Source organism: Megascapheus bottae, chromosome 6 (genome assembly GCF_031878675.1).
Source record: "Megascapheus bottae isolate mThoBot1 chromosome 6, mThoBot2.hap1, whole genome shotgun sequence".
Classification (NCBI taxonomy): domain Eukaryota; kingdom Metazoa; phylum Chordata; class Mammalia; order Rodentia; family Geomyidae; genus Megascapheus; species Megascapheus bottae.
Genome location: NC_143514.1, coordinates 11,879,651 through 11,951,739, shown reverse-complemented (window position 1 = coordinate 11,951,739; position 72,089 = coordinate 11,879,651). Strand labels below are relative to the sequence as shown.

General features: G+C 38.3%; 1 protein-coding gene and 1 pseudogene across 1 annotated transcript; one reads left to right on the top strand and one right to left on the bottom strand.

Annotated features, from left to right (window-relative positions):
* The first annotated feature begins 14,432 nt into the window (after positions 1–14,432).
* Positions 14,433–15,091, top strand: LOC150061374 (acyl-coenzyme A thioesterase THEM4 pseudogene; annotated as a pseudogene).
* An 8,045-nt stretch (positions 15,092–23,136) lies between these two features.
* Positions 23,137–64,777, bottom strand: Plppr4 (phospholipid phosphatase related 4). The gene is made up of 7 exons (XM_090334254.1): positions 64,503–64,777; positions 37,607–37,792; positions 31,451–31,580; positions 29,412–29,607; positions 27,325–27,382; positions 26,152–26,325; positions 23,137–24,641 (listed from the first exon to the last, which is right to left on the bottom strand). Exons 1-7 carry the CDS (start codon positions 64,578–64,580, stop codon positions 23,220–23,222), a joined length of 2,244 nt encoding a protein of 747 aa, XP_090190380.1. The 5' UTR covers positions 64,581–64,777; the 3' UTR covers positions 23,137–23,219.
* Positions 64,778–72,089: the final 7,312 nt, after the last annotated feature.

Below are 72,089 nucleotides of genomic sequence, written 5' to 3'. Positions count from 1 at the left end.
CCAAATCAGATATAATTTTAGAGGCTAAGTCTGTAGGCAAAGGTTCCATTTAAGTTCTGCTTCTTTCATAACTCTGAAAATTCATTTGGCTGGGTGAATAATTCATTGATTTATAATTTCTGCTTTCTATGCCAACATGGGTTGTGTGATAGTAATATCCACCCAATTCCCTTTCCAATTACACTGATTTCCTCAAACATACATAAAGTGGAGACCAGAATGCTCTGGTGGAAACAGAAGTTTTGAACCTTCCTGGAGCACTGACCAAGTAGGTTTTAGTCTTCCCTGTAGTAAAAGTACATATACTCACTCAATACATTTTTACTGATTTTAAGTAAATAGAAGATTGGAAAGAAGAGTTTGGTAGTTGGGAATGAAAGAAGAGAATAGGAATAAATGCAACTCACAGGTTTGAAAGTAGATCTTAAAAACCAGAGATGTTTGAGCAATATGCAGAGATCCAAAATAAAACTTGGGGGTGAGTCACAGCTCAGACTATTTAATCAATGCTGTGTTTTGAGGGGAATCAGGTTCATAAAGACTTTCTCAGCATAACTAGTTGAATCCACATTTTGACAATGCAGAATGCATGGTTTTCAGAGTCTGAGGACCTCTTTTCTAGGAGAGGGACTCAGTCAGGGGGCTGAAGTGATGAGATGATGTGTTAGTGAGAAGGCAGTATGAGTACGGTAGAAATAATTAACAGACCACAGGAGGAGGCTCAAAGACAGATGACATTAGTTGATTGAAGAATTTGGTTTTATAGACTCTCTATTTCCCATTTCCATGTTTTGAAGGTTAGAGTCTTCTGTCAGGGGCTGGATACTGATGACTAACACACAGGAAGCCTTCTTGTAGGAGTTTCATGCACACAGAGCATCTGGAGACCTGAGATGGGACTGGAATGCAGGTCTCAAAACAGAATGAAGGCTGGTTTTCAGAGAGATGCAGGTAGCTGAAGGAAAAGAAAGGAGTAGGGAAAATGTGACCTTTTAAGACTTTCTAGTCAAATAGCAGGTAAGATTTCATAAACATATATTTTTAAAACAAATACAAATAACTCACAGAATACTTTTGTTCCACTGAATGTGCTGTTATTTTCATGGAGAATTTAACATTTCATATTTTAACTCTCACGTAAAAGGTTGGGTCACATACAGAGGACAGAATTATTGCTTCAAGAGGAAGGACAGAAAATTTAAGCTCAGAAAGGCCATTTCTATATGCGAAGTCCAGTAACACAGCACAGCCAATCAGAGTGGATTAAAGGGAAAGCCAGTGGGAGACTCGATCAAGAATTTCACAGCAAATAGCTCTGTTCCACATAAGGCAACAGAGATAACATTTACATAACAAGGACCCTAGGACCGTCCAATTTATGGCAGTGAATTATGTTTACGATTTGTTGTTTCTAGAACTAGTCATTTCCTTACATGCATTAAGGGTGTCACCTATTCTTTGTTATTTTTTCCTCATCAAGAGTTTATTGCAATGAAAAAAATGGTGTAGGTAGAGGTGGAAGACTTCTTATTTCAGGTCTACACACTGTGTCTGAACAGATGGAGAAAGAAAGGATATCACTGGTGACTTGGTTTTTGGTGCTATCTTTTCTTTCCAACAATGTATAACATTTATGTATTTAAGAAAGCATAGCTTATTGAAAGTGTAGCAAAATTAACAACTGAAAGAAATGAATGAGTTTCTTTAGCATTACCTACAGGCATTCATCTTAAACTACAAGCATCAGAAGAATAGCTTCCTTGTGCCATGTAATTGAATCTTATTTTTGTTGTATTTAAAGATATTTTGACTAGTATAAGGCACAATTGCTTTCATGATGAGTCATCTGGTAAGGACAATTCATGATTTTCACACATAAAACAGCTTAAATGTCTAATATAATACATTGCAATACACCATCTTCTTTGAAATAAATGGAAAATTGCATCCGCTAGTGAAGCATTGTATGGACCAGAAGTGGAGTGAAATGAAGTTACTCTCTTCTACATTTTTAGGCTGTTGCAATTAATCTGAAGAAATCTCACAGAGTGATTAAAATACAGGTGAGCCATTAGGAATACTTTATTTGGGGGCTATTATGGAGTGAGGAATATACACATAATTTATTAATTAGTGTCATGTATCTGCCTGGAAAGTGAGATATGAATGATGGTTTTTATTAATTCCCAAAAGAAGAGGAAAACATGAGAGGTATGCAGGTGATAGTGATGCTTTGATTCAATTTTTTTCCTACAAAAAATAGATAGTTTTTAGCTGTGGCATTTTTGATTTTTCTGTTCTCATAAGTGTGAGACACTCACAGGTAACCCTGATTCTAACTGAAGTGAGAAAATTCTCTCTTGGTTAAATGTGCAATTACATTTGAAAAGCCAGAAGACAAAATGTGATAGAAAACAGAATTATTTCAAAGCAGAATAACACTAAGTAGGCTTCAATCTAATTTGGGCTTTCTTTATTATAAAAAGCGATTAAGGTAGTAGAGACAAAAGTGGTCAGTTTTACCCAACAATATGGAATGAGGTCATTTAGGGTCATCATAGGAGCCAAAGATGTGCAAGGACTCACAGGCATTAAGGGATGACTCACAAATATGTAATAACTGTCAAGTGAACATTGATCATACATATCTAAGTCTTCATATTTTATATTTTATCATTCCGAAGAATTCATGCAGTGTTTAACTAATAGATTGCTTTGTCTGTAGAATTATGAGCAGTAATCTTTCTGTCCATTCATGTGTTGACTGGGATAGATACATTCAGATTTATGTACTTGTATATATATATCTATTCTTGTTTTTCTCAAAGGTTTTGTGATATAGTTAGATTATTTTCAAGAATGTACCAAAGACTTGATGAACAAAGGTTTATATGATATATGGACAGAAAATTCAAAGCTCTGACTAGGCTGTCATTAATGCAATGTCATATGTGTTATACAATGCAACAAAATAAAAAAGGCTAGCATGAATGGTAATAAATAATTAGAAACTACAACTAGAAAGATTCCCAGGTACCATAGTACAAAACTATACAACCAACTATTTTTCTGAGTCAGAAATAATTTTTTTGAATGTATAACTGAGATTTGTACATATAATGTGTCTTGAAGGAAGACTAAATTCCAATGATGAGTTAAATAATAAACTAAATGATGACAGCAGTGGTAGAGTTTATGGAATTTCAGTAGACCAAACAAGCAAATTATAGCACATATTTGAAATATTTTTCTCTCTATTTATTCATCCAAATTATTAGTGTGAGAATAGGAAAATAAATGAGTAGACTACAATACAAAATCTAAAGATAAGTCCACACACATTTAAGACTTAATATATAACAAATATGGCCCTTAAAATTAGCAAAAGCCATGTATAGTACATGACACCCATAATGCTAGCTATTCCAGAGGCTGAGATCTGGAGGATCTCAACTTGAGGCCAGAGCAGGTAAAACATTTTCAAGAACCCATTTCAACTAACAAAACGCTAGTCTCAGTGTCATGTGTGTATCATTTCAGCTGTGAGAGGAGCCTAAATAGGAGGATTAAGGTCCAAGCTAGTTCCAGAATAAATCATAGATCCTACTATAGAAATAGCAAAAGGAAAAAGACTTGATGGTAGCTCTAGTGGTAAACAAAAATTAAAGGCTACAGAACCTCCCCTCAACCAATTGCAGATTCACTATCACAAGACTGTCATCCTTGTTTTGTGGGAAGAATGAATAGGTGAGTTGTGATCCAGGTACATGACTGGGCAGGAGGGAGAACCCATCTGAAAAATAATCAGTACAAGTAAGAGCTGGAGGTGCCTCAGCAGTAGAACACCCAGAAAAGCAAGCAAGAGTCCCTGAATTCAAGCCCTGATACCAACACTATTAAGAGCAAAAATATTAGCAGGGAACAGATAAAGACTGATAATACTGTTGCTTATTTATAAAGAACATTTACAAAACACAAGAGTAAATTTTAAATAAACTTAAAATACAACATATCCTAAAGATGATTTAAGAATAAAGAAGTAAGGTATGATATCATACACCTAAAATCCCAATACTTAGATTGCTGAGGCAAGGAGATTATGGACCCATGCCAGATGGACCCTATAGTGAGTCACTGTCCCCAAATCAACCAACCAATCAATGAAATCATATATATATATATATATGTGTGTGTGTGTGTATGTAGATGAATGAATGAATGACACATTAAAACATTTACAATATTGCTTAGTACCTTTAAGTAGTCATAGAAGGAGTTGCCATTTAAGAAAGCAGTTTATGAAGATAATGTATCTTGATCAATATCACCCATTTCAACATTCACTCATCCCTCCCCTACCCATCCCTTTCTTCCTTCTTAAATTTGTAGGCTATACACTGGATTCTTGTCTGCATTTTCTCCTTCTTCTCCTCTTTATTCCTGTATGCCTTTCTCTTTGGCCCCAACCCACCTGTTGATGAACTTTGATTCTGGCTTTAGAAGGATTACATTATTTGAGATCTACTGTATTTTAGTCAATGCACTTGCATACTTACCCGACATACTTACTTACGAGTTTAGAAGCTCGGTCTAGCTTCCACATATAAGGAAAAACATGAATCCCATGTATCTCTGGGCCTGGCTTACTTTACGTAATTTTTCTCAACTCTTTTCATTTCCTTACAATTCTAGTAAGAAATCCTTCCCAAGTGAGATGGACTCAGAAGTTACAAAGGAACAATGCACACAGTTGACTTTTACCAATTAATATAGTTGACTTTTTACCAATTAAAACACTGCTTTTAGTACAGTGTCACTCATTGCCCGACTCACGTAACTATAAACCCTCTGTTCATCACCTTTATAATAAAAACAAATAAAAAATATTGCTTAGCCAAAGAAATCACAACACAAAGAAAATGAAATGATTAGGGGAATATTGGGGCATGCTGTGAATTCTATAACACACACACACACACACACACACACAGGTTGAGGAGTGCTGTAAGAAGCTAATTAATGGAAATGGTGCTATGGCTCAAGTAATAGAGTGATAGCCTTGAGCTGAAGAGCTCAGGGACAGTGCCCAGTTCCGAGCTCAAGCCCCATGACAAATAAAGAAGCTAATTAAGGAATGCAGTCTTTGTAGTTTGTATGTAGAAAGAAGTGCTACTTAGAAAGCCCTCATGGATTTTTCAATGGAGGCTATACTTAAAGTTCATCCTTACTGTACATCTTGTATTTAAATGCTTTGCTATTCCTTACTTTTCACCATATGCTTGCAGCTCACACCTACCTGAGTTTTCAATTTTTCTCTTCTATTTTTACATCCTGACAGATATATAGAGGAATCTGCTCCCTTAAACTTCGATTCAGATGTTATTTTTCTAGCAATTCTCCTTCTTGCAGGAGGGCACTTAAAAAGTGAACTTTCATAAGCCTGCTATTATAACATATCTATTTATAGATAGGTAACAGGCAGTTTCCATGGGAACTAAGATAGCAATCAATTCAGAAACCACGAACATGTAAGTAAAGATATATTATAAATAGAATGCAGTAGAACACGAAATCTCTTATAATTGTAAAAATATGCAAAGTGGAATTTTTTATAAGGATATAACTATTAAAATAATTAACAATTATGACTTATTTGGGAAACTAATGAAGGCAGGCATGTTTTCTATTTTTAGGGTGCTGGGGTAAAGGATAGAGGGGATACCATTGATCAAGATGCATTGTACTCACACACCCGACATGTTGAATGGAAACTTCTTCGTGCCATCACTTAAAGATAATAAGAATCACATAAAAATTTAAAACCTGGGTAAGTATATATGTTGAGAAGTCCATGTGTTAAGGTAAGGAACCATTTCCTTTTCTCTCCAGATTTCTAGTGTTAGAACTACTTTAAATGCACTGACTAAAACATTTTGATTTGCTAGGTATCTTAAACCCACCTCCTCTGCAAGTACACCGCTGCATGAGCCTGATGTTGAATTCACTGAAGAAGAGAATGTCAAAGTGATAGAATTCCTTGGTGATTAATTATATGGTTGTTTTTACCTGTCATAGTGGGCACACTAATAGAGCCATTCTTGAATGCGTGATTCAAACTCACTTATGAGACCAAGACTTACAGATTCTTCTGATGGATATCAAATTTAGTTTTTTACCCTTTAAGAAATAAGCTTTAATTTATGAAGGGTGAAACATTTTCCTTATTGGTAGGTGTGTAATAATGGGAACTGAGCTCAGGGACTTGCACTCGAAAGGCAGGTATTTCACGACATGAGCTCAGGTCTTTCTGCATTACTTCTTTCTGGATAGTCTCCAATTTATATTCTGGCCAGCCTGAACTGTAATCCTCTCAGTAATATTTTCTTCTTTAGCACTGATGGCAGATGTGCACCACAATGCTCAGATTTCATTGCTTGAGATGGACTCTCAAATTTTTTTTTGTCCAAGCTGGGCAAAAACCTCTCTTATCTCTACCTCCCTTGGGCTAGTATAACAGGCAGGAGCTACTGTGCCCAGTCTTCATGAGTGGTTTTACAAGTAAACTTTTCTCAGTATTCAGTAATATAAAGTAGAATATGAAAAGAAGGTCAAATAGGGAAAAATCCTTTAATCCTTTAATAATTAGTACAGTTGAATGGAAATGATCATTTAAGCTGCCATAAGTCAATATGAGAAAACAACACAAGAAGTTTAGCATTTCCTGGGGAGTTCAAAGTAATTCCAATGTTCATGGTTATATTCTTATTTAATTAAAAGTTCTTCAAAAGTTCATGTGTCAAACCCAGAAATTGCTTTCCTATATGTCTGTCAAAGGGAACAGGAAATCACTAGAGCATGAGAAATACATATTCTATTGGACCAGTTATCTCCAGTGGTCAAAACAGCAGAGTTATGACTTCATGTGGACCTGTTTGGCTGTAGAAAGCAAAGCATACCATTTCCCAGAGGAATCATCTCAGGCAACTCTTGGCATCCTCAAGAAGCTGCACATCACACTCCATTATTCAAGAAAGGCTGACCTCACCTCAGGGCGATTGTATAGCAAGTGACTGACCAGCTCGCAAGCCTTGAAACGAAATACTGATCTTGTACTTGAGTTGGAGAAATTGAGCACCCTCCTGTACAGAATACAGTTCAGCATATGAAAAGATAGGGTGCAATGAGAAGAAAAAGTAGCTGCCATGTCAGTCAGGAGAAAATCTTGATGAGAAAAATTCTTCTGTGAGAAAAAATAGATATAATATCATGAGGAAAATTAGACTAATATTTCTTTGATTTTTTTCATTTGGAGTTTGGCTAGAAACATAACAGGCACATAAAATGTGAATGAATTCTATACAGAAAGCCCAGTGAGTCTTTACTAGGTGACCCCATTGAATAGCACATGAATCAAACAGTCCAGCATGATCACAAGTTACTGTGGAGTCTCTGGCATTTGCCACCCATCCTTCACAGGTCAAGCACGTCCTCAATTCTCCTACCGTGGATTGGTGTGGTTGTTGTTGAAATGTTGGCATGTGTATGAATGAAAGCATTCTGTATATACTATTTCATAATTGTGCCTCCTTTGATTCACATTCCTTGTGATATCCCTTTCTTTGCATTTGTAGTTTATCATATTTGCTATATGGCATATGATTGAGTGACTGTTAGAGTTTATTTTTATTTGTTCTGTTGCAGAACAACTAGGTCCTTTTCATTTTGGCTCTTATACATAGTACCCTGAAAGTTTTTATACTTTTGTGCATTTGTGGGTGGATGTGTTTTTATGTGTGTGTGTGCGTGTGCACATGCCAATACTGGGGCCTGAACTCAAAGCCTGGGAACTGTACTTGAGTTTTTGTGTTTCAGGGCTGGCATTCTACCACTTGAACCACACTTCTAATTTTGGCTTTTTGGTGGCTAATTGGAGATAAAATTCAGAGGGATTTTTCTGCCCAGGCTGACTTTGAAGCATGATTTCAGAGAACTCAGCCTTTTATGTAGCTAGGATTACAGGCTAGAGGCATCAGACTGGCAAGATGAAGAGTTTTGTGGCAAGGAGAAATCAAAGACAATTTTGAGGTTCCCAGAAGTTATCTGTTGTTACATTTTAACACTCAAATGTCTCTTCAAAAGCTAAATTAGGAGTCAGGAGCACGGCCTAGTGACAGAGTGCTTTCCAATCATGCATGAAGCTTTGGATTCATTTCCTCCATACCGCATGCACCGAAAAAGCCAGATGTGGTGTTGTTGCTCAAGTGGTAGAGTGCTGGCCTTGAGAAAGCACAAAGACAGTGTTTAGGCCCTGAGTTCAAGACCCATGACTGGCAAAGAACATTACTTTTTTGAATTGTTATCTAATAATAATTCATCTTATAAATTTACAAAAATTTTAGGTTACTCATTACATTGTGATTTCTTTTTAATCCTTTAGGCTGTCTGTGAAGTAACTAGCATATCTTACAGTTAGGTAGACCACAGAGTTAGTAATTATGAAAACACCAGTATTTTTATAGCAAGCCAACTTAAAAATGTGATTAATTTTCTGATTTAAAGTATTTTTTCCCAAAGGCCAGGTAGGCTTTTTTTTATCACACCATGCAAATATTATAAATACTACCTATGGAAAGCTATTGAAGAAGAGCATTGAAAATACAATTTAATTAAGTCAATGTGTTTTTCACGCGGGAGCTATTAGATCAGTATACCTGGAGTAGTTTGCTCTAGCCTCACAGTTTTTTTTTCCATTACTACATTTGTTCCTATGGAAACTGGCCTCTTTTGAATTTGGTCTCCTTTTATCACCAAAGGAACAGGTTACAGAAGCAATAGCCAGGAAGAAACATGAAATATTTATACAGCCAATGCTTAGCAACCTGTATCAACATGCAAGACCTACATCTTCTCTTGAAGGTATGCACACACATGCATAAATCTCCATGTCACCTACCTGCCAAGTTCCAAAAGCCTAAATGCATTCTCTCTGACATGCCAATGGTGATGCCCAGATCTGTCAAGGCATACATGAAGTGGACCAGTGAAACGATACCAGAACCACGAGATAATGGGGAGAATTGCGATCTATAAAAGGAAAGGACAGAGTGTATGTTCTAGTGTGCTTGCTGCTATTAACAAAATTAGAAATGAATTACAAAATCATTTAGAGCTGGCAGATCCACAAGAAAGTGGACAGTAATAGCTCAGGTCAGGGGGCAGGAAAGCAAGACTTCTTGGGTGCAGAACAAAGTCTACCCCATGTTTTTAGCTAAGTGTTTGCACCATGACTGTGATTATTTTAAAGAAACCATATTGCTTTAGGTTGAGTTTTATATTTCTTAAAAGCATGTTCTAAATGCTATTTTTCCTTATTTGTGTGTGTGTGTGTGTGTATGTGTGTGTGTGTGCGTGCACGTGTGTGCACATGCGTGCGTGTGTGCCAATATTGGAACTTGAACTCATGGCCTTGTGCTCTCTCTTGGCTACTTTCACTAAAGGCTAGTGCCTGCACCTTAATCTGTAGCTCCACTTCAGGCTTTGTGATCATTAAATGGACATAATAGTTGCACAGACTTTCTTTTTCTGGGCTGGCTTATACCACCATCTGCACATCTCAGCCTCCTAAACAGCTAAGATTACAGGCATGAGCCACCAGTGCCTGTCTCTCTATTTTTTTTTAGCATATACAAATGTGTTTATTGGGTTTTTAGGCCACAGATTTATTACTATTTTTATGACTATCTACTTGTTTATTCATTACATTTGACCTTTTAGTTGTCAGTACCAAACCTATCATTCTATTTATAAAACATATATAATAGCACCATGATCTGGCAAATTACAGATTGAAAAACTTGGACATTTAACATGTTTCACCTATCTATGAAAATAATTGAATCATTTATGGAGATCATTACTTGAATAAATCTCAGCTCATTGAGTTTAGATCTCTATTTATAATGAAATAGTTAAAGGATGAGTTTTCAGCAAACCCAAAGTTTATTTATTCATCTATATGTGTGCTCTTTGTTAATCATTTACAACTTTCAAAGAACTATACATACATCTAATTTTCAAAAACTTTCTGGGACTATCCTTACTTTTTATTTTTCATAGGTTTCTCTTACTGTGGCAAGTCAAAGGAAGGAAGGAAAGGCTTACTCTGGGTTATTTTCATGGTTACCCAGTGCTTCATTCATGATCACTTATCCCATGACCTGTGAGGAAAGAGAGGAGGGGGGGATTTGGAGAGGGTCTAGGTTCTTTGTCAAGAAAATGAGAGGAATTGAAGAGGCAATTGTACTAAGGACTTGAATTGAAACCTTCTGATTACATTCCTAGCCTCCTACTTCATGCTTCATAATAGAATCATGCACTGATTTTTTTTGTTCAGTTCTGGTTCTTGAACTCAGGGCCTGGATACTGTCTTTGAGCTTTTTTTCTGGTAAAGACTAGCACTCTACCACTTTGAAACACTGCTCCATTTCTGGTTTTCTGGTGATTAATTGGAGAGAAGAATCTCAAGGACTTTCCTTCCTGGGCTAGCTTTGAATCCTGATCCTCAGATCTCAGCTTCCTAAGTAGTTAAGATTACAGGCATGAGCCACTGGCACCCAGCTATACCCTGATTTTAAAAATCAGTTATAAACATATCTGTACCAACTTTCACAAAGTCACAAATTTGTGAAATTCAAATCAAGTTTGAGTATTTAATTAGAGCAATTGATTACTTGAGAGTTCAAATCTTCTTTTTTTTCTTCTCATATATTATAAGTGCTCACAAAATGGTTTAAAATCACAATAGAAGCCTGGAACTGGTGACTCATGCCTGTAATCCTATCTACTCAGGAGACTGAGATCTCCTCAGATTGAAGCCAGCCTGGGCAGGAAAGTCTGCGAGACTCATCTCCAATTCACCACGAGAAAACTGGAAGTGGTTTCTGTGGCTCAAAGTGGTAGAGTGCTAGCCTTGAGCAAAAGAGCTCAGGGAGAGTACCCAGCCCCCAAATTCAAGTGCCATGACTGATAAAAAAAATCACAGTAGGCCAGGAGTTTGGCCTAGTGGTAGAGTGCTTGCCTAATATGCATGAAGACCTGGGTTCGATTCCTCAGTACCACATACATAGAAAAAAGCCAGAAGTGGTGCTTAGTGGTTTCAAGTGGTAGAGCTCAAGTGGTAGAGCTCTAGCCTTGAGAAAGTCCAAAGGCAGTGCTCAGGCCCTGAGCTCAAGCCCAGGACTGGCAAACAAACAAACAAATAGACAAAAATCACAGTAGGATTTTTTTTTAAGGATGTCTAAGGTAGGATAGGATGAAGAAAAGTAGGAACACAAAGTTCCTGAAGATTCAATCCATATTTAACCAAGATTTTGTGACTCAGAAACTGGCCAGAGGAACACAACAAATCAAAGAAACTCTGGATAAGTGGGACTGCATTAAACTGCAGAGCTTCTGTATGGCAAAGGACATAGCTAGAAAACTAAGTAGAAAGCCTACAGATTGGGAGAAGATCTTCACTAACCATACAATGGACAAAGGCCTCATATCTAAAATATATCAACAGCTCAAAAAATTGAATCACTCCAAAACTAATCTCCAAAGAAACAACCATCCCATTAAAAGATGGGCCAAAGACTTAAAGAGAGTCTTCTCTGAAGAAGAAACAAAAATGGCCTATAGACACATGAAGAAATGCTCAACATCTCTGGTCATAAAAGAAATGCAAATGAAAACAACTCTAAGATTCCACCTCACTCCAGCTAGAATGGCCAGGATCAAGAAATCTAATAACAACAGATGCTGGTGGGGATGTAGCCAGGAGGGATCGTTACTACATTGTTGATGGGAGTGCAAGCTCATTCAACCACTATGGAAAGCAGTATGACGGTTCCTCAAAAGACTAAACATAGAGCTCCCCTATGACCCAGCAATTCCACTACTTGGCATTTACCCAACCGTCCAGAAAAAAGGCCATACTAAAGCCACTAGCACAACAATGTTCATTGCAGCACTATTTACCATAGCAAAGATATGGAAACAACCCAGATCCCCCTCAGTTGATGAGTGGATCAACAAGATGTGGTATTTAAACACAATGGAATTCTATGCTGCTGTCAGAAAGAACAACATCACCCCATTTGTTAGGAAATGGAAAGACTTAGAAAAAACCATATTAAGTGAAGTAAGCCAGACTCAAAGAACATAGGCTCAATGGTTTCCCTCATCTGTCATTATCAGTAGTAATCTTGGGCTCTCCTAGCAGAGATTTACAATAGAACAAAACCTAGATACATAAGGCCATATAGTATGATGCTAAATGAAAGAACCTCCAGGATATAGAAACAAAAGCCATGTAATGAGTGATTGTTGTCCTTAATGTACTATGTTATCTCTCTCTCTTCTGTTGTCTCTTGGATATCTCATATGGTTACAGTATTTTACCTTGTTATCTGATATATATGCTTATTTGGTTATTTGAAATAGGATAGGGAAGGGGGGAAAACAAGATGAAGGGCGGGGGCGGGGGGAGGGAAATGGGGACCAAGACATGAGAAAGGTATCAATGTTTGTGAAGTAATGCACCTTCTTTCTGGTGAATATAATGTAACCCTTCTATTAATTGCAATAAAATATATGAAAAAAAGAAACTGGACTGAAGGCAAGTGGCCTCTAGAAAGAGATGGAAGTTTTAGACAGAGAAGCTAATTTTTTAGGATAAAGACACTGACTTTATTTCAAGAATTGTAGAGTCCTGCTTTCATGTAATAGAATTTTGGGATAAGGCCCATAATCATGAATTCTGAAGCATAGTATAATATATCTACCTGCTTAAACTGAGGGTAACAGCAATATCCCACAGACCCTTGAAAAGGACTTTTCTGGGCCTTGTATGAAAGTGTTTCCTTCAGAGAAGAAGGAGGAAACATAGCTCAGAGAACATGAAAAGTTGTGAGAATTATGTCATTCAAACATCTTTCTTGGTTTCAGATCCCAGTATAATGACTTTTTTCCATTAATACATGGGGTAAGGACTTTATTTGTGTATGTTGCTGGTCCTGGAGCTTGAACTCAGGACCTGTCAGTGAGCTTCCTTTGTTTAAGGCCAGTGCTCTTCCACTTGAGCCATAGCAGCACTTCCAGCTTTTTCTTATTAGTGATAAGAATCTTATGAATTTTTCTACCCTGGGTGGTTTTGAACCAAGGTACTCAGATATTTACCTCCTGAGTAGCTAGGATTTCATGCATGAGCCACAAGCACCTCGTTGGGGTTAGGGCTTTCTATCCATTAGGCCCTGAGGCTTCTTTCTCATTAGTTCGGGGAGTTACAAGATGGCCTGCTTATTACTAGCTAGTCTTGTCACAGGGATTTCTTTTATGGATATTTAAAGAAAAATAAGTTTAAAAAAAGCACTGACATGGTAGTTAATTTGAATAATGGAAGATCCCCCAAGACTATACATGCTTATGTACACTCAGCATCCATTTGAAGTGAGAGCTTGCCTGACATGTGTGATACCTTGCCAGTTCAGTTTGCTCAGCAGGAAAGTAAATTGCAAGACACCACATTTGCTCTTGACAATATTATTTAGTATTTTAGACTCAACAAGTGGAGAAACTTGGTTAGTACGTTAGGCTTTTATAAGAACAATTAAGCTAGAAAGAAAAGTATAGGTTTATATTTTTCTTTCCACTTAGTATAGAGATTCTTCATCCTTTACTAAAACAAAGCAAAACAACCCCAATAACTCAGGCTAATACTCTCCACTTGGCTTATGCCTAACCCAGCTCTTTGCTGGTTATTTTGAAGATGAAATCTAGCAAACTTTTCTGTCCTGGTTGACCTCTAAGTGTCATCACCTAAATCTCAGCCTCTCAGTAGTTACGATTATACACACCCTGCAGCTCCTTGTATATCTTATACTTTAATTGTGAAAGTTGAGACATTCAAAAGTTTAGAGCTGGAGGAAGGGAAGAAAATGAATGTCTCAACTAGATCAACTTTTGAAGAACATGCAAACATACATTTACATAGCTTCTACCTATATACTTAATATCATAAATACTTAAGCATTAGTTCCAATTTGCATCAATAAAATCTCACCATTAGTGAAAATTGGGCCAAATATTTGCAAAAACTTCTTGAAATAATTGCTTACATGTGTCATCTCCAATTCCTGTCCTATTTGTTTATAAACCCACACCCATCAGGCTCTTGTTCCAACGGCTTCCCTAAGACTCGGTTCATCAAAGCCCTCAGTGGCCATACTATTGCATGGCTGTAAGTTCAACCTGTGGGTTGGGGCTGATGCGCTTTATATCATTACATAACTGCCATTCATGAGGCAAGTTAAGAATGTACATATCTGTGACTTCATTGTTTTGTTTGAAAGTTTTAGGACCGCTTTAGGAGGTCTGTGTTGGCGTCCCGAGCCATGCTGAGAAGCTGCGCCATGCTCCTGCGCAGCGCACTCTTGGCCGGGGAGAGCTGTGGAAGTCATTTTCTTCTGAGAAGGTCAGTCCTAAGGACTAATGGAGCAAGGACCTACAATTCCTTTTTGACCAGCTCATGAAGAAATGTGAAGATGGATCCTGGAAACGTTTGCCTTGATATAGGAAAAATCTTACTGAAAAGTTTAAAGACTTCCAAACCAGTTTTCTAGACCCAAGGCATATCAAAGAAGAACATATGTCAAAGGCCCAACTCTTCACCAGGAGCTTTGAGGATGGCATGAGCTATGAATATGTGATGTTCTGTAACGATGAAAAAAAGGTTGTTTGCCTTTTTCAAGGAGGTCCTTACCTGCAAGGAGCACCTGAATTCATTCGTGGAGGGGCCATTGCGTCCGTCTTTGATGCTACTATTGGTGTGTGTGCATCTAGAGCTGAGGGAGTTTCCATGACTGCCCATCTCAACATCAATTAGAAGAGACCTATCTCTCTTTGTTCTGTGGTGATAAACAGCCAACTTGATAAAATTGAAGGAAGGAAACTTTCTCTTTCCTGTAATGTTCAAAGTAGTGATGAGAAGACCTTACACACAGAAGCCACAGGCTCATTTGTAAAGTTGGATTCTAAAAAACATTTAACATAGAAGAGCTTTCAGAGGATTGCACGCCGTTCTGCATGAGGCTCTTCCTCCTCCAGCTGTCCTCCCTCCTGCTCTGCTCAAGCTCTGCAGAATCCCCCAAGGGAGCCTGCTAAATCTGATCCTTCAGAACATACTTGTGAATAGAATCCAGACTCTTCCACCATCTAAACTTTTTAACAGGAAGCACTTCCATGAGAGTATCAACAGTTCTTTGTATCTCTCTAGGATAAAAGTATAGAAATATAAGCCATATAATGAATGATTGTTGTTCTTAAGGTACTATGTTATCTCTCATCTCTTTTGCTGTCCCTTGGTTATCTCATATTGTTACAGTATCTCACTTTGTTACCTGACATATCGGATATATTTGTATTTGGTTATTTGAAATTGGATAGGGAAGGGGGGAAAACAAGGGTGGGGGTGGGAGGGAGGGAAATGGGGACCAAGACATGTGAAAGGGTATCAGTGTATGGGAATTAATGCACCATCTCTCTGGCAAATATCATGTAACCCTTCTATTAATTACAATAAAAATATATGAAAATAAAAATAAAATAAAATAAATATGAAAAAAGTATGGTTCTTCTGTAATTTGAACAGACTCTTTCAAGCGGTACAAAAATTAACACCTGCCCATGGAAAACCTGGGAAAAGTTTGATGAAAATACTAGGAAACCAATGTAGGAATAAATAAGTTGAATTGTAAGAAAGAAAAGAAAGTTTTAAATTGATGCTTCTTATTTTCGGCTTAATTTTTCTTTCAAGTTTCAGTTGATGATTTCTCCCCCATCCCCAAATGTTCTAGCATCTGTCAAATATCTAGCAATCATTCTTCCAGATGCTAAGATATTTCAGATGCACTAAGCTCAATTCTGTTTCTAAGGGACATTTCCCTTAACACTCTTCAGCCTCCTGCTCCTATCTGGACAAGCTGATTTCTGGGCTTGGTTACAATTGATAGGTAAGAGTACAGAATGCAAAACTCCCAACATAGAAAAATTTTTACTTGAGTTGCTTTACTTTCATAACCAACTACCCAAAGAGGCAATCTTCTCTCTCTCTTTTTTTCACATTGTCTTCATTATGTACAATATCTCTGTCCAAGTGTACATTGAATGAATACCCAGGTACATTGAATTTTGGATTCATTTGAACTCACAATGACTTTATTCTCTCTCTAAAGACTATCTCCAAATATCATCATAGTCTAAAGAACAAAGAGTTAAGGCTTCAAAAATTCAGAAGAGACTTGGAGCACAGAATTCAATTCTGAACAGGCAGCCTTGCAGGAGTAAATACCATCACACACAATCAGGGAGAGGGCAGAAAAGCAAAGTAGCCCTCAGTGATGGCAGGCTCTACAGAGTTGCTGAGTTCATGCCACCTTCATCTAGCAAGTCACAAATCCATCTTCTCTTTAGGGTAGGAATATTTGTGATCTGCTGTGGTTGGTAGTTTCTCTGTGCTTTGATAACTTTTGTTGATTCTCTTTACTCAGTTCAATAGTTTTGTATAGTCCTTTCATCCAAAATCTCTTCAAGTCATCCATGTTCTGCTGGTACCCTGACTGATGGATGCATCTGTTTGACCCTGTACCCTTGACATCTGTTCTTAATGTCATTTTATGTAAGAATGGAAGGATATTCACATGGGTGTTTCCCTAGAGTTTACTTACTTAAAGCCTAATGGATTTAGGAGTTCATCTTTGAAGATTAATTACCTGGAAAAGCCCAAGACTTGTTCTACTAAGTTGGTTTTGTACTGTAATCATTGTTTTTTCTCTCTTCTAGAAATAGGATTAGATATAGCTAATTCTTGCCTTCATCCTGTGTCTATCCATCTAGTATCAATAGCCATTTGCCCCTGATTAATTAGCTGCAGACATTGAAGTAAAGGGACATTTATGGAGTAGTTTTTTTTAAAGAGAAAATTCCCACCAACACTTGTGGAGGTATCAATCATATTCATGTATTTTAATGACACTGCCTTGATTCTGTATTTGCTAGCAACAACACAAAGGACCTCATGTCAGACTCAAATTCATAGTTACCAACCAATTCTATCTTAAACCCTATCACACCAAATATTTGTCCTTTTTCTATCCTATCCCTCTATGAGTTCTTAACGTGATACATTATTCATATTCTTAAAGCTTCCAGGGCAGGACTTGAAATGCTAATCCAAGCAGGTAAAGAGAGAGGACCAGGAAAGTTGTCCCACGAGTCTTGCCCCTGCTATGGCATGTAGTCAGCAGAAGCGATCAAATACATCCAGAGGAGAAGCAGAAGACAGTGGAGTTGGGGGCCAGTAAGGCTGCTTTGGGGATCCATGGAAAGAGCTGACAGAGGAAGTTCTGCAGCAGCACAGCCTCACCTGCACTGGAATAGAAGGTGAGGCTCTCAGAAGATGTGGAATTCCAGCAGTGTGTGCATGTGTTGGTAGGTGGTGGTGAGGGAGCTACATCTATAGAGGAAAAAGACAGGCCTCAACACACCAAGGGGACTTGCCTCATCCTTTTCTGGCTGCTTCATGCAGCAGCCCATGCCAGCCCCACAGATGATATTACCAGGAACATTGGTGAAGGCTTGGAAGAAGAAAGATGAGTTTCAGCATAAGATTCAACTAGCCCTTATTGCTACATGGAAGCATCAGGTTTGCTGGGTTCCCAGAAGCCAGGAGGCATGATTATTGTTCCCCATCTTGTGACTACGTCATAGGAAATCTTCTGTCTTCCAGTGAAGGGAACTGGCTATGTATAGCTGATACATTAATACTTAAAAAAATAAGAACTAGAAGTTCTCTAAGCCACATGGAGAACTTAATGAGGATATCTGGTTTGATTTGTGCCTTTCAGAAGTTCATGTAACTGCCATAGGAATTCTGTGGTGAAGAGAAATGGGAGCCCAGGCCTGGCTAATACGCAAGAGCTTACATAAAGACCATGGTAAGAGAGATGAGAGAGAAAAAGTATCCTAGTTGAGACATATTCTAAAGGTTGAAATGATAGGACTTTTGACTAGGAACAAATGGTGAGAGAAAGGAATGGATGAAGGATAATTTTGAACTTTTCTTCAGCTGCTGTGGTGGGAAAGTATATTGTTTTTGGAAACAGCAAAAACAAATGCTGGCATAGAAATCAGGAAATTCATATATCATTTTTAAACATTAAATTTGAAATAATGGTAGATATTTAAATAACACCATCAGTCAAAAAGACAATTTTTAAAAAATCATGTTAAGATGAGAATGAACTTAGGATACATTGCACCAGTAAGCACACAATGTTTAATTATGTGCCTGCTCTATAACTATTGATTTAGTTCTGAAAACTACTCTAAATTATTATCTCTGTGGTACAGACAAGTGAATTGGGTCAACTTACAGACTGTTTCCTTACTCTGTAATTCTAAATATATATAATGTTTTACAAGTAGAAGATTGGGAGAAATGAGTGGCCAACATGTACTAACTACAAAGAAGTCACTAAAAATCTTGAACTCTTACCTGTTTCTCAGCTTGAAGAATAATCTTGAATGTTTGAGTATGAAGAGGGTTTTTGAGCTTTGTGATTTTTTTTTGCAAACACAGATGAGGAAGTTACTCTTTATTGGTACTTGCCTCCTCTCCAGAGTGGACAGAGGAGGTAGAAAGATTGGAACAATTAACTGTTGCTACTGTTCAAAGACAGCTTGTTCCAGAAAATTTGGCTTGCACTATATAAACACTTTTAAGACATACAACAATCTGTTTTCAAAGTCATGGAGTAGATTTTTGAACACTGGAACTTGAGGGCACAAATAAACAATCATTTCTCCCTACTGCAAATTCTCTTATATTTTTCTTTATGCACTGAATTCTATGATTTACTTGCATTAAGATACTATTCTCATTCGTACTATATTAAGATACTGTACTGTACTTTTATATTTATTGAGTATTTTGCGTATAATGGCCTTATTATAATTTAGTGTGCAAAAATACTAAATGCCTCCTTCCTTGAATCAGTTAATTCGCTTAATAATGCAAATTGTGTAGGTAAGTTGCCACATTGATTTTGTAAAACAAAGATCTATGAATGTTTGGAAAAGGGAGAGTTTGAATTAGTTCTTTTTGCAAAGTAAGCTGACTCTGAAGTTGGAAGACTTAAACATTCATTCAGTGAGTAAATTCATTCATCAATACTCATGTTGGTTGGGTGCTTGACCTACATGATAGAGAGATAGGATAATTATAAGAGTTATGTGAACAGTAGGCTTATGTTTTCTGCCCCCAGTGACCTACTGACACCTTCTAGTTGTACTGATGTGTAAGTAACTCCTTTTGTGTTCTAACTTTCTCATGGGTGAGACCGGTCATTGTCATGGCTATTCCGGAAAGGAATAATGATTTCTCAGTTATTTTCAATTATAAAATAAGAAGATTGAGGTTTAACCCTGAAGGATCAAAGGAAATGGAAAAACCCACTTGGTTAGAGAAGACACAAAACTTAGTTGGTTCCAAGACCTTGCAGTTAGAAGCTTCCCTTCCTTGCTTCTCTGGCAGCAAAATAATGCAGTTCAGACAATTTCAGTGTGTTGTGAGTATTGGATACTACATCTAAGTTATTATGGAAGCAAAGCTGTTTATATTTAATTTGCCCTCTCTCATCCTCATTCCTTTATTTTTTTTTTGAAACTTTCAGTACTGGTTCTGGGTTTGAACTCAGAGCCTAGGTGATGTTCCTGGCTTTTATGCTCTCTCTCTCTGAGCTTTATATCCAAGGTTAGCGCTCCACTATTTGAGGAATAGCTCCTCTCCTGGATTTTTGGAGATGAGAGTAGCACAAACTTTTGTTGCTCAGGTTGGCTTCAAACAACAATCCTCAGCTCTCAGTCTCCTGAGCAGCTAAGATTACAGATGTGAGCCACTAGTGCCTGACTGATCCCTATTCTTGTAACAAAATTGTGACAGACCAACCTTGGAAGTCACGTGTTTGAAGCCTGAAAACTTTCCCTCCAAATATGGGCTGATGATTTCTGAACTATTTGTATATAAATGTTTGGAATTGGCTGTATTCGGCATAACTCTCTGGAGACTCTAAGTTCTGTGTGTCATAGGTTTCTTCTTTGACTTCTCTTCCCTTCCTTCCCCTTCCTCTTCCTTTCCTCCTCTCTTGTTCTTCCTCCTTCTCTCCCCTCCTCTAATTTCTATTTCAAGTGGCTCATCTTTTGATATTTTCTTGTGATTAGGTGGTATAGTCACTGAAGATTACATATAACCAGAGCTCACCTACGATAGTCCATATTCCGTTACTGAGCTCTATGTCAGCTTCAAGCTGTACTATTCTCTCAGTTGTTTTCCTATAGCTGTTATTATTCATGTATACTAGTTCTAATCTAAAGAGCACAATAACCCTCTTTTGATGAAGAAATCTAATCTTTATTTCTATGATGTTAGCACAATATGCTCACACAATAGCTTTGATCTGTACTTAAACAAAATACATTTATAGCACTTTACAAACTTTATAGGTTTGGAAAAAACATTGCATAACATTTTATTAAACACAATACTTTATATATATTATATTCATAATATTATTTACTTTAAAAAGATAATGAGCTCTCTTTATCCAATACTTGGGTTTGTCAATAAAGCACAGCCTAACAAAGGAAGAAGTGCTCTCATTAGCAAAGAAGATAAATAGAACACTAATTAGGATAACCACCTGTTAGTCTGACTTATTTTAAATTAAGGTACCAGTGGAATGTAAACAAATATTTTTGTAATTTTCTTTTTACAAAAAAGATGTGTTATCAAATACACATGCAGAGGTCTGAGTTCTAGTGTCTATGATTACATTACCCTAGCAATGTGGTAGAATTTGTGAAGTCATTAAAAACAGTAGCCTTTGGCACTTTGAGTAGAAAAAAGAACCTCTCGATATTATGTAAAGAAAAAGAAACCCACTTCAGTGACTAGAGAAGTACTTTAAAATCTTCTGTTAAGAAATAGGAAAGTGTAGGAAATATCAGACTGCACCTGAAATGCTGAAGCTTAGTTTTTCTTCAGAGAATGAAAACCAGCCCACCTTTCCCTCGAGTCACTGGCAAAAGCCAGTAGGAGAATCATGGTGGTGGTGATGGTAAAAAGTGGGGGAAGGCAACGATTTACTCCCACTGCCCTCTCCAAGAAGGAAATTGCCAGAAGGGATGGTGGTTGAGTCTGTATGTTATTGCCAGAGTTATCAGTTCTGCTGGTTTCAACAAGATTCCTAATGTCTTAGGACACTGGCTTCCCAAGAAAGCTCTGCCCTTTCTGTATAGAAACTGATCATGATGTGATATTATTTCTCTCTAAACTACTCTTGCTCTCACTGGAAACTGAACGAAGACCAAATCAACCAGCAGTTGTTTCTTTTGAGCCTCTTGCCAATCATCAGCGTACATTAGGATTCTTAAGAAATGGTGTAGAAAAGGTTGACTACTGAATTCCAAGAACCAAGTATTGCCTCATCCTTTAAATATGTGTCTTGGACAAAACACATTTCCAAATATTTTGCTTTGATCTCTTGATAGTATTGATTTCCTTTGATTTAGGCTCAAAGCTTAAGTTGAGATAGCAAAAAAAATGGTTGCTTGCACTAAAGATATGCTTGTTTAGATATTTTAATGGTATACATTCTTAATTTGTACTGTGAGATATTTTTGCTTATCAATTTGCTTTTTTTTTCTGTTGGTGTGCAGTTAGGAATAACTCTTTTAGAGAATATGGCAAAAATCTAACTACTGTATCTCTGGTTCTTTAGGATATTGAAAAAAGTCAATAGTCTGGGGGAAAATACAAGTTTTGAGTTATCTTTTAAGAAAGTTATATAAGCCAGTTGATTGGAGCTAAGAATAGACTTGACCAACATTTCTGGCAATATTACCCAGTATGTCAAATTTTGGCTCAGATTTCTTGTCACAGCAGTATATTTTGTTTATTTTGCTCAAGGAATGTTATTTTTGCTGTTTTTTTAAAAAATAAATAAAACATATCGATAAATGTCAAAAAATCAACGAATGAAAAGCTATCAAAGGCAAAAATATAGCATCACAACAATACCAAAGTTGCTCTGAAACAAGATATATAAATTATATGAATTAACTCCACTAAAACAAGATTCTGCACTAGCCGTACTGTACTTAAATAAAGAATTTGCAGCCAAAAGGGAAAAAAAATATGATGCAGCCAAACACTAAGTTATATTCCTTTTTCTAAGGGAAATATCCCTACACAATTTTTGATCAATGCTGAAATGTACGAAAACTGGTCATAGTTTTAACTGAGAACCCCTGCAAGAAGGGTGCAGGTGTCCTATTCAACTAACACAAACTAGCCAACATCTTTCGGAATAAAGTAGCATTTCTTTGACAAGGAAGTAGTACACCACTATTTCACAGCTAAGTAAGTTTTGAGAGTTTACATGGTATATGTACTATAATAATGAATCATCAGCACCACGATACTGAGTTTTGGGTGCAGATTCTGAAGAAGAAGTAGTAGAAGAAAAGAAAATAATAGATAATACTGCATGGCCTCTGCTGTAGAAAACGCCTCGCGTTCTGGATTCCCACAGCAAATTGTAAAGGAAAAATAAAGATTAGAGAGAAAAAAAAAATCAAAAACAACCCAAACAACCCCAAAGTTGGCACACTCAGGAAGTGAAATAGTATACCTAGAAGGATACCTTTTTCTTTGTTCTTTTTAATTTTTGTTGTTGTTGTTGTTAAGTAAGTGCCCTCTTTGGTAGAACCTCCTGAATCCTGAATCTGATGACCAATCTTCAAGAAACATCCCTGCACAGTCTCAACACGGTTAGGTTCTTGGCCTTGTGCTTTTCTCCTCTCCTGGATGTAAAAATGAAATAAAATAATAAAATGTACAAGGTGTGTGTGTGTGTGTGTGTGTGTGTGAAGTCAAGAGTGACAAGAGGCCCCCCGGGGGGCTGACATTGGCAAGAAGGCTTCCAGGAACCTCTCTGGATGGCAGAGGCCCAGATGAAGAATCTGCGCTGCGCGTGGTCATGGTTTTGGGGTGGTGGCGGCTGGGGCGGGGGGAGGGCTGCCCCCCTTTCCCCTACCCCCAGGGTCGAATGGCCGCCGCTCAGTCAGTCCTTGTAGGCCCGGGTCGGGGAGGTCCCTTTGTAGAAGATGTTCCGGGTGTTTTCGGGACTGGTGCTCCTCTCCGGGATGAGGATGATGTTGCCTTTCCGGCGCAGCGTGGAGTCGCGCGAGGAGGAGATGGAGAGCGTCTCGGAGCCCAGCTCGCTGCCCTCCACGGGCGTGACGCGGATGGTGGCGAGGGCGGCGTGGTGGTGGTGGTGGTGGTGGTGCTGGGGCGGCGGCGGCCCGGGCTGCGGCTCGCCATTGGCGTCGATGTTGCTGCGCTTGCGATCCCCGGAGCCGAAGCTGTCCTTGAGCGACTCGCAGCTCTCCGAGTCCCGGTTGAGATCGTTGAGCTCGTAGGCCTGGCGCAGGCTGGCCTTCTCCGGGGCTTTCCACTTCCAGGAGCCGCTGCCCTCGCCCTCGGTGGTGGAGGGGATCTGGATGACCGGCCGGTTGTTCTCGGGGTGCGCCTCCACCCTCACGATGCCGCCCCCGCCGCCTCCGCCGCCCCCGCCCGGCTCGTGGTCGGTGAGGGTCTTGTAGCGGATGGAGCCGGTGCAGGAGACAGTGCCGCCGCTGCCGTCGGAGTTCTTGGGGCTGCTCTGCAGCACGCCCTGCTGCTTCGACATGGCGATCACCTGCATGATGCGCGGCTGGCTGTTGCTCCGGTTGCAGGCCACGGTCTTCTCGGCTGCCTTCAGCCACTTGGCCCGGGCCGAGCTGCTGCTCTTGGGGGACGCGGCGGCGATGTTCTCGTGGGTCTCCTCGGGGATGTGCACCAGCTGGGACGAGCCCGGGCGGGACTGGATGGACACGCGCGGGCCTCCCCCGGCCAGGCTGTTGTTACACCCGGGCACGGTGCCCGGCTGGATCTTCAGGTACTGGTTCTGGCCGGGGGCGCCGTGGTGGTCTCCGTTGACGCCCACCCTGGCGGGCTCCGAGCTGGATCTCATCTCCATGGCCCGGGGCGGGGACTGGCCGCCGGGCTCCGAGTCCATCACCTGCAAGGACATCTTCCGGCTCTCGTTCTTGCTCTTCCACTGCGTGAGCAGCTGCTTGGAGCGCGCCGAGTCCATGGACGCGTGGATGCTGGCGTTGCGCCTCACCGGGTCCTCCACCGACGGGGTGTTGGCGCGGGGCAGGGTGTTGCTGAACGTCACCATGTTCTCCTTCCCCAAGGGGCTGCGCGGGGTGATGATCTGCACATCTGCGTTGGCGCGCTTCAGGTTGCTCAGGGAGCCGGCGGCATCGCGGTGGTGGTTGCGGTTGAGGATACCCTCCGTGTGCGCCAGGCCGTCGCCGCCGCCTTTGGCCGCCAACCCCCGGCTCGAGTCCTGGTGGAGGTCCGACAGGGATCGCAGGGCTTCCCGGTGCTGAAGCACGCTCTCTTCGCTGGGGAGGAAGTTCCCTACAGCATACAGGCCCTGCGTGGAAGGGAGCAGAGCCACCATCAGTCTCTGGAGGGCAGGTGACCAAATGGGGGTGGAGGGGTGGGGAAGGAGGTCATGGCAGAGGAGCCAAGCTGCTTTTCTTTCTGCACCCCAGGGGCTGCTTTCTACCCACCCCCTACCCAACCTTATGTTTATTTCCAGAAGGTAGGGCCGAAGAATGCGAATAGGCAGGACATTTATTCATCCCCCCCACCACCACCCCAACCCAACCCCCTTTGGAAGTAATCCACTTTTTTGGGTTAAAGAACTTCTTGTTGAGTGACACTTGAAGTAGCTGAAGTGATTTATTTTATCTCCCATTTGCAATCACCCCTTATGACAGAAAAGAAGATATACAGCAGTGGATCATTCATAAAACGTCACCTCTCTCTCTCTCTCTCTCTCTCTCTCTCTCTCTCTCTCTCTCTCTCTCTCTCTCACACACACACACACACACACACACACACACACACACACACACACACACACAGAGGAGGGAGAGATGGTTGTTGGTACTGGGATTTGAGCTCTGGACCTTGCACTCGTCTTTCACTTTTTTTGCTCAATATTGACATTCTACCACTTGGGCTACACCTCCACCTAAGTCTTTTTTTCTGCTTAGTTGGAGATAAGAGTGTCTCAAGTTTGTCTGTCTAGTCTGGCTTTGAATCTCAATCTTCATATCTCCACCTCCTGAGTAGAAAAGATTATAGGCAGGAGCCACCAGTGTCCAGAGATCATATCTAGACACCAGTCCTCAGACAGAAGCACCACACCCTTTCCTGATTAAAATGTGGAACTTCAGCTGGAAAATTTGGATTCATTAGTGCTATGCCACTAAAGAGTAGCCAGTTTTACTTCATTTTGGATTTTATATGCCATCTATCCGGTTTTGTTTGTTTTAGAATTGGAAAGGGCCTAATTTCCAATTCAGAAAGACTACTCTTTCTACATTTGCAGATTGTCTAGTGTTTGCAGGGGTTTCAGCTTTGTGGGATACTTGGGTTAGAGATCAGATCAAGCAGGGGGGCCTGTGTGTTCTCCATCTCAACAGGAGGACGTCACTGTCTGCTTTTCATGTTGAAGCTATGGCATAGCATAGATTTTTACTTTTTAGGCAATGCTTAACTTTGAGCAGCACAGGCTTAGAACCACATGTCCAATTTGAGTAGATTGAGCACAAACAAAAAATGAAATGGTTGGCTGGCCCCTCTGTGGCTACATTATTATTATTATTATTATTATTATTATTATTATTGTTTACGAGAGTGTGTTTCTATGTAGTGTAGGCTATTCTCAAACTTGGGATTTCCTGTCTTAGCTTCCTGAGAGCTAGGATTATAGGCAGGTGCCCCCAAGCACAGCTCCAGCTATTAACTTTTGGTTATCATTTTAGTGTAAAATATATTGTAAGCAAGTTGCACCAATTATCCTGCACGACTTATACATGCTTTTCCATTTGTTAAAGCTGTAGTTCATCAGACAATAGTGACAAATGGCTCACCAAATACAGGGCAATCCCGCCTCCTATTAAAAAGCCACAGTAGACATCCACTGGGTGGTTCTTGTATTGAGTGATTCGTGTCAGCCCACAGATGATGCCACAGATGATGAACGTGAACACCAGGAGAGGTTTCAGAAGCTTTGACGAATCAGTTAACGTGGAATTGAAGTACATCTTTCAAAGGAAAGAAGGGGGCTAAGTACGCTAGAAATCCATTTGCCTAGAAAAGTCTAATGAAGTAAAAATGCAAACTCAAGCCTCCCTGACACTCCAGCCTCAGCTTTGGTCACCTCATCTCCCTGCTGCAGCCCTGTTGTCCACCAGTGAACGTGAAGACGTATGACACCCTTCATCCAAGGATCAGTTTTCTTATTGCATTGCGTGGACATTTGAGAGAGATTGAAGCCAAAGATTCAACCAGATACCTTTAAGCTTCGTGTGTGTGTGTGTGTGTGTGTGTGTGCTCGCGCGCGTGCGTGTGTGTGTGTGTGTGTGTGTGTTTGTGTGTGTGTGTGACAAAATTTCAATCTATTTTGGTCACAGAAGACTCCAGGGGCTATTACCATCATCAGACACAGTGACTTTCCATGGTACAACATTTGCCAAATCTACACTGACCTAGAATTTACCAGTGTTAAGTAAATACTCTCTTTGTATACTCAGTCTCATTCTCTCAACATTTTTGTATTTGGTAGTACCCTTCCACAAAGTATAACATTACAAGGGAAGGATACAAGGGCAAGTGAATATGGATTATATAGTAAAATGGCTTCACTTTCCATTTTTTTTTTTTTTTGTCAGTCATGGGGCTTGAATTCTGGGCCTCGGCACTGTCCCTGAACTCCTCAGTTAAAGGCTACTACCCTCGCCCTTTGAGCCATAGCACCACTTCCAGTTTTCTAGTGGTTAAAGGAAATAAGAGTCTCATGGTCTTTAGTGCCCAGGCTGGCTTTGAACCTTGATCCTCAGATCTCAGCCTACTGAGTAGCTAGGATTACAGGCATGAAGTATCGTGCCCAGCTCCAATTTTTTTTTCTGATTTTTGCTTTCAATGTCCCCCCTTAAAAAATGCCACATGAAAGTTTGTAATCTAATTAGTCATCTGACAGGGTGTCATTTCTCTGATTTTTTTTTTGTAGGACATGATTTAATGTTGAAGAATCAGTTACTTACCGAAACGTACACAGCAGCAAAGGCCGCGAGCGTGGCATGTTGAGATGGGAACGACTTCCTGTTGAGGGAGGGGAGCCAAATTATGCCTTTGAACTTAGATGCACTACTAGCCATTATTTCAAAAATAAATGAGGGCTTAAAAATAATGGGTGCTCAACTCAAAGCCACAATGCAAGAAGCAGTAACTTTATCTTGTAACTGATTTTTTTTTAATGCAATGAAACAAATGTTAACAAAACAAAACAAGGTGCTGGTAAGTCACACATATATTCCTAACTTACTCAGGAAGAAATCCAAATGGTCATAATTCAAAGCCAGCCAAAGAAGAGAGGTCTGTGAAACTCCATATCCAAAGTAACCATGGCTCAAACGATAGATTACCAGCCAGCTAAGCACAAGGCCCTCTTCAAACACTGATCTGAGTAACAGCACTTTATTCAGACAGAAGTGTTAGAGGTAGCGGTTGAAAGACAGCATGATAAAAGACAGTGAAAGAGACTGACAAACAAGGCGGAAGAGGAGGAGGAAGAGAAGAAGATGACAAAAGAGATTTCTTGCAACAAATTTAAAATACTAGGAAAAAACTCAATTATTAAAAAGCTCTCCTAGTTATTTATGTATTATTCAACACAATATAACAGTGCTGAGGACACACATATGTATTTAGATGCAAAAGTACTGAATGATTTATGAAATTTGTGTATATATACATATAATTTATATAATCACATAATTGCAGATCTGATTTTGCAAGTATATTCCTCAGTCTATTTTCACTCTTTTGTAGATTTTTGAGAACTCATTGAATTTCATTTAATTCTTAAATAATCATTTAATGGCCCAGATCCCTTGGCAGTTTATATCTCTTGAAATTCCTCCTATACATTCTCTTGTCATCCAAGCTTACTTTTACTCTGAGTATGTGTGTGTGTTTGTGTGTGTCAGTCCTAGGGCTTGAACTCAAGGCCTGGGTGCTATCCTTGAACTCTGGCTCAAAGCTAGTGCTCTACTACTTGAGCCACAGTGACACTTCTGTCTTTGATTTTCTGACTTTGATTTTACTTTATTGATTGAAAAAAAAGAGTGCATTAGTAGTTTCCTTTTATTTTCTGTTCCTTATTGTTCAAAGGTGTTTTAGATCTTCTGGGTTCATTCAGAACAAACAGATTATTATTATTATTTCTCAATCTCCATTAAAGGAGTAATTCAGATGACTCTCTTGATGAAAGATGGTTGGGTACCAGGAGTTCATATCTGTAATCCTAGCTACTCAAGAGGCTAAGATCTGAGCACCGTGGTTCACACTCAATATGGAAAGAGAACTCCTTGGGGCTCATATCTCCAATCAACCAGCAGAAAGTAGGAATTGGATGTATGGCTCAAGTGATAGAACACCAGTCTTGAGAGAAAAAGCCATGAGATCCTGAGGACCTAAGTTCTAGGCCCAATATTGGTGAGAGATAGAGATAGAGATAGAGATAGAGATAGATAGATAGATAGACAGACAGATAGAGAATGTTGAAGTAAATACCTTAGATATTTAGTCTTCCACTTAAGCCAGTAACAAATAAACAAATATATATTGACAGTAATCCTCCAAAAATATCCTAAAATAAAACAACTGAGGAAATCTAAAACAATAAAGTCATTGATGAGCAGACTAGTAACAGAGTATGAAAGTCAAATTCAGAGACCAAGAGAAGGACTTGGATTAAGTCAGCAGTAGATTTCTGGTACAGTCACTGAGGAGACTGTAATTGAAAATAAAAAACAAGTCATTATTATGCCTGAAAGGGGCAAGGTGAATATGTCACCCTAGGCAATTAGTATCTCACTTTGTTATCTGATATATTGAACTTATTTGTATTTGGATATTTGAAATTTGATAGGGAAGGGGGGAAAACCAAGACGGGTGGGGGGTGTGGGGGGGGAGGGAAACGGGTACCAAGACATGTGAAAGGGTATCAATGTATGTGAATTAATGCACCTTCTATCTGGCAAATATCATGTAACCCTTTTACTAATTACAATAAAAAAAAAGGAAAAAAAATATCAACATGAGGTAGTTTTCCATCTCAGTTTCTCACCTGCCACTGTTGATTACCGTGAGGTCAGAGCCTGAGCATATGTCTTCCACAATGTAAGAATTTTCTTTGCAAGATACATTCAGAGAGGTGTAGTTTGGCTTGCACACAGTCAGAAAGTATGGTGCCTGATATCCCGTGGATAACTGTATAATGTCTGTAATGAGAGCTGTCGAGCATAGTCCAAAGACATGAACACCTATAAGCAAAATGACAAAACATCATTACTGAAGTGTCTCAGCATCAGCCATGTTCATGACATGCTAAAATGATGACCTAAAAATATCTTATTATCATTCTCTCCAAGTCAGGTTTGAGAAAATAGCATAGAACATCCTTAAATCGTGAATGTAAAAACAAAGTTAGGGCAATGAGTAATTTGGGGAAATTTTGTTCAATAGGGTTAATTCTTAACATGATTCACCACAGGTCACTTGTTAGACACTTGAAGCATGGTAAGCCAATTTTCTGTGGACTTTAAGGGGGATCAAAAGGCCAGGTGTTGGTGCCTGAGATATGAGGATCATGAATCAAAGCCATTCTGGTCAGAAATGTCCATGAGACTTTTCTTTCCAACTGACTAGCAAAAAGCTGGAAGAAGAAATGTAGCTCAGGTGGTAAAGCACCAGCCTTGAGCAAAACAGGCATGCGACACTCTGTGGCCCTGAGTTCAAGCTTCACTACTAATACAAACCGGATACTACTAATAATGTTAAATTGCTGAGTACTTTGGAGAAGGCAAAGCTCTTCCCTGAAAGTCTTTAACTCTAGCCACAGTCAATAAACACGAGAGAATCCATTCTTTTTCTCTACAAGCCACAGTCATTCTAGGAATGATAATAAACAGAAAAGAGGATAGGTAGGCTTTGTCACAAAAATAGATGCAACTATAATAGCCCAGGTACCAGGTCCTATGTGCCAGTTTCAAGTTTGGAATTTGGGGACCAGTCAACAAAAATCTCTGCTACTCAACTCCTAGGCCTGTCTCATCTTGCTTGCATGGCTTCCTTCATGTGTCTTGCTCTCTGCTCAGATTCCCACTCACTCCTTCCTGGTTGTGTTGAAGTCTTTGGTTCCATTCTGACTTGAACCTCTGGATTCTGACTTACAAAATTGTGCTAGCCAGCTTCAGACCAAGAGCACTAGCTTGTCTATACCCTATTTTGTGGTTTTATTTTTTTCTTCTTCTTCTCTGATTACTGTAATCTAATCATCATGACTCCAATACTTCTTTCACCCACACACCCAAAAATTAATGACCCACAAACTTTATGTTTACATTCTAATTCCTAGAAGTATACAATGCCATAGTGAAGAAAATAAAGATCCACAGGTCAAAAGGAGATGGGACTGTGGACTGTATTTCACAGTTTGTATAAGTATTTGTCCATAGCATTTTGTTATGTTGAGGATAATGGTCTCTGGGATCAGCTATTTGACCTGTATACCTGATTTATGTAATGGTACCTCCTCTGTACATCACCTTCATCATTACAATAAAAGTTAAAGGAATATCGATGACTCCAATTACATGAAGATGATCTCATCTAATTAGAACATATGAAGATTTAGAAATGGATTCGATTCAGATACTCCTCACCTAGGTTGAATAGGCTTCCATAGTCTCTCATAAAATAAGAGGTAAAGTTAGAGACCACAATCAAGGGACAATAGCGCACTCTAGGGTGACATCCCACCTGTGTTGCCCAAATGCTGGCCAGCTGACATTCAGATATGTTGGACATTTAGTGCACATTTAGTGAAGCCATTTAAGAGCAAATTCATGCTTCTATCCGAGTAACAATAAAAATGCTCTGAGATGGGTGGGTGGGAGGAGTGTTAGAAGCATACCTCTAAACAAAACATTTATAGTACAAAGCCCAAATTTTGGAGTTTTACCCGTCTCTTCCATATCATAAGCCACTTCATGTGCCCCAAATCATACATCTAAATTACAGCTTTAGAGACTTAATATCTGTGATTAAATATAACATTTCTGTTTGGAACAATAGTTTCTTTTCATTGTGGTTTCCCACACCCACCAACGAATCTGACGGCTCTTCTAAGAAAAGAGTTGAAGTTACAGCCTCCGGCATTAATATTAGGCTCCAGTCCAACTCCATTTCTTCTTTTTGACAGGCAACAGTAGAGAATACCTTCCCCTACCATGATCTGCAAAGATAAAAAGGGGGTTCAGGAGAAAGTGTCTTGCTGTACCTTTCATAGTAGCCAAGATTAAAACACCTATAGCATCTCTTCACATGCCATGAATTCAGGACAGCAGAGATGTATTTATCTTAAAAGTATAGTGAGGTACATGCATTTTCCTCCAAGTATTTGTGCAAGCACTGAGAAATAAGCAACTGGAGTATTGTAAGGGGAATTGGCTCAGTTTTCTGTACTAGGCAGGTTGTAAGATCATCCAGGCATATTAGTCTGGCTGTAGCAATCAAGCTTTAGACCTTAGCTCAACAATTATTGTCTGTCTTCAATAGTCACACATCACATGATGAGTGATTCTGCCCTAACATATCCTTCAGTTCATGAAAACAAGATGATCAGGGGAAGTGAAAAGATATCATCATTTGGATCAGTCACATATTTTTGGTGATTAAATTAGATAAATAAGTCCATTTTGATCTCAGCAGTAGGTTCAAGCCATGGAGAGCACAAGTGAGGGTCAAAAGATAGCATGTGAAGCCCAGCTTCCCTTTTCTTCTATGCTTTGTATCGTCTCCTCGGGTAGACAGGATCCTCATGTGTTTGCTGAGCACTTGAAATGAAGCTATTGCACCTGGGCTGAATATATTCATTGTGTTCAATTGTGTTCCATGAAGTCTTAAATTATATAAACTTGAAGATAAAGTATTTATTTCACAGATTCACAGTAAAGATTATAGCTATATATAAAGCTGAAAGTACAGTTTAAAGTTCCATTTTTCCAGGGAAGCCTCTCAGTCATCATTATTTGCTTTGCATTTATTTTTTAAAGTCCTTAAGATTCTTTGGTATATAGTGCCTTTTAAAAAACTAATGGTAGTAAGCTTAAGGCATTCAGCTTCAAGCGTTAATATTATTATATGTAATCCTTCATATAGGAGGCAATATAGTATATGTTCTATTAAAAAGAATCTACTAAAAAGAGTCAAGATTCAGCCAGATGCTGCTGGCTCATGCCTGTAATGCTAGCTATTCAGGAAGTTGAGATCTGAGGATCATGGCTTGAAGCCAGCTCAGGCAGAAAACTCCCTATGACTCCGATCTCCCATTAGCTACTCAAAAACCAGAAATGGATCTGTGGCTCATTCAAGCCTCATGACCACCACCAACAACAAAAACAAAAAGGGTCAAGATTCTTATGTTTGAGATATTCTTCTACATGATAGAGATGATTATATATATTTCAGAATATATTCTATATTTATATTTATTATTTTGTCGACATTCTTGTATAAGCTACATATTTTTATAAGTAACATAAAATATAAGACTCATGTATATGATTTAAAATATACTTTAAACAAGTTACTGCCAATAATCATACATCTGAAAATATGGGCATGATAAATTCCTTTGATTATATTAATAATCAAAAGGAATTTATTTTAAAATATTGAACATTGAGCTAGCCATATTTATTTCTTTGCAAATATCTTCCTACCATGTCATTTCAAATGAGATCTGGAAGTTCTCTAGGCTTGAAATTTTATTAGACAGAACCTGATACAATATACTATGTACATAGAACAGAATAATGGTTATCTCAAATCATCATTTCAAGACAATTAAACATTCATTCTTGAAAAGCACTGGAGCATGGGTAGGAGAATAATTCTTCATTTTTTAAATAACAATTCTGTAAATAATTTTGTTTTGATTTGATTTCCAATTACATATATAGTAATTCATACCTTTTCCATGAATGTTATATTATAAAGAATTTATTGGCACAATGTCATTAGGGAAGTGTGTTTTATAATACAATACAGTGGCCACTAACTAAAATGACCTTGAGAATACTGGAATTTTATTTTTATTATTCTAATATGCTAAAAAGTTCTAGGTTAATAGGGTGTGCCAGCACTTTTGGCTTAATTATGAAGTACAAATAAAGGTATCTTGTTATGTTTCTTGACAAGACCCAACTGATCATTAAGGGCCAAATCAATTTTCTTTTCTTTGTTCTATATGTTATTGTATGACCTTTCAATATAACTTGACTTGGTTTAAAGAGAATTCTCAGAGAAAGGGTTCACATTTCCTAATGTAAATCCACCTTTTTTCTGGTTGTTTATACTCCTTTGGAATAGCATGTTGGTCTTTTGTAAGACAGTGGGGAATTTTGGAATTGACAATAAAATTATTTGTTGCTATTGTCATAGTTTATGACATGCATCTTTTTAGGATGTTTTGTTTTATGGTGTACCCAGCTTTTAAAGAAGCAATGAAAGTGTGTGTGTGTGTGTGTGTGTGTGTGTGTGTGTGTGTGTGTGTGTGTGTGTGTGTGTGTAATATCATGTATGGGTTTTAAGAAGGAATAGGCGGGCCGGGAGTTTGGCCTAGTGGTTAAAGTGCTTGCCTAGCATGTATGAAGACCCGGGTTCGATTCCTCGGTACCACATACATAGAAAAGCCGGAAGTGGTGCTGAGGCTCAAGTGGTAGAGCTCTAGCCTTGAGAAAGTCCAAGGACAGGGCTCAGGCCCTGAGCTCAAGCCCAGGACTGGCAAAAAAAAAAAAAAAAAAAAAAAGAAGGCATAGGCTTTCTAACAACTGTTCCAGGAAAGATGTTGAGAGATGTTTTGTTCTTGAAATAAGAAGAGCACATCATTTTAGAATGTCTTTCTTATGCAATAAAATAAGCCAATAATACAGTTGCCATATTTATCAAAGTGTCTTCAATGTTTAAATTTCCAAGGAATGGCTTTCTAAAAGCTGTGTCATATTTAATAATGTTCTACAAACAGTCTATAGACTCTTCTAAAGTTAAGGTTAGTCACTAGGAACTATAATCAATTTCTGGGAGAAAGTGAAATTACATGTATTTATCCTTAAACAATACATAATATATATTTCTTAGGAAGAAATGATATATGTTTTTTAAATCTAGTCCTGAAACTTCATGAAGATTTATGATACACCTAGACATTCTAGGTTGTTTTCTCTGAAAAAATAATCTTCACAGAACTGAAACAAAATGCTGGTTTTATTATCACTGCAGTAAATGAGAATTGAATGTTGGAGAATGAAAATGTCTAACTGAAGGACGATTTTGAAAAAAGAAGTAACAATCCATTTTTTTTACAGTTTCCATGGGCAACATTAGGATACTATGTCAAAGAACAAAAATAAATCTGTCAAGCAAATGCTAAATGATTCATATTTAAATGCTTACATAAAAATCAGTTATCTTTTGCCTATATAAAGCCCATTTTAAATAATTAATCTTGATTTGTGGTTTCTATCTCCCTCCCTGTGAATGGGTAAAAATAGGAAGTCTCTCTCTCTCTCCCTCTCTGTCTCTCTCTCTGTCTCTCTCTCTCTCTCTCTGTCTCTCTCTCTGTCTCTCTCTCTCTCTCTCTCTCTCTCTGTCTCTCTCTCTCTCTCTCTCTCTCTCTCTCTCTCTCTCTCTCTCTCTCTCTCTCTCTCTCTCTCTCTCTCGCCATTTCTAATGGTGGGTTCCCTCTGTCTGTTTACTTTCCTCCTGGCTTTATTTTGGCTATAGATTTGCATCACCATAAAGATGAAATAAAATGATGTAACTGAAAGTCAAAGGTTAGAGTATGTTATTGTCACTTACAAGAAAGGGGTTCAGTAGTAACTGTGGTGTAAGATTACAAGATTTACATAATACCATAGGATCGAGGTTGAAAAAATGTTTTGGGAGAAGGTCTTCAAAACAGAGGGAAAATAAAGTGATGTCAAAATGTAAGAGAAGTGTGTAGTCACATGTGGAGACAAAGAAATCGTATCTGAGCACTAACAAAATCCGACTCACTATGGAGCTAGTTTGCTCAATATGTGTAAGCCACAGGGGCTCACACTTGTAATCTGAGCTACTTGGGAATCTGGGATCTGAGGACTGTGGTTCAGAGTGAGCCTGGACAGGAGTGTCCATGAGAATCTTACATCTGAGTAACCACCAAAAAGCTGAAAGTAGAGGCATGGATCATCTGGTAGAGCACTAGCCTTGAGGAGAAAAGCCAAGAACAACAGGCCCTGAGTTCACGCCCTAAGTTTTCATATGGTATTAGGAGCCCTGTGGTATGAATGGCCTTCTAGTTTAAGATGCCAGCCGCAGACTTGAGAGACTTTGGAAACTTCTCTAGCAAGGTCAGCTGAGGGGAAGGAGGCTATGGAGACCTTCCTTTTTCCATCCCCAGGTCTCAAAAAAGAATGCCTCAACCTCAAAGGGCATAGAGAACATTCTTAAGCTTTATATTGAAGATGTGTGATGAGAAAAGGGAGGGAGTCAGCAGAAGCAGGAATAAGGTGGCATGTGAGAAAAAAAATGGTCTTGGCAGGGAGCAAGCATCGTGATCAGACTCATTTTCCTCGTTGCTTGATAAGCAACCCTGGGGAGGAAAGAATTCTAGAACTACAAGAAGCAAATTATCTAAATGATAGCAGTCACAATCCTTTGTGGGGTACTTGATGTATTTTACTTCAAACACATCAATTATAATAAATCTGGGCACTATAGCTCAACTGAAAGAAATTGTTTCTGCTGTGTTAGATAGAAAGCACATATTCTTTCTGCTCTAAGTGACAATGATTTTGTTAAGTTTCTTTGAAAACAAAATGACAGGAAGAGGTTTTCAGCAACAGAAGCCTTTAAAAGTGTTTCTCCCTGATATATTGTATATATGCTTGGTTGATTATTTGAAATTGGATAGGGAAGGGGGGAAAACAACATGTGTGGTGGGGGGGGGAAATGGGGACCATGACATGAGAAAGGGTATCAATGTTTATGAAGTAATGCACCTTCTATCTGGTGAATATAATGTAACCCTTCTATTAATTACAATAAAAATATATGAAAAAAGCATTCCTCCCTGAGCCACAACTATTTCCAAGTATATAGTTTTAATAGTTCTAATCACTGTGGAGTTTCTGTAATTTAAGTGACATTGTAATTTTGAAGCATTTATTATAAAGTACTAAGGTTCTATACAAAAGTCAGTTTCCAATTTTATCTTCTGAGAATATATAATTTATATACATAATTTACCTACAGTGTAAATATAATGCTATTTATTAGTTAATAAAGAAACAGTTTTTAAAAATCAAAATCAGAACTTCCAAATAGTGTAGAGTAGAAATCTATGCAGTCTTTTTTAAAACTGCTGCTGTACCAATAGGGCAGTATTGCATAAAACCTCCACTTAAATGCAGCTTTTAATGACTTAATAGCCACTTGCTTTGGTGGCCTGGAGCAAGACCAAAGGAAAGCAAGGGTTCCCACCAGGAGAATGGATATTATCGCTTTGGAAACACGTTCTCTGCTGTTTAGGCAGTATCTAGGGTAGAAATGATGGTGGAAAGGCTTGCCTAATAGTTGATAAAGAAATTTATCTAAAAATGTGTTATGTATGAAGTGTATATTTACATATAAAACCACCAAAACTATGCTTCAATCCAGTTCCAGAAGATTACAGCAGTTCTTTGTGTATATATTTTAAAACTCAGATATATGCTCTGTGTATGCACTTGTAGTTAATTATCTTATCATGAGGGTGTGTGTGTGTGTGTGTGTGTGTGTGTGTGTGTGTGTGTGAGGTAAGTTTTGACCTAATAGGTTTCGCTTTGTATTATGTAAAAATGTGCACGGATACACATTAATATTACAAAAGGCTTTCATCATGATAATTCCATAGGTGCATACAGTATACAGTGAATGTTAAACATATCCTTTAATTCTTCTTCCTTTCCTTTTTTTCTTTTCTTCTTTTTTTCCTTTTTTTTTTGGATAGTCCTGGCTTGAACTTTGGGCCTGGGCACTGTCCTTGAGTGTTAGCACTCAATCAGGCGAGTCACTTCTAGACATACTATGGTCTTTAACTTTCAACCCCAATGATTTTATACTATTAATTACCTGATGCTATTGAAATATCCCAAAAGACCCGATCCTCCAAATTAAAAATTAAGCATCCTCCTGGTCTTGTTATAACACATTGCCATTGGCGGGCGCGATCCTTACCGTAATCGCAGGTCCTGCAAAAGCCAAGCTCAGCAGCATGAGGAAGGGAATGGCCTCCTGCGTTGGCTCGATGTACGGCATGCTGAGGCTCCGGTCATAGCAGCTGAACCCGGAGTGCACGGGCTTGAAGACATCCGTGAGTTCAAGGAAGTAGAGGCTCACCACCGAGGATGCCAGAATCGGCAACTGAGGACGAAGGACACAGAGCCACTTATGTCACAGACCTGCAGGGCCATGAGACTAGGACCGCTCGCAGTGGGACACAGGTGACATCTCTTCCTGCTCGCACAACTGCTCTCTGCTCTCCGCGGTCCTCCAACGCTGGCCTCATTCTCCACCCCCCCTCCCAGTCTGCTCATTTGTTACATTCAACTGATATTTGCATACTTGTCTTAGTGACAGTCAAATTAATTTCTTTAGAGGTTCCCTTGCACCCCCTAGCAGAGAGAACCCTTCTTAGGGTCCTTCTGTGGTCTTGCATTGACAGGCTTGCAGTCATCATTTAATGGTGTCTTTATCCTCTGTTAGAGTGAGCTTTGGATCCACTCTCTACCTTATCATTATGCTGGGTTTTCTTTGTGGCACTTATTAAAAGTAAAACTATTGTGCTAGTTTAGTATTTCACTTATTTACATTTCATCATCCATATTCTCTCCCTGAAATAAATGCTCCACCAGGAAAGCATCCATCAATATTATTTATTGTAGAGTCCCCCAGCATACATGGTTGTTCCTGGAATGCAATATGCATGCAATATATTATTTAACAATTTAGTGAAAGTAATAAATGCCTGCTGATAAATGGCTAGTGGAATAAATGTGTAAACCCCAATTACAATAACTAAGTTAGATTTACCAGGTGAATAAAAACACAAGTGAACCAAGCATTTCAGATAGTAATGAGTAATTTGTAGTATAAGTTTTTCCCATGTCATGTAATACTTGGGGGACAATGTATCCAGTAAAGTCATTATATATCTGAAATTAGAACTATAGTGTCTATCTGTTTGTCTTCTATCTGTCTGATCACCCTAAACTGGGCACAATGAATTTTCCAGATTTTTTTTCATAGAATACATGAATTTAATTCATTCAACCTACAATGTGGCAGATAATATGTGAGTGCTAGCTATAAAGCAGTGAATAAAGCGTAGACTTGGCCACCAAGTACCATAAGCTTTGTGAGAGACATAATCACAGATAAAGACAGAATGTTGTATGGTTTGCCTAATGCTAGTGTTTCAGAACCTGGAAATGCAGACTTAGACAACACTGGAAGAATTGCTGAAGGCTTTGTTGTTTATGGAAGACATGTTTGTCTAACCAAATGGGGTATTTTTAAAATTTATATTATTGACCAAGAATGATTTCTAGCTCTTGGTCTTTGTTTTCTCTTGGGTTTTTTTTGTTTGTTTGTTTGTTTTGTTTTTTTGGTTGTGGGGCTTGAAATCTGGACCTGCACATTGTCCTTGAGCTCTTCAGCTCAAGGCTAGCAATCAACCACTTGAGCCACAGCGCCACTTCTGGTTTTGTGGTGGTTAATTAGAGATAAAAGTCTCACAGAGTTTCATGGCCAGATCCTCAGATCTCAACTTCCTAGGATTATAGGCATGAGCCATGGTCACCCAGGCCTTGGTCTTTTTTAAATGTAAACATACAAAGCAGCAATATATTTTCTATTTTCGGGAGGTGCTTTTGTAGTAAGATGAACATTTAAATTTAATGCCAAAATATCTCTTTAAGGCAGAGACTAGTCATATTTTTTAAATGCCACTAATAATTACTAATGCCAGAGTGAGTTTGTATATGCATATATACATATATATATATACATATATATAAAAATGTACCCACAGCCCAGTAGAAACTTTGGGCTCTCCTAGCAGAGATTTACAATAGAGCAAAACCTAGATACATAAACCATATAGTATGACGCTAAATGAAAGGACCTCCAGGATATAGAAACAAAAGCCATATAATGAGTGATTGTTGTCCTTAATGTACTATGTTATCTCTCATCTCTTTTGCTGTCCCTTGGTTATCTCATATCGTTACAGTATTTTACCTTGTTATCTGATATATTGTATATATGCTTATTTGGTTATTTGAAATAGGATAGGGAAGGGAGGCAAACAAGATGGGGGTGGGAGTGGGAGGACGAAAATGGGGATCAAGGCATGAGCAAGGGTACCAATGTTTGTGAAGTAATGCACCTTCTATCTGGTGACTCTAATGTAACTGTTCTATTAATTACAATAAAAATATATGAAAAAGAATACCTATGGCATACATGTATATATATGTGTATATATATAGCAATACACAGATTAGTATTTTTATACATTAACCTTTTGGAAGTTGCCAATTATTTTGTTTTAATTATTTTTGGTTATTATTATTTAGTTATTTTTCTTTTAATATGTAAAATCCTCTATCTCTCTGTTCTTCTGGGTGTACTGACATAACACTAACAAGTCAAAATCATGTAGATCATGAGTTTGAGGCTTAGGAGAAATAGCCAGTTTCTATTTTTTTTTTGCCAGTCCTGGGCTTGGGCTCAGGGCCTGTGCACTGTCCCTGGATTTTCTCAAGGCTAGGGCTCTACCACTTGAGCCACAGCACCACTTCTGGCTTTTTGCTATGTATGTGGTACCAAGGAATCGAACCCGGGTATTCATGCATGCTAGGCAAGCACTCTACCACTAGGCCAAACTCTCGGCCCCAGTTTCTATTTTTAAAAATCTTTTCTTTTTCTTGCAGAAGTACATTTCAAAATATTCTTTTTTTTGCAGAATAGGGATTATTTTCTTCTATTTTCATGTTTATTTTTCTGACTTTTTAAAAAAGGGTATTGTTCACATTTGTCTTTTTTTGGAATTTTTATGATTTTTTTCCCATGAAAAGCTTTGCAGAGATGTGGTGGAGACATTTGTCTTTTTTTTAAAAAATATTTTTATTAGCTTGTATTATATGGGGGAGATTGTACATGTCCACATATATTTACAATATATTCCAGTAATGTCACCCCTTCTATCACTCTTCTTTCTCTCCTTCCCCCTTCCAAAATCCAGTTTCTCAATTTCATTGTTGTTCTATTTTCGTGAATACAAGAAATAAGCATCTGAACCATATTCAACCTCTTTCAATATCCTTGTTAGCCTAACTCTCTCTTTGTCTTCACATTAATTTTATTTATATATTATTTGAAGACATAAATTTATATAATTTTATAATAATGTACCCACGTATTATGAATTAAATATCTAGTTGTAGCACATCTGTTTTTGAAAGTGTCTCTTATTTCTGAAATTCTTAACATGAAAGTTTCTTTTTAGTATAAAACTTAGCAGAGGGGTGGTGAATACAGTCATAATATTCAGTGTACATATTTTAAAATGGAGATGGGAGACCAGGGCATGGGGGTGGGTTGGGAGAGATAGAATGAATGATGGAGGGGCAGTGATCAAGACGTGTTGTACTCTGCCAGGCATGGTGGCTCACACCTATAATCCTAGCTACTCAGGAGGCTGAGATCTGAGGATCGCAGTTCAAAGTTAGCCGGCACTAAAAAGTCCATGAGACTCTTGTCTCCAATTAATCACCAGAAAACCGGAAGTGGTGCAGTGTTTCAGGGGGTAGAACAGTAGTAGCCTTGAGCTGAAGAGTTCAGGGACAGCTCCTAGGCCCAGAATTCAAGTCCCACAACCAACAAGAAAAAAAAAAAAGGATGCGTTGTACTTGTGAATTGTCATGTTGATTTTGATTATCCATAATTCTTCATGAGTCCTCTTACTTCAATATTTTACAAATATTAAAAAAAACTTGAGCAGAAGGTATTTGATTTGCTAACAATAGGAAAGGCTATATAGACTTACTTTTACTGCATTTAAGTGAGATAATAAAGATGAGATTGTTTTAACAAATCTATATAGATGAGTATTACAATTTTTATTTTTACTCTTAGGTACCTCAAGGAAAAAAGAGTGGATCAAACTAAATTTATACAACAATACAAAAGACAGGGCAGGGAGTTTGGCCTAGTGGTAGAGTGCTTGCCTAGTATGCACGAAGACCTGGGTTCAATTCCTTGGTACCACAGATATAGAAAAAAGCCAAACGTGGTGCTGAGGCTCAAGTGGTAGAGCTCTAGCCTTGAGAAAGTCCAAGGACAGTGCTCAGGCCCTGAGCTCAAGCCCAAGATTGGCAAAAAAAAAATACAGAAGACAGAAATCATTTGAAGATTAGAAAAGCAGTTTTCCCAAAGTAAACATTAATTTTAATCATTGCTATCTGCTACACAACTTGTGAGTGAAAACAATAGAACCATTTTCTGTAATATCATAGTGTTCCCAAGACAGGACAAGCAAAAGAAAAATGTTTCAAAAGATCACATTTCTCTGATATCAAGTTCAACAAGACAAACTTGCAGTGTGTATGTGTATCAGTTTTAATGACATTGTTTTAGGCTCTGTATGACATTTTATCTAGGTCAAGCAGCTTACTTGCTTAGCACGCTGGTAATATGGGCAAGTTTTACATCTCATATGAGAACATTAATTTGGCTCCAATCTTGGACTTTCTCACAGCCATAGTGAATTCAGTATTCTGTAGGATCCTCTTGAACTGACCAGGCTTTAAGTAATAAAGAATTGATTAACTAGCGTACATGTATGGACACTTCATTTATTGTTATTGTTTTTTCTTTCAAGGAATATCTATTGAAAGCTTGCTAGTCCTAGGTCTTGTTCTAGATCCTGGGTTGTGATAAAAAAAAAACAAAATCTTTTTTCATGAATATTCACTGTAGTTGAGAAGTAGGCAGAAATGAAAAGGACCATGGTACTTGAGTGATTGGTTCTTATTTTGGATCATGGAAGTCCTAACTTCTCGGCCATTTAAGTAGAAACTTGAATGAGGAAGAAAGAGTGAATCATAAAAACTCAAGCAGAAAGAATAACAGAACAGAGGAAGTAATCCTAGAGGAAGACAGAGAAGTAGATGTAGGACCAGCTATGTGGCTTCAGGGACAGGGCAGTACCTTTGAACTGAAAAGCTCAGGGACAGCGCCCAGGCCCAGAGTTCAAGCCCCACGACCACCAAAAAAAAAAAATTGGGAACATTTTGAGTGTTGAATTGGACTTGAAAGTTTAATAGGCTTTGAAATATCTGTAAAAGACTATTCTGGCTGTTGGGTTGAGAATAGATTGCAGTGGGTCTAAAGTAGAGGGGTCAAATTTAGAAAGCTCTTCAAAACTCAGTAATTATTTTGAGATGCTAAGCCACAGCTGTAAGTGCAAGTTTATGGAATAAACTAAGCAGGAAATTTCTTGCACTTATGTGCTTCATGGACTAGCAGATAAACGGCAGGCCCAGAAATCTAAGGAAGAGATAAGGCAGAGAAGTTGAGCTATAGAGAATTCCAGATTCTAGTTACAGTCTGGGAGATAGAAGTGACAGAATTTCATTGGAGGATTCATTGAAAAAGTCAAAACAACAAGGATTGATTTCAGATTTGAGCAATTGGGCAAGAAATGTCTGTTCTTTTTCTGAGCTAGAGGAAGATAGGAAGGAGGAATCTGAGGTTCTATTTCAGAAGTGTTGAAAATGGGATGCCTCTTATTTAAGCATAGCTGACTAGAAGGGACTATCATGCCATTCTGGAGTTAGAGTGAAAGGCAGATGTGAAACTAAAGTCATCAGGGTAGAATAATTTGAACAGCACTAGAATGATTTGATCCTGACTTTTAAAGAACAACACATAAATAAGAAATTTCAAGGATCAATGTTTAAAGCCAGCCTGGGTAGGAAAGTCCGTACCCAAAAGCTGGAAATGGAGCCGTGGCTCCTGTGATAGTGAATGAGCCAGCCTTGCATTTAATGCTGTTGTTCTGGTTGAGTCCTTTTATTGTAATATACTGCAGATGTGCAAGCTTGGTCATCTGATTTTTCCTTAAATTATATTGAAAGTAAGAAATAAAGCTAGAATTTCAAAAAAAATTTCAAGGTGAAATTTTCTTGACTTTTATATGAGCAAAGTCACAAGTCAAAGAATATAATTGTATAAATTATCCAAAAGAATATTATTATATTACAAAAGAATATTTTAAGTAATACTTTATATTTTGATAATAATAAAAAGAATATTTTAATACTATTTCTATATAATAGCCATAATATGGGAGGGGACTAAAACTAGTTAATAAATATCTCCAACTATATAAAATGTGAAATCTAACACAGCAATATAATTATAAAATAAGATTCATGCTTAATAAGTACTAGCAGGTCAAAGAAATTTTAGCAAAGATTGTGGCACTAAAACTTGTCAATGAGCAACACCTTTTGATGAGGAAATTGTTTACTTATTATTATCAGTCTCTATCTGACTTTCTTTGTCTCTTCTCTATATATGTATGTGCATATATACTATGTATTATATAATTAGATGATAGATTATATTGTATATCATACATTATATTATATAGGATGAACAATCTAATATAGACACATATCTGCATTGTATATACACATATAATTTTATTTTTGTGTTTGTTCTGGGGCTTCATCTCAGGGCCTTTTGCACACTGCTTTTTTCCTCAAGGCTGGTCTTTTACCACTTGAGTAGCATGTCTGCTTCCCTTGAGTATGCTTCTTTATTGTGAAAGGTTTCTTGGTTTTATTTTGTTTTTTGTCTTGCAGCCAATACATAGTTTCCTTCCAATAGTCACAATGACAATCATAGTTGTAAAAATACAGTATAAAGTAATATGATTTATACTGATAACTTCATCTTGATGATAATATTTTCAGAATAACCACAAAGAACCCTCAAAAGCAGAGCAGACAAACATCCTGACACTTTTGGTGTTATTAACGGAACAGGTCAGAATGAACATGTCATATTTATTCAAGGTCTAGAAATTTGAGCTAGTTTCACTCAGAAAATACCAAGTGTAGATAAAATTAAGCAGGACAGAGTGAGTGAGCAAAATTGAAGCTGGCCAGGGAAAAATCAGCCGGCTCCTTCATTTATTCTACCAGCTTCTGGATTTTAACCCTCCTGGCTTCCTGTATTAACAATTTAAGAAAGATTCCTCTCCTTTTTTTTTTTGCTGCCCTGACATGACCCTAATAAACAAAAACAGTAGGATTTCTACTTTTATTTTTTTTTCACTGTGAAATTCATCCTTCAAGATTGTCAGACTAATTTTCCCACAATTGACATCTGATGAGACATTTAATAATATCGTTCCAATAACAAAATAAAGCACAGAAGACATAGAATGACAGTATGACCTTTTCTAATATGAGTCCAATCGACCAGCCTTCCTTTCTTGTTCAATTTTGCTTTGTGCTTAAACTCTGCTGTCCTCACCTCAAACAACCATGCCACTTATGTCTCAGAGAGACATGATCTGGTCTCCACTCCAGGTTACACTTTCACATTTTTCTCTCATTAAAGTCCTGATTTTTTTTCCAATGTTTCCCATCCTTCCTGGGATGCACTCAGTTGAGGACTCTACCTCCTGTTCTACCTTTGTGCTTTTTGAAAGAGAATTGCAGTAGGCCTTTCCTTACAGTTCTCACTGTGAGACTAGCTTTCATCCGACCATCAAGCATTTGAGAGTAAAACCTTTGTAATATGCACACTGTTTTGACTGTGCCATGCCTCCATTAAATAACTGCTGAATTTCATTGGAAGAAATCAACAGATGACTATCCTAGGAACTGAAAACAGACAATTTCTTAGCTATAGGTAGTATGTGATAAGGACTTTAGTTGCCAAATACAGTGCTAAGTTTAATAAATTGTTACATTTCAATCTGTACCTAGGATCTGTACAATCTATATCTGTATAATCTATCTAGTAGCCCTGATTTATAGATGAGAAAATGGAGGCACAACTCTAAGTGAGAACACCAGAATCTTGCCCCAGTGCCTAAGTTAGGAAAATGTCAGCTACTTTCAGGCTCTCCACATTCTTTCCTCCTCTTCATGGTGATGAAGGCCCAGTTTCCAAGTAGGAAGAAGTCTCACGGGGAATGTTTGCAGGTTGCAAAAGGCTACTCTGTTATAGAATTCTCATATACTATTTTATATATATATATCTGTGTGTGGGCTGGTATTAGGATTTGAACTCAGGGTGTAGGCCCTATCTCTTAGCTTTTTCCCTCCAGGCTGGGGCTATATCATCAGTCCAACTCTACTTGCAGCTCACAGACTTTACTGCCCAAGCTGGCTCTAAATTGTGATCTTCACATCTCAGTTTCCTGAGTAGCTAGGATTTGAGGAGTTAGACATGAATGCCCAGCTAAAGTAAATTTTAAGACAGATATCCTGCTCCAGACATGTTTCACAGCATGCCTGACTTCTGAGTGGCAGGGCCCATAATTGAATCACGGTCTGTTAAGTTCCTGGAAGCAAGTGCTGGCTCTATCCGGCTGCAGCCTATCACATTTCGCCATCTGGCACTAGTCTGGTGCTTTCCAGGAAAGGCTAGCCCCAGGCTTCCATGGGAATGCCAGCTTGGAGGACACATGAGGAGAGATGCCCTTGTGTGCAAGGGGTGTGCTTAAGTGGCACTGAAGAGGGAAGGGTGGCAGATACTTTCAAACCACATGCTTGCTTATGCTTAGCTGTGGAAGGCTCTTTCTCTTGAAAGTTCTTTATAGTTATTCTTATTTATGATGATTTTCTATAGAATCTTAAGGGTCTTTAATTGGACCATAGATGTGATCTGCTTTTATCTTTACTTTTATCTGCTTGAGTAAATGATTTCTAATATAAAGTATCAGAAATGAGGCCTACCTGAGACAGTGAAGGTTCTACTGGCTTTGGTTATTCTACCTGCTGGAAGAATGTCTCTGAAGCTGTGTTATGTGTGAATGCGTGATGCAGAATTCAAGAGAGATGGACAGATGACATGTATTTATTTCCTGTTCTCCCTTGTCTTCCTTCTCCCCCCTATACAACATGATCGTGTGTGTGTGTGTGTGTGTGTGTGTGTGTGTGTGTGTGTGTGTGTGTGTGTGTGTGTTGATACTGGAGCTTGAACTTAGGGCCTCATTCTCAAACATGGCTTTTTCCACACAAGACTGATACTCTGACTTAAGCCACACTTCCATTTCCAGCTTTTTAGTGTTTAATTGGAGATAAGACTCTGACAGACTTTCCTGTCCAGGATAGCTTTAATCATGATCCTCAGATCTCAGCCTCCTGAGTAAAATAATATTAATAGGCATAAGTCACCTGCACCTGGCTCTACATGATCTTTTGAAAGCAGAGAAGTTGTTTTACTCACTTGATTATCCATGATGTCCTGTGTGTCCTTGAAGTGGAATTTTTAGTACATGGATACAGGAACTAAGTTCTAAATGCTTGGGAGGTTTTGATAGTCTTAGAAAAAAAATCCCCCAGTTTTCAAAGGATAGCCTTATATAATATAGTCAAGAGAATACATCCAGTTAAAAGATCATTCTTTATTTCTACCACAAGGAAATGCCTGGATTTCTGCAGCTCTTATCATTGTGTTAACATTGAAGAATACAAGAATCTTAAATTGGGTCTTTCAAATAGCAATGATAATTAACAGAAAGCCTCTAGGAGACCTAAATATATGTTAGGTCTTATGGGAAAAAAATCTTTTCTTCTGTGCCTTTATACTTGAATATGAACTACATATCTACAGCTCTAAAAAGACTAATTATAATCACCCTATGATTTAACAATGAAGTCTAAACTAATGATAAGTGGCTGTTTTATTGCCTGAATATTGATCTAGCAGTAGGTTTGGGGTTGTATGTTTTTTAATCATCAGCCTTTACCCCAGGTGCTGTGGATTTGTTCTTCTTATATAATTAGACACTGAAGTATGTGCATGGTCTGAGAAAGCATTTTGTTCTTTCAAACAAATTAGAGAGAGAGTCCTGAGGCTGGGGACCTATATTTTAAGTGTTCAAAGTAATTGCTTTTGAATCCTTTGTTCCAGCAGTAATTTCTCTTGCCCTATAACATATAGCTAACTTAAAAATATATAGCACTAATAGTAATTGAATTCACTTATATTTTCCAGGTACTATTTAAAGTACCTGGAATTTATTTTAACTCCTGCAATCTTCACACTTCACTGATGAAGACACTATTATTTTTGCTATTCTACAGATGAAAGAACTGTGACGCACATAATTTGTGTGGATCTTTCTTTCTTTTGGCAAGGTTAGGTAGCTTGGTAGGTATTACAAACTCTGGAGTTCATGTTTGTAATCACTGTATATAATACCTCTTCCTAGAAACTTCTACCATTATCCTATCCTTTCCCCAAGTCACTAAGAAACAAAAAATAAACACAGAGGCTAATTTTTCTTTATATATTGTGAATTCATCCCAGAATTTCTACTGATGGGTATTTTTTTGTACCTTCTAAAGAAGAGTAAGACCTTTATATACTGTTTGAATAGGACCTTCACTATTAATGATTTATTTCTTTTATTTATCTAGAGGAAGCATGCTGATATTTATCTGAGTAATTATACAAAGGAAATATATGACTTTGGGGTACAACATATATTTTTTAATATCAAACAATGTAGTCGTTATGGGAAAACTATCATTACACCAAAGATAGAAAATGATATGTAACTAAAACTCTGTATTTGAGATGTGACACAAATAAATGCAATTTCTAACTTGGAGATCTAAAGTAATTTATATAATATAGATAGTCATGACTTAAATATTTTTTATTGCCTTTATAATTTTAATTTTTAATGCTGTTTACCTGAATCGGGCATTAAAGTTATCATTAAAATACTTTTCTTATATATTATAATATTTTTATTTCTGTTGTAAAAAATTAGTTAATTTACTTAGCAATGCATCTGATAGATGTTTGTAAGCTATTAGCTACTCAGAGTAGTAATATCTCTATAGTGTAGGTGATGAGAAACTAAGAGTATCATGAGCCTCTCTCTCTCTCTCTCTCTCTGAGTGTGTCTGTTGCAAACTGAGGTACACTTTTATGAACTCTCTTTTCAAATTTACAAAAGAATTCTAATGCTACCTAAGGTCTGGTCTTAATTACTAGGTTGTTAGCTTTAAAGGAAAATAGTGATCATAAAAGACATAATGCATGTATGCTGTTAAAATGAAATACTTTATTTCCTAGCACTCCCCAGCTGTGCCTAAATTAAGCGGGGTTAGATTTTGTGTTTCACTGTGAAAATTATAAAAAAAAAAAAGGTCAGATGAACCATGTATAAAAACTCAATGTAATATACTGCAGTCAAAGAAATGTATTTTGTTACTAAAAACTTAAATGAGTAAATTAATTGTTTCTGAGTAGTTTGAGTGACACAATCACTTGGGAATTTTTCATAACAGAAATAAGAGTTATTTCAATGGTAAATTTAATACCTGATTTCAGTAAACAGCACTAAAATAATTAAAATTATAAAAACAATAATAATTTAACAAAGGGTTCAATTAATAATCTTTGAGCTAAATCACACACAAACTCACAAATACAATCACGGCCACCTTAGATTTTACCTGTCATAAAGAGTTTTGTACAGAATAGGAAGCTCTCTAATCTAGAAGGATATATAAACAGTATTGTGATTGATGAAATTTCCTAATCAAGCTCTCCACTAATTTCAAGGGTTAGCTATCTTCTAGAGGTTAATTTTGCCCCTACATTTTATGACAAACTTCAGTACCTCTACCATCTGATACATGGACCAAAAGGAAAGAAAATTCCCCCCCTCCCCCGCCACCACTACCAAACAGCTTTTTCCTCTATCCCATGTTAAACAGTTTTTACCTAGATTGTAAATTCCTTTCCTGACTGTAATTCTTAAACATAGCCTAAGAAGGGGAAACAATAGCAAATGTTGGTGGGCATGCAGCAAAAGGGGAAGTATAATACACTGCTGGTGGGAATGAAAACTTGTTCAACCCCTCTGGAAAGCAAACTACTAAACATAGACCTATTCTAGGACCCTGCAATTCTACTCCTGGGATTTATTTGAAACCAGAATAGAGTAAAGCTACCAGCACAACCATGTTCATTGCAGCACTATTCACCATAGTATAGAATCAGCCCAAATGCCCCTCAGTGGATGAGTGAATCAAGCAAATGGAGTTATATGCACACAATTGAATTATTCTCATCTGTTAGAAAGAATATCATACCATCTGTGGAGAAGTGGAAAGATCTGACAAAACTTATGTTAAGTGAAGCAATCAGCCCAGTAAGACAAAAGATTCATGTTTTCTCTTCTATTTGGAAGCTAGATTTAGCTTATAAACTTATGTATATTTGGTAGTCTGCACAAACATACAAATATATTAACTGAATTACGATAGATTCAAAAAGAACCAAAATAGTGTAATTCCTTAGAAAACCTAAGTCAAAGTTCATTAAAAAAAAGCAGCAGGAAGTGGGTACTCAAAAGGGGTGGGATAGTTTCAAGGGAAAATGAATAGATGGATGAAGAGAAGAAGAGGGAGAAAATGCAGATAAGAATCCAATGTATGTACTACAAATTTAAGAGGAGGAAGGGAAGGAGTAGGTAAAGGAGGAATGGGTAAGAATATTGGGAGGGATGACTCTGATCAAGATATGTCTTCCTAAACTGCTTTGTTAAATGGCAATGCTTTGTACAAATATTTAAAGATAACTTTTTTTTTGCCAGGTTTGGGCTTGAACTCAGGGCCTGGGCACTGTCCTTCAGCTTTCTCAAGGCTAGTCCTCTTATCAGTTGAGTCATAGTACCATTTCCACCTTTTTCTGTGTATGTGGTACCAAAGAATTGAACCCAGAACTTCATGCATGGTAGGCAAGCTCTCTACCACTAGGCCAAACTCCTGTCCCTTAAAGATATTTTTTTAAGTAAAAAAAAGAAACAAGGTATGGAGCTGGTCTCCCAAGGCTTTTCTACTTTGTGAGGTCTCCTGTGTGGTATTTGTTTTCCTTCTTTAGTCTGCTGCCCTGGCCTTGGTGATCCACCACAGGAAGTGAAGGAAGGGGTGGAGGTGGAGGAAGGAATTGGGCCTCTCCAGTGAGGCTAGGAGCATCATCATGGGTGACTTGTTCAGTTGTTACAGTCCTGGAGTAGATGTCTTCTAAGAGGCATTTGCACTTGGCCTTTATTAGTCATATGGGAGCAAACATCTTTGCACTGAAATCTTGGCTATTTCTTCCCCTTATTCTGATTAGGACTAAAAGAACCATTAGCCATTGGGGACTGTGAGAAAAAACTAAAATACTAGCCAAAACTAATTTTTAGTCTAGCCTCTATTTCTATCATCCCAATTCTATTAAGTTACCTGATTTCATGACTAACACAGTAGTTAATGTATCATAAAACCATTGAGGAACTGCTATGCACATCTCTCTAGGGGATGGAGTTTTAAAGATGAATACTAGAAATAACTTTGCCTTTGTTATTTTCTGGTCCACTAGAGGGAACATTATCCATAAAATAAGTTTATAATCTGAGATGTAAATCTTAGGTAATCTACTTTAATATTGGATAATCTAATTAATAATAAATATTAGATAGATAGCCAGTTGATATTAGATTTTAATATTAGGTAATCATCAAAAATATTTTTGTTAGAAATGCAGATCAAAACAACGTTGAGATTCCATCTCCCTCCAGTTAGAACAGTCATTATCAAGAAATCTAATAACAACAGATGCTGGCTGGGATGTGGCCAGGAAAGATCACTATTACATTGTTGGAGGGAGTGTAAACTTATTCAACCACTATGGAAAGCAACATGGTGATTCCTCAAGATTCCTCAAAAGACTAAGCATAGAGCTCTCCTATGATCCAGCAATCCTACTCCTGGTCATTTACCCAAATGTCCAGAAACAAGTACATACTAAATCTACTAGCACAATGATTTTCATTGCAGCACTATTTACCATAGCAAATATATAGAACCAACCCAGATGGTTGTCTACCCAGTAGACAAATAGATCAAGATGTGGTATTTATACAGAATGGAATTCAATGCTGCCATCAGAAAGAAGGACATCACCCCATTCATAAAGAAATGGAAAGACTTGGAAAAAAATCATATTAAGTAAGCCAGATCCAAAGGAACATAGACTCAATGTTTCCCTCATTTGTAACAATTAGTACACATCTAGGACTCTCCTAGCAGAGGATTACAGTAGCTCAAAGCCTATGTACATGAAGTCATACAGGATGAGACTAAAAATAGGATCTCTAGGATATGGAAACAAGAGTTTATCTTGTGTGATTATTGTTCTTAATGTACTATGTTATTTCTCTTCTCTTTTATTTGCCCTTATGGTTAATCGCATGTTACTGTATCTGACTTTGTTACCGGGTATATTGTGTAATGTTTGTTTATTTGAAATGGGGAAGGGAAGGGGGGAGAAATAAGATGATTGGGAAGGGTTAGGGGAGGGAATCAGGGACAAAAACATGAGAAGAGCTATCAATGTTTGAAAAGTAATGCACCTACTACCTGACGAATGTAACTGTAACCCCTCTATACATTATCCCAACAATAAAAAACGTATTTTTATTTTTGTTGGTGGTGGTCCTAGTGCTTGATCACAGAGCCTGGGGGCTGTCCCTGAGCTTTCTGCTCAAAGCTAATGCTCTAACATTTGGAGCCACAGCTCTACTTCTGGCTTTTTAGGTGGATATACACGTCTCATGGACTTTCCTGCCTGAGATCCTTTGGACTGTGATTCTCAGATCTCTGTCTTTTGAGTAGGTAGGATCCCAGGCAATGAGCCACCAGCACCTGGCTCAAATAATTTTTCTTTAAACAGGTAAACTTCAACTGGTAGCAAGAACCCAAATATGGTCTTTGAGTGGAAAATGTTTCAGAACTGTGTCTTTCTAAGCTATATGCAAATTATTACCCATCTTTTATTTCCTAGAAAGAATACTCGTGCCAAAACTTTCACCTTGAATATTCTTAATGCTTGGCTCAGTCAGTTCTCAGTTGTTTTGTATTTCTAAACTGCTTTGAAAACAAGCTTTTAATGAATCTCACGCTAGTAGCCTAAATGAGGTCACTTCTTTACAAAGAGTGGATTGTCCTCTGGTTCATTCAACATTCTGGGGGAAAACATAACATTTTCACAGATGACATAATCAAGAGCCTGCTGCGTACAAGTTGACTACAATACTGCAGAACTCAGGTAATATGTGAATGATAGGGCCCCACTGAAAAGCAAGGACCTCGGTTAGAACTTTGTACTCATATATGGAAGGGGCTAAGTGAATGTAAATTTTCTTCTACCTGCTAGGGAAAATGATGGTTCTTTAGGCAAGAGATGATTTTATGAGCATGTGTGCACGTCTGTCAATAAACCATGAGCAAGCATTCCAATGAGATGCTAATGTTAATGAATTTATACATCATAAAAATATCATCCCGTCTATAAAATCTACCTAAATGTGCAATATCAAAGAGGATAAGAGGAATTAGGACACAGAAACATCTTCGCAGAGAATCTAGTAATACCTGAAACCATCAAAGGAGAATACTCTAGACAAAAATGAAGAATGTTGTCATTAAACCACGAAGAGAAAGGTTCTTTACTAGACACTGATTTTACTTTAGAAATAATTAGTGATATAATAAATATAATTAAAGTGTTATAAAACTCTAACCTGACCACAATAGTCCATGTGAGACATTTCCTTACCTGTATCTATATACATAAAATTTGTATTTTTATATAATACATGTATTTGTATAAAATATATAAATTGTATAGACAGATATTATGTTTATATACATAAATATAGATAACATACCTAAGTTTAAATCTATATTAAAATATAAGCATAAAACTATATAAGACCTTATATAGTTTTATTATTATATTATAATAGATTATATGTTATACATTACCATATGATATGTTATAATATTATATCTTAATATATTATTTGCTTATACTATTTATTTTCATTTAGAATATGTAGGTAAATAAATTTTAATATTTATATTTAAATTTATACACATAAATATTGACAATATTGTTCTTAAATTAAAACATATTTATCTGATTTTTCTACCACAGACAGAGAAATGTGTCTTCTGGCATGTGCCTTTATGTAACTAAAATAGTTTACTATGAAAGCTGAAACCTCAAATTTATTGCTTCAGTAATGCCATTTTGGCTATTTTATTTTTCTCTCTCTTTTTGTATTGTAATTAATAGAAGGGTTACAGTTATATTTGCCAGATAGAAGGTGTATTACTTCATATACTTTGATACCCCTCCTCATGTTTTTGTCCCCATTTCCCTCCCCCTAACCCCTCCCCTCATCGTGTTTCCCCCCTTTCTTTTCCTATTTCAAATAAACAAATAAACGTATATACAAAACATTTTGTCTATTTTAAAATCTAAAAAAATCATCAATGTGATTTAAATAATAAAAGGAGCATAAGTGTGGTTTTGAAACTAGGACTCATGTAGATCATGACATTGATTTGATGTTGGGTCATATAATAATCCACAAAGCAAAGCAATAGTCAATTACTTTATAAATAAAAATATCTCCACATTCTGAGAAAATTTTTTTTTCAAATATTACAGGTGAGTTGGCTATCTTACTCAGTGATAAACTACATGTGTAGCATGTGTGATGCCCTAGGTTCAATCCCAGGACTTAAATAGGAAGTTAAAAAGAAACAATTATGCTCAAATGATTAGTCCTCTTTTAGACTAGGCACTCAGGAAATGTCTATTATTAAGTTCTACTATAGATTAGGAAGTATTCCAGTATTGATTTCATATTGTTACTATGAATTAAGTTGAAAAGAAGAGAATAAGCAATCAATAAATATTTGCTCAATGAATAAATTGTTATGAAATTACCAAAGCTGTCCTTTGTCTTTATGAATGAAGAACTCTTTTGAAGCATGCCTATGGCTTCATAAAATGGGGGTTTATATTTAAGCCATATCATGCAACAGGCTTTTAGCAAAAGCATGATTTAATTGTATATTTACACCTATTTTTACTGTTCCCATTCACTGTGCCAATTTACTAGAGCAAAGATAATATCCTTCACTTGTTTTTACAGGATTAAGTGAGATGATATGTATGAAAAATTGTATTGAAATATAATAGAAAATTCAGCTTTGAAAACATTGTATAAGTTTTATTCTAACTTTTCCCGTGGTTTCCTTTATTCACTACTCTCCATGAAAGACTTCATGTGAAGAAAGTAATTGAAAATGTATACTTTAAAAATATTGTTATCTTGGGGCCAGGAGTTTGGCCTAGTGGTAAAGTACTTGCTTACCATGCATGAAGACCTGGGTTCGATTCCTTGGTACCACATAAATAGAAAAAAGCCAGAAGTGGTACTGAGGCTCAAGTGATAGAGCTCTAGCCTTGAGAAAGTCAAAGGACAGTGCTCAGGCCCTACGCCCAAGCTCAGGACTGGCAAAAAAAATATTGTTATCTTTAGCTGTAACCACAGTTTTCAAAGAAGCTAAAAATCAGGAAAAATAAAAGTCTTATTCTAAATTTCCTTATTATGTTATTTAATGCAGTGTTGTTTCATGAAATGCATTTCAGTATACAAGAAGGACTGTCACAATTCCTTCTACTGACCTCCGTTTTGAGTGTTATAACCCAGGAGGAAACTGTTTAAATATAATAATTTCTAGAAATATTTCTCGTAATTAGGAAAGAGCACTCAAACAGAGTCAGGAGACCTCAGGTCTATTCCTGTTCTGATATTAACCAGAGTATACTTTTAGGTCATTTGTATGCATTTCTAGCATGAACAAAAATGGTTGTACCTCAAATGATTTTGTATGGGTGAGTGTGTGTGCTAGTGTCAGGGTTTGAACTCATGTCCTGAGGCACTGTCCTGAGCTTTTGTGCTCAAGGCCAGTGCTCTGCCACTTAGAGCCATAGCAGCATTTCCAGATTTTTGCAGTTCATTGGAGTTAAGATTCTCACAGACCTTCCTGACCAAACTGGTTTTGAACCTTGATCCTCAGAGCTCAGCCTTCTGAGTCACTAGGATTACAGTTGTGAGCCACCAATGCCCAGCTAATTAATATCTGGTCCTTATTCTTACTGGCAGAGAGTATGTATTTATTTATTTATAGTGTGATGATACTAGGGCTTGAATTCAGGCCCATGGTGTTGTTGCTTGACTTTTTTGCTCAAGGCTGGAGCTCTACCATTTCAGCTACAGCTCCACATCAAATGATGCTGATTTACCCAGCTAGCTTGGACAGCTTGAACATATAAAGGTGTCTCCATGGCTCACTCACAGAATGGATCCAATAAACTCACATGTACTTGATTTCTGCCATCACTTTTATCTCATCCCTACACAGCTCAGCCTCCCTATTTCTTATCTCATTGAGGTAATATGTACTTCTTTTATGTGCCATCATTCTCATAAATCTATAGATTCTACTTCCTTGAAACTTCATTTGAGAGGCAATTCTGCCCTCTTATTCCTCCTATTAGTCCCATAGAGATCTTTTGGTTGCCATTTGCAAAACTCAAGAGGAAGTAAGTGGATCGTCATTCTGTTCTCAAAACATCCATGCTGGACAAGCTCAGAGACACTAATGGTGCATGTTTTCTCTCCTATGCAGAAGCTAGATCTAAAGTACTCTGGGACATGATAAATGATGCAAGACTCCAGGCACAGTAAGACTCTCACACAGTGACACCAAAGGATGACACTCTTAGGAGAGGAACATAAAGGCACAATGCCTATGTACATATGATCACACACAATAATATTTTTCAAAATGAACTCCAAAAAATGGAAATGAGAGGTTTATTTTTTTCTTTTGCTGTTTTTGCTTTCTTTTCCTTTTGTCTTATGTGTTCATTTATGTGTCTTTGGAAGGATAAGATGGGGAGAGGGCACAGAAATGGAGGGACAAAGGATGAACAAATTCAATACTGATACTCAGTAGACATTATATGGAAAATGAATTGTACCCATGACTTTAGATATTGTGAAGCAGTAACATCACAAGAGAGGTGGGCCCTCCATCACTAAATGCAGCCACATCTCCAGAGGCAGGCATCATGCAGCAGAACCAAGTCAAAATGCAAATATGAGATGATGGGCAAAAATTCATAATGCAAGAGGCAGAAGGACAAATTCTCAAATCCTGGCTCTCTCACTGAACTTGCCATGTGGTCCCGTGTGGAGAGATATTTCTCTCTGTGGGAAGTCATTTCAGATTTCAAAAGCATAAAATACCAGGTGCCAGGGCTTATGTTTATAAGACCAGCAAGGTGAGAGGTATAAATAGGAAGACGGTGTTCTAGGTCAATAAGGCAAAAAATAGAAGGCCCTATGTAAAATAAATTAAAATGAAGCACATCAAAAAGGAATGGGGGAAAGGTTCAAGTGGTAGAGGACCTGCCTGGTAAGCACAAGGCCTAGAATACAAACAAAATGCCCTGAAAATAAATAAACAGTAAGTAAAGAAAGAAATATGGAGCCTGTGTATAGTAGGCTATTGGAAGGGAAGATAAACAGGAAGACCCCAAACATGAGCCTGGTTTAAGAAGTGAGACTCACTCCCCCAAAAAAGACAGACAACAGAAAAGAAGACAAAATTGCAAAATACCTGGTACCTCGCAGGACTTTTTATCCCCCTAATTTATATTATATTTTATTAGTGTACTATACTACATAATAGTGTAATAATAATATCATATATTATCAATATATGATATGTATGATATATATATATATATATATTAGTGCCAGTCCTGGGGCTTGAACTCAGGTCTGGGTGCTTCCCTGTGCTTCTTTTTAGCTCTTAGCTAGCACTCTATCACTTAAATTACAGCTCCACTTACAACTTTTTGGTGCTTAAATCGAGGGAAGAGTATCGGACTTCTCTGCTCGGGTTGGGTTCAAACCACGATATTTAGATCTCAGCCTCCTGTGTTGCTGGGATTACAGATTGAGCCCCCAGCACTCAATTTCTTTCCTTTTTTAAAAAAAAGGTCATTGTTACTATGATTTTTTATTATTATTAAAATGTCTTTGAAGTTGGTGGATACTAACTGTATTTTTTTCTCTATCAGAAAAACAGAACAAAGAACGCTTTGAGTGACTTGATCAGAAATAAATTAGTTACTATGTGTAGGAATTGAGTTACCTAATAGTTGGCTTCTTGTCTGATACTTCATATTTCCAAAAATGCCCTCATTTAACTCCGTTACCAAAACTCAGGAATCGATTTTCTTCTCTTTTTTCTTTTTTGTTTGCATTAGACTTTGGGCATTGTGACTCTAAAAGAGGATGAAAGGCTTGCAGCTCATCTTACTTGGAAGGGTTTGGGGTATTTTTTGAACAGACAATTTCTTTACAATCTAGAAAAAAGAAAAAAAAACTCTATAGCTACTATTTTGGTACTTGCAACATAGAAATGTGGTATATTTCCTTTTGAAGACAAAAATTGCAAAAAAGAGAAACTGATTCCAAGAGAACAGAAATCATGGGACTTAACATTTACTACAATCAAGAAATATGTTCTGAGAGTATGTGGAGCACACCTGAAATCTCCGAATTTGGGAGATGGAGGCTGGAGCATCTCAAGTTTGAGGCCCTTGTGGGCTATATGACCTGCTTCTTTTTAAAAACAGAAAGGAGTAGAGTTAGGGAAGGAAGAAAAGAAGGAAAATGAGTTCTTAAAGATATTTCTAAAAATAATTTCAATTAGTTTAATATTAAGTTATTTTAGTTATTCAATGGTTCAGAAATTACTTTATGGTAAGTGGGAAGGTAATGTTCTCATTTCTGGATTTATACATGGTTGGAGTGCTTTGTATGTGTACATGAAAGAAAGAGATTACAAAGTTGTATCTAGATCCATATTTCTGTTAAAACACATGCATATAGGTCTAACAAAGCTTTTAGCTCCATGAATCAGACATCAGATTAATAATAAAATAATCCCATAAAGCAATGCTCAAATACAAAAAAAACCCTCTTTCCCATTTATTTTGTATTAAGAAGTTACATCTTAAAAAACTCAGTTTTCAGCCAGGCACAGTGGCTCATGTCTGTAATTCTAGCTAGTCAAGAAGCTGAGATCTGAGGATCAAGGTTCAAAGCCAGCCCAGACACAAAAGGACCTGAAACTCTTATCACTAAAAAATGGGAAGTGGCTCAAGGAGTAGGGTGGTATCCTTGAGCTGAAGAGCTCAGAGACATCGCCCAGGCCCAAAGTTCAAGCCCCATGACACACAAAAAAACAAAACAAACAAACAAAAAAAGCAAAAAAAAACCCCAAAAAACAACAAAAAAAAACCCCTCAGTTTTCTGTTTCTTGGAGTTCATTTTGATACACTTAATTTTATATTATATGATCATATGTGGCTCTTTTCTGTTCCCTTTTGTCTCTTTTATAAAATATCTGTACCTTTTGTCTTATGTGTAAGTTTATCTGTTTATCTGATTTGGGGGAGAGAAGGGGAAGCTTAGAAATGGTGAAACAAAGAGTGAACAATTCAGCAACAAAACGCACCAGATACTATTTTGGAAATGAACTATACAACTTGGGGGGAGAGGAGGATTGAGAGGAAAAACATCTAGAGAAAGTGAGGGAAGGCGTGACACTGTTCAAAAAGAAGTATACTTAATACCTGACTTACATAACTGTAAATCCTCTGTATATTACCTTTACAATAAACTTTTTTTAAAAAAGAACTTAAATCTTTTTGGCTTAAAACATCATTTATCATGGATTTTTATTACATAGTCTATTTTTGAAAAGGAGAACAATTAAGAACAAATTGTGAGTCATCGCCGAGCTTTGCAGAAAGGAAATGCATTAACACCCAGTCACAAGCTTTGCCATGTACAATATTGGGCTATTAAGCCTGAAAGACTTTTGACTACTTTTATAAATTGATAGCTGCAATAAGTACTTGTAAATGACACAGCCTTCACCTGAGTACTTTGGGACTTTAAAGGCAGGCTACCTGCCCCCTCTTTATTTTCAGAGACACATTCTACTCTGCCTATTTTTCAGCCTAATGAGGACTTAGAGTTCCTTCCACAATGTGCTTTTTTTCCCTCAGATTGACCACTGAAAAGAACATCACTAGGCGACCACGCTGTGCAGCAATCCTAGCTATTCAGGAGGCTGAGATCTGAGGACCTCAGTTTGAAGCCAGTCAAGGTAGGTAAAGTCCACAAGACTCTTATCTCCAGTTAATCATCAAAAAGCAGGATGTGGAGGGCCATGAGTTTGGCCTAGTGGTAGAGTGCTTGCCTAGCATGAACGAAAACCAGGGTTTGATTCCTAGGTACCACATACATAGAAAAAAAGCCAGAAGTGGTGCTGTGGCTCAAATGTAGGGTGATAACCTTAAGGAAAGCCCAAGGACAGTGCTCAGCCCCTGAGTGCAAGCCCAGGACTGGAAAAATAAAAGAACAGAAAGTGGAGCTGTGGCTCAACTAGTAAAGCACTACCCTTGGGTAAAAATGTCAAGTGAGAGCACCCCAGCCGTAAACTCCAGCCTCAGTATCAGCACCAAATCAAACACATGAAACAACAACAAACTTGAATTATCTACCTTATTCCTACATTTTGATGTACTGAAACTCCATGGGAATTTTTTTCAGACTTCAATCAGGAACCCTATTTATTCTCAAATAGCAGCTGAACCAAAGTTATAAGAAAGCACCATTCTGTCTATTAACTGAGTGCTTTGCTCCCTGTTATTAGGTGGTGAATTGGGGCAGGATTACATGTTTTCAGTGGCTGGACCCTGGGTGAGGATTGGCTGCTGACAAGGGTATAATTAGAGATGCCCTGATACCCTTCAAATGTGCCACCTGCATCTCTACACCTCCTCTAGCCAGAGTCACTAGTTTGGTGGGGGGCGGGAGGGGTACTAGCTGCTATAGAGCCATTGTTGGGGTTCACACTGACTACAAACTCTTTAGACTTAAGAGTCTCTCCCAGGAGAACAAACTGAAAGAAGAAAGCTAGGTTCCTCCCTTCACAGGAAAATTTATCTTTGGCCTATGCTGATATGTCATGTCCCCTTGCTATTTTCTTTCCAAGTTGTTATTGATTAGCTGGTTGGTTTTATTTTTTTGTCCAGGCTGGTCTTGAACTCCTGGACACCAGTGATTCTCTTCCCTTCACCTCCTGGAAGACCATCTTTCTGAGTTCTTTGGTGATTTTTGTCTGTATGGAAATCCATTGAGTAAGCCAAGAGTGATAGTGAGCCTGGGGCAAGAAGGCTGAGCTCTGAGCTGTCATCAGGCCTGGCTGTGACCTTGAGTGTACTGTTTATCTTCTATGATTTCTCCCTCTTCTTCAAAAGCTGAGTAATTATGCTCTCTTTCTTAATGAGAATCTTCAAAGATTAAATGGGTTGGTTTACATGCAATATATTAGCTTTACTTGAAGGGCTTCATAAATGGCTCTGTTTTTCTTATGAAAGTGAAATAGTATTCTTCTGTCACCATCCATGCCCAAATACATGTCACACATATGTATGAATACATACAGATAAATGTATATAGATTCATATAGATACATACAGATAAGTATATACAGTTACATTTCAGGAAACCTGGGGAATCCAAATCATTTCTAGAAATGGTAGAGGAGGTAATTTTGGCTGAGCAGTGACCTAGTCAGGGACTGATCTTTGAGGTCCTAGGAGTAAAACAATCCATTTCAAGTTCAGGTTCATTAGAAAAGAGAGAAACAAGCAGAACACTGTGCACACAACAACTTTAACCCCATACTGTGTTCTATATTCTCAGCCATGGGTGAATAGTTTGTTATGCATGAGTATATGGAGTCATGTTTACATTAAATAATTTCTGTTCTATCTGAGACATGTGAGGATGACAGAAGTATCACGAAAAAGCAGTATGTGCTATAGGTGGTGTTTGAACAGGGTTGATGTGTCTATAAGGGTAGACTGCTCTCAGTTTCTTGATGTAATTCTAATTTGATTTTATCCTTCTTTGGTTCAGTGGAAAGTTTCCTAATCCGGTTTCCTTGTATCTGATACCTACAAGGATGGCTGAAGTTGGCTACAGCATCTTGAGTCCTGGATATCTTGCTGTTTCCTCTAGATCTGGCTATTTAACCCCCCTTTTGTTACTCCAGTTATGGTCAACTGTAACAAAATAAGCTTGAAAAAAATATGCTTTGGGCTGATAAATGATGGAAACAGACTTCCTTGTGTTATACTTATCTATCTTAGTCAACAAGGTCTTGGGAAATTATGCTGTAAAGCAAAGTATCATTACTCTAGAGCTTTTAATTGGTGTGTTAATTCATGGTGTGTTGATTGTTCCTCTAAAGGAGATGCATCAGCTTCAAAATGAGTCACTTCAACCCAGCTTGGGAGTTTGTTCACTCTTTTTTTTTTTTTTCTGTTGGTCATGGGGCTTGAACTCTGGGCCTGGTATTGTCCCTGAGCTCTTCAGCTCAAAGTTACCACCCTACCTCTTGAGCCACAGCTCCATTTCCTGTTTTCTAGTGACTAATTGAAGATAAGAGTCTCACGGGCTTTGCATTGCCCAGGCTGGCTTTGGATCATGATTCTCAGATCTCAGCCTCCTGAGTAGCTAGGATTACAGGCATGAGCCACTGCGCCTGGTAGGAGTATGTTAACTCTTAAGTAATGTGTCTCAAAGACATCTCCAATATCCTGGAAGCTTTTTAGTGGCTCATCATGCATTTTAAGTTTGGGAGTAATAATTTGTGATCCATTTTCATCAATTTCTCTTGGGAGACTGTTATCACCATCCCCCCCTCTCAGAATATTGTAACATAACTACTCAAACTCCATGTTTGGTCTTCAAGTAATTGTCCAACTAAGGATTTCATACTGGGTACCTGAATAGATCAAGTGAAAGGAATGAATTTGAGTTATTTCCAGCCATGAAAACAATTGAACATTTGTGAGATGATTGTTTCTAAATATATAATTCACATGCATTCAGATATGTTCTTACTTTTAAAATCCTAGACTCATATGACAGGTCCCTCAAAAGTACACACTTTTTTTTCCAGTCCTGGAAATGCTCAGGGCCTGAGCATTGTCCTTGGGCTTTCTCAAGGCTAGTGCTCTACCACTTGAGGCACAGCACTACCTCTGCCTTTTTTTTTTCTATATATATGTTACCGAGGAATCAAATATGAGTTTTCGTGCATGCTAAGTAAGCACTCTTAGCACTAGGCCAAACTCCCAGCCCCTAGATATTTCTCTTTTTTCAGGTACTGAGCTTAATTTTGTGGCTTGCTTCGGCATGACAGAGGTTTTTCCTAGAAGCCAAAGTTCCCTAATGCATATGTAGTTAGCTTCTAGGTGACCTTGTGGCTGGACCTTCCTAGACATGGAATCTGAGAACTCATTGGTTTCTCTTGAAGGAATGTAATAGATCCAGATATGAAGCACTGTGGATTGGGCATGTGACAAGTGGTCTGACCATCAAACTCAAAGCCAGCCATCTCATCTTTCTAGGTTTTTTCATCATGTAGTCGATTGCTGCTCACATTTTTTGGACAAAGTTCTTTGTTATTCTTCAGCAAACAACACCAAATGACCCAAGTCATTGCCTCAAAATCTCTTGTGTGGAAAAAAGAATGACAATAAATGAGCCAACTATTTTAAATAAACAAGATAATTTTTTCTCTCTCTTTTTAAATCTTCATAGTGGTACTGAGTCTTGAAGGCATCAAACAGAATCTACTCTATGCACTTGGTGGTGCAAACCTCCATATTTGACTGAGGAGATAGCCAGGAAAGGGTATTTATAAAACCCAGTAACATTCTCAATTCTCTGTGCAACCCAGACTTGTAATTACACAGAGCAGAGCTGTATGCTTAACCCCCCTCCATTTCCCTAAACCTATCCAATACATCTTTCCTCTCCCTACCTCTAATTTCAGAGGCTCTTTGCCTAAAAAAAAAAACAAAAACCAAAAAAAAAAATGTCTTCCTATGCAATGGATCATGGTACATGGAGTCCGGTACCTGTCAATCTTCAGAACCCACCCATAAGATGTTCCTTCCTCAAATACTGCATTAGGTAAGTTAGAGGTTCATTAGGAATGCATCTGCATGTTGATTGCTTATCTGTGATACTGTTCAGTAAAGAATAAATGCCCCGATATAAAGCACGTGCAATTAGATGATGTCATGTACTCTTCAATATATATAATATATATAAATATAATACATACACATATGTGTGCAAATACTGTTATGTACCATATACCTATGTTCTTTTTTTTTCACCATGGAATCAAGACTGGTAGCTTGATAGTTGTTGCTTAGAAATATAGCCTCAATTTTAGAAGCAGAAACGGGCACCATAGTAACTACAGGGGAAGGCTTTGGGGTGGGGGTTGGGAGGTAATAACACAGATGGGCAACCACAGGAGTAGTTTCCCTTTAGCATAGGCTGGGGCATATACATAGCCTTGTGCACTTGAATGTGAGCCTCTATGCTCACAGACTTCTTTCTACATACATAGCATGGTCAAGAAAATACGTTGGGAAGGAACTAAGGGCGTTATGCCCCCCCTCCTTCCCCCCCCCCCCCACCCCGTGCATTGGCAGACGCGGTGCACAGGGCAGCAGAAAACTAGAAACTCACACAGGTCTGCCTTCCCGGGAGGCCCCCTTAGATCTAACCACCTTCAGCTGGCAGGTATCCCCAGGCATGGACAGGGGTGCGCCCCCAGAAACCCGGGAGCGAGCGGGGAAGCGGGGAGGAAGGGAGAGGGTCAGGCATTTGGGAACTGAGGCGCGCGCGCCCTGGCACCATCTCCCTGCCTCCCATCCACCATCCAGGACCCCGGCAGATCTGCATTATGTCTAAGCTCGGGGCCCAGCTCACCTCCACGAAATAAAAGCAGGGCAGGAGGGTGACGCTGTCCTTGATCACTTTGCCCTTTGGCCTCTCCTTCGCCGACATCCCGGCTGCCTGAGCCGGATCCGCGTCTTCCTCCCTGGGCGCCGCGCGAGGTGTGCACCGCGCAGCCCGGCCAGCCAGCCAGCCAGCCGGCCGCCTCCTCCGGCCGCCGGCGCCCCGAGCGCGCGCTGATGTCACATTCCCCGCGGGGGGCCCCGTGCAGCCCCCGCTTTCCCCTTCCTCCTCCTCGCACCCCTTCTCTCTTGGCAGCAGCCTAAGGGGTCCCCGAGAGCCCCGCAGGTCCTCCTCCTCTCCTGCCCGGGGGCTCTAGATCTTGTTTTCCGAGCCAGAGCTGTGCAGCGCCCTCCTGCAAGCTGTTGCTAGAATGGCTTCTCCTGGCCGCCACCCTCCTGCTGGCTCCTCCACTCAAAGCTTGACGTCAAGAATCGGGAAGGGGGGGGGGGGGCACACGCCCGGTTAATGCAGCAGCCAGGCTGAGGAGCAGAGGCACCTGGTTCCCGGGAGGGGGGTTGGGGGGTGTGCAGGATTTAGGGATTGCTAACTTCAGGATTCCTTAAGAATGGGGCTCCCACAGCCTCCTCCAAGGCCAGAATGCCGCCCTCCACCTGTGTGACATGAAAACTGGCAGCTCACATCAAGAAGTAGGCCATGCTGGGAACTCCACTCAGAGCTGGCTGCTGCCCAGCCATGTCACCTTCTCCCGAGAGTGGAGATCTAGGCCACCCCTAGCTTCCACTGCTGTCAAAGGTGGGCATGGTGAGGGCTCGGTTTCCTGCCCTGCCTAGGGGCAGGTGCAATGGCATGCTCTTTGTACCTCACCATTGCGTCCCTCAGGAGGATGTCAAAATTACTCTTTTAAAATAATTAGTGTGTGTGTGTGTGTGTGTGTGTGTGGGTACTGGGGCTTGAACTCGGGTCTCTTGTTCTTGTTTGGCTTCTTTTCTTTCATTTTGTTTGTTGATATTCAACAACATCAGGCCGATGCTCTGCCACCTGAAGCATATTTCCACTTCTGGTTCTTTCCCTGGTTAAGTGGAGATGAGTCTTTCGGATTTGTCTTCCCCGGGCTGGGTTTGAACTGTGATCCTTAGATCTCAACCTCTGGAGTAAGCTACCATTATAGGCTCAGTCACCAGGCATTTTTCTGATATCTCCCTTCTAAGATGGGATGGCCAGATCCCAGCTCACTTTTCCCAGTCCAGTTTTTCTCAGTTGCTGCTCCAGATCTGGATCAATGTGGTAGACATGGTCCATCACTAAGATCTGCCACAGCACTGGCTTCCTCGGGCCCTGGTTTAAGTCTGCCTTGCATGATCCTGAGTCCAACCCTGCAATCACTGCTGTCCTCTTCCCAATTCCCCAGACTCACCTGGGTGAAGGTACTCACTCCCAGTGAAACCCATTCCTCTGCCCTTACCCAATCAATTAAAAATGGCTGAAGAAAACCACATTGTAAAGCTTGGGAGGTCACTAGGTAGTCCAAGATTCTACCTAGCGACTGTAGGCCAGCATAGAAAATAGAGTAAGACCCTTACCCCATAACAGAAAAGGTAGACACATTCCCTAGGGCTTTATTCAATATGTTATTGCAATAGTTGATAACTATGATACCCAACTAGCTTATTTGACTTGTATGATAGCTGTTGTCCAGTATTTTGTTTTTGTATTTAGTCGATAATTTAGTTGAAGCATATCCAGGGATTATGAGGTAGTTTAATATGTTTTAGTAACTGTTGTTAAAAGATTAGGCATTCAATATTCCTGTTGGTCTTCACTATTGTAAGTCAAAGTTTTGGTTAAATGAGAGGGAAAGAAGGTAAATATCCTATGCAGATTGAGATGATGCCTACAATTATGACCTAACCAGATTGCAGAGGCTTTTTTCTATGTATGTGGTATGGAGGAATCGAACCTGGCTCTGTTCATGCTAGGCAAGCACTCTACCACTAGGCCAAACTCTTGGCCCCTGCGGAGGTACTTTCTATTTTGTAGTATTCACTTTGGGTAAATGCTTTTTCGTTATTCATAAATGAGTGTATTACATATACAAAACACACATTTTCCCATCACCTTGTCTCCCACGGGACTGAGAACCACAAACTTTAAATGGGATTTACTATTCACCATCTTATTATTCTCCCAAAGTTTGTTACTGCTCCAGTAGCACCTTCTCACTTGTTCAATTTCCTCCTTCTCCACTAACTAATTCAACCTATTTCATTCAGAAAATGCAAGCTGTAGAAACTTTATCATCTTCCAGAACTGACTACTAACCCTGCCCCAGTAGCCACCACTCTCTCTTGCCTGGTTTTGGAGACTTAATTACCTCCAAACTCTTTTCCAACCTTCTGCCCTTGCCATGTGCACAACCTATAATCCATTTCTTATACCACAATCAGAATGATGTTCTGAAAAGAAAATCAAATTCTGTCCTTTTCCTAAGTAGGAATTCTATAATGGTGTTGACTAGAAAATCCAAGTTTATCTTTTTTGTGAAGCCTGCCTGATGGTGATAGTTCTCTAATCTCATTCTCATCACTCAGTACTTCAGTGGTAGGAAAACCCAGTCAAGCTTCCCACTTGCCCAGGACCTTTAAGCTTACATTTTCTTTGTTCCATACTACCTACACTTCTTGGATAATTCCTTGCTTAATTCAAGTCTTTGCTCCAATTGTAGCTTTTCTAAGGTTAGCTTCTAATTTTAGCAACTTCAGTGAAGTTGTCTTTGACAGAATGTCTTAGTGGCATTAATAAGTTCAGACCTCCAGTATTTTATATTCTTTCATATTATTGCATTTCACATTATAGAACCTATTATGACTTAATAATCTTTAAAGTGTTTATTTTTATTATTGTATTGCTTCATTTAGAAAATCCAGTAGTAGGGGCTTGGAGTTTGGCCTAGTGATAGTGTTTGCCTAGCATGCATGAAGACCCGGGTTCGATTCCTTGGTACTACATACATAGAAAAAGCCAGAAGTGGTGCTGTGGCTCAAGTGGTAAAGCTCCAGCCTTGAGAAAGCCCAATGACAGTGCTTAGGCCCTGAGGTCAGGCCCCAGGACTGGCACAAAAAAATTCCAGTAATAGATTGAATGATTGTGGAGAAAATAGACAGCTTTGTCTCATTCCTAAATTTAGAGGAAATCATTTCAAGTTTTTTTTCCCATTTAGTTGGTTATGCTTATTATATATAGCTTTTATTATGTTGATATATGTTGCTTTGATTCCTTGTTTCTTCAGAGCTGTACAAAAGAAAGCTGAATTTTGTCACAGACTTTTTTATATCTCTATTGAAATGATCTATTTTTTTCATTTATTATGTATTATATTACATTGATTTGCATATGTTGAGCAACCTTGCATTCCTGGAATAAAACCAACTAGATAAATACTTGATATTAGCATGTTGTTATATTTAGTTTATCGGTGCTTAAGGATTCCTATCCATGTTCACCAAGCATATTGGTTAATAACTTTCTTCTTTTATTATTATTTTTTGTGTGTTCCAGTACTGGGGCTTGTTTCAGAGCCTGGGAATTGTACCTTAGTCTTTTTGTTTAAGACCAGCACTCTATTTCTTAACTGCAAACAAGAATCTCATGGACTTTCCTAGCTAGATTGTCTTTGAACCAAGTTCCTCAGAGTTCAGCCTCTTGAGTAGCTAAGATTACAGAGTGAGTCACCAGCGCCTGACTTGTTGTGTTCGAAAGGGTTTGGATGATAAATTTCACAGAATGAGTTTGGTAGTATTGTGCTCAATAAACATTTGTGAAGAAATGAATGGATCAATTATGCCAAATGATGTGAATTGAGGTCTTGGGATATAGGTATGCAACCTGAGTAGTTAGGAGGCAGAAGCAGGATGATTGAGAATTCAAGGATAATGGTGGCTACAGTGAGTTCAAGGTCAGGCTAAGCTCTGCAATAAAACCCTGTTCCAGAAAATTAAGAAAAAATTAAACAGGTTAATGAAATCATGCAGCATGTGTCTTCTACATATTAAATGTTCAACCATTGTGGTTGATTCAGTTAATCACCAACTACATCTCACATAACTAACAAAGTTATATTTTGTGGCTTGGGGACATTGCTTCTATTTTTCAACTTTCTTGGTGTCTCAACAAAGTTTATAGTATTTGGTGTTGTTAAAAAGTTATTTGAAATTGGATAGGAACGGGGGGAAAACAAGATGAGGAGTGGGGGTAGGGGGGAAATGGGGACCAAGACATGAGAAAGGGTATCAATGTATGTGAATTAAAGCACCTTCTACCTGGTGAATATAATGTAACCCTTCTATTAATTACAATAAAAAATATATGGAAAAAAGGAAAGCTAGACTTTGCAGAGGTAGATAAACAAATAACATAAAATATTTAAAAAAAAAGCAATTAGAGCTGGGTGAGTTTCATACCTGTAATCCTAGCAGCTCGGGAGGCTGAGATCTGAGGATCCAGGTTCAAAGCCAGCCTGTGCACAAAAGAGCCTAAGAATCTCCAATTAACCTCTAGAAAGTGGGAAGGGGGGCTTGGCTCAAGGGTAGGGTGGTAGCCTTGAGCTGAGGAGCTCAGGGACAGCACCCGACTGAGTTCAGTGACCCCCCCACACACAAAAAAGCAAATCAGAAAAAATAATTTGAGTGAAGCTGCAATTTATCACCATGGAAACACCATGTGTTTGTAAGGGGATATTGAAACAACAAAAAAAATCAAGATTATATTTTTCTAGTTTCATTATCAGTCACATGTGACGAGACAGAAGAGATGCACGTTGATCACAGATTGACAATTCGAGAGATCTTTGCAATTCGAGACATCAGAGAGGACCTTTCATTCTTTCCTTAACTGCTTTGCCCAGCTATGTATGTCTGCATTGTTGGGGATCAGAAATTCAAATCCTTTCCTATTACAGATCAACTCTCTCTAACCTGGATTTTAGATTTTCCTTCCCCCCTCTCTCTCTTTTTCTCTCACCTTCAAAAGTTATTTTTTTAAATATGTTACATCAGGTTGGGTTTTGGTGGCCTGCACTTGTAATCCTAGTTACTTAGGAGTCTGAGATCTGAGGATTGCAATTCAAAGCCAGACTAGACAGGAAAGGCTATAAGACTCTTATCTCCAATGAATTACCTAAACAAGCAAACCAAACTGTAGAGCACAAAGTGGAAGAATGTTAGCCTTAAGCAGAAAAGCTCAGGGACAGCTCCCAGGCCTGGAGTTCAAGCACTACAACCAGAAACAACAAAAAAGTTGCATCATCTCAAAAAACAACCAAACTTTGTTATAGACTCCTTCATATACTGAACAAACACAATAATAATGACTTACAATGGTGTAAAAGTGATTAATTTCTTTTCTTTTTCTGTTTTTTCTGTGTGTGTGTGTGTGTGTGTGTGTGTGTGTGTGTGTGTGTGCTTGTCCTGAGACTTGAACTCAGGGCCTAGACACAAGGCTAGTGCCTACCACTTGAACAACAACCCCACTTCCAGCCTTTTGAGTAGTAAATTGGGATTAAAATTCTCATAGGCTTTCTAGCCAAGACTGCCTTTGATCCTCAGATCTGTCTCCTGAGAAGGGAGAGTTACAGGTGTGAGTCACTTAGACACAGCTTCCCTTGTGCATCTATAAAATCTCTTGTATTCAGGACTCCGAAATGGAAAAGTAAGTACAAGTTTGGACTACAAAAGAATGATAGTTGGGATCAGAAGACCTGAGGATCACGTCAGGAGTTTGGGCTAGTGGTAGAGTGCTTGCTTAGCATGCACGAAGACTCAGGTTCAATTCCTTGGAGCAAGAAATAGTGCTATGGCTTAAATGGGAGAACATTAGCCTTGAGAAAGCCCAAGGACAGTGCCCAGGCCAGGACTGGCCAATAAATAAGAAAATAAACAAACACAGAGGATCTGTAGTAATTTGCCTCTGCTTTTGAGACCAAGTAATTTACTCTCCCTGAGTTCAAACTTGCCTGCGTATATATATGAGAAATATTAGCATTATCTCACATGATGCTCTGTTACTTAGTTATGACAACAAATACAAAAGTAGTTGAAAAAAGATATATCCATTCTTCCTAAAATAATATATTCCTTATAATGTGAGAGTCTCCTTTGATATCCACCACAGAAAAGAATAGACATACTTCTCACTATCACAGAATTTACAGGTTTTTATGTGAATCCACAGGTTTCTAACACATCTGTTGTATAACACTGTTAAAAATTTGCCAGGTGTGGTGGTGCATACCTGCAATCCTTTGCTATGAGGAGGTAAAAGCAAAAGGATTGCACTTTGAGGTTACGCTGGGCAAAAGCATGAGACTCTATGTAGAAAAGATACTAAAAGCTTTTAGACTATGTAGTTCAAGCGGTAAAGCTATAATATAAAAAGTTCAAGGCCCTGCCCTGAATTCAATACTCAGTACAAAAATAGAAAAGAAAATATAAAAGAAAAGCTCATTGTATATAAATCTTTTTTCATATATTTTTATTGTAATTAATAGAAGGGTTACATTGTATTCGCCAGATAGAATGTGCATTAATTCACATAAATCTTTAATGCTTACATGATCCTCATAAACTTGGTACCATCATGTCCCATTTTGTAATAAAGGAAACTGAGATTAGGAGAGATTGGTTGTATAGAAATGTGCATTATTGTAGGATGGACATATTTGAATCCAGAACTCCATTACACACTGTGTGATCTTAAAAGCTTTTACATATTGTCTCTCTTTAAAGAATCGTTAAATTTTTATTATAAAGGTGATATACAGAAGGGTTACAGTTGCATAAGTCAGGCAATGAGTTCATTTCTTTCTGGAAAATATCACCACTTCCCCTGCTCTCTCCCAGTGTTTCGTTTTGTTGTTTAGTTCATTTCCAAAGTAGTGTCCAGTCTATGGTCTCTCTTGAAACATGTTATTGCATCTTATGCTACATACTGCTCAAAAATCCAAACCTTATGATGCAGTTGTGAAAGCAGTGAGAAACTTGCTAGCAAGAAAGGCTTGGCCAGGAGCTGAAAATCAAGCAATGAGTCTCAGGAGTGGGGGTGAGCTTTATCATTCTCAAACTAAAAACTATTCACCATCCTGTAGTCACCATGTAAATCCACAGTGGTACCAATAGAGAGCAGAGATGTTGAATGTTGCTTCAAGTGTGCTAATCATTGCTGTTTATAACAATAGTAGCATGGAAGCAATTGAATATGCTCCCCCAGAATTGGAACATTTGCAATAGGAATCTTGTTCTAGTACAGTCTAACAGAAAAGGTCACCACCAAGAAAGAAAGATTTTTTTTAAAAAAAAGCAGTGCTCTGACATTTCAAGATAGAGTATTTCACAACACAAATAACCTGGAAAAATGTGCCCTAAAAATGCATTTGACTTTGTTATTAAAGCTGTCAGTCTCCTCAGATAAGAGTGAAGAAGGCCCTTCATTCTGTGTTGGTTTTAGATGTCCACAGTCAAACAGAAACAGCTTCTTGGCAGTTAGTCACCCTTAGAATATTTGCATGACATTTATCTTTAAGGTTATAAAAAAGTGTATTTAATT

What these genes read in the sequence shown, in the direction of transcription:
- Plppr4 (XM_090334254.1), bottom strand. Translation starts at nt 64,580, where the DNA reads ATGTCGGCGAAGGAGAGGCCAAAGGGCAAAGTGATCAAGGACAGCGTC. An exon ending in TTGCAGGACCTGCGATTACG is followed by an intron (nt 31,581 to 37,606) that starts GTAAGGATCGCG and finishes TTATCTTTGCAG; the next exon opens with ATCATGGTAGGGGAAGGTAT. An exon ending in TTGCTGCTGTGTACGTTTCG is followed by an intron (nt 26,326 to 27,324) that starts GTAAGTAACTGA and finishes TTCCTTTGAAAG; the next exon opens with ATGTACTTCAATTCCACGTT.